Source organism: Equus asinus, chromosome 11, assembly GCF_041296235.1.
Source record: "Equus asinus isolate D_3611 breed Donkey chromosome 11, EquAss-T2T_v2, whole genome shotgun sequence".
Classification (NCBI taxonomy): Eukaryota; Metazoa; Chordata; class Mammalia; order Perissodactyla; family Equidae; genus Equus; species Equus asinus.
Window position 1 is genome coordinate 52,123,844 of NC_091800.1, and position 72,089 is coordinate 52,195,932.

Here is a 72,089-nt window from a genome sequence, read left to right on the forward strand (position 1 = left end):
AACTTTGTAAATATGAATATGGATTCATATTTAAGTAAATACAGAGTATAAAAAACCTCTAAGAACTGTTATTTGGGAAGGGATACAGGAAGCAAACACATGCAATTTGTGCAAGGCTTTTCTAACAACCTATGAATTTAATAACTATCAGATTATTGATCTGGGATTTGAAGCTGAGGAAGAGGAATTCCAAGTAACTCTCTCTCATACCCCAAAAAAGAACCAAGTCAAGTAATGAGTCAGAGGTTGATTTCAAGATAGCTTGTTAGAACGACAACATATTTGCTTTTCTAATCCTTGGTGAAACAATAACGTTGTCTATTATTAGACAGCTCAGCCTACTTATTAATTAAATACAAAAAAGCATATTTAGAAGTAGCTGTATAGTAATTTTGAAATGTAAAATATCAAGACTAAGACAAAAAAAGAAACAACCATTCTGAAAACAAGTAGTTATACGCAGATACTATCACAGTATAGGCAATACTACAGAGCACAAAGACTAGAGTGCAAAAGATATCCAGGTGCTGGTTTAACTTATGGTCTGAAGGGAGGGCCCTATGGCCCTGTGAGAGTCTTACCTCGTTCAGTAAGCTTGGTGTGTAGAAGGCTCTTCTTAGATGTGGCTTGGAGAGTGGTAAAGTTCCGTGAAGCATCAGCTAGTCAAGGCAGACACTGAAGCCCAGCATGGCCCTCCTGGGACCTGCAGGGAGTCAAATAAAAGTATCGTCCTAAAAACGCTGAATGAGCAGTGGGAACTTATTCTTCTTTGATTAATTATTGATAATTAAAAGTTTAAAGGAAAGTGATGAAGCTGCCATAAACTTATTACCTTCGTTGCATAATCAAAAGGAACAGCTTTAGTCCAAAGGGGGCTAATTACACCACTATAATTAAAACATTACCAGAAGTGTTTGAACTTCTGGAATCTTAACATTTGAATTGTCTAAGCAAACATTTTCCAAAATTATAGTTTTGGAAACTTGCAGCATGATTTACTCTTCCTCTTGTACTAAAAAATAACTAAAATGGATTTATTTGCTTTTTTTCTCTCTAGAGCATTTCCTTTTCTCTGAAGGCATATTTACCACTTATAAATCACCACATTTACAAGAAGAATGATACAAAAGATGACATATCAAATAATTATGCAATCCAACAAATAAATTGTTGTAGTTGTTTTAATCTTTAATAAATTAACTGATTTTACTCATGATTTCCCGATTCAGTCAAATTGCCAAACTTGTAAATATTAAACAGATCTTTATGGTTTTGATGTTAAACTATGCTTTACTTAAACTTAGATGATCTTTAATTCCTCCCTGAAAATTCTGATATTTGGAGAACCATGCTTTTCATGAAAAATTTTTATCTTAAGTTACATTACAACATGCTCATGAACTTGGCATCACTGTTGCTTTAAAAATTAAATTAATTTTCTTGAATTATGCAAATAATCCTTATTCTAATGCTCTTTTAAAGGTTTATCTTATGTGTCCATTCACATAGGAGTAAGTCAGGACTTTTTTCTTTAATTCTCAAGCTTTTACAGTAAGACAGAAGAAATTTCACTTAGAGGCTCTACAATGTATACAAAGACCGTCTGTACAGATCACCTATGAACATGGCCCTCTGAGAATGCAAATGTAACCATTGTTGGTGATATACAAATATGCTGTGAATTGGGTTTCAAAGCTCAGTCAATGGTTCTGTTTTCCCTAGATCAGTTAGCACATAGCTCACAAAAGCTGCCCAGTCTCTTCAGGAGAATGCCCTGGCTAGTGTTGATTGATTGCATCTTTAACTATACTGGAAGTAATGCTTTTTTATGGATGACAAGCAACAAATCCTTTTAATTATTTCTTATTAATGTCATTCTTTCCTGTGTAGTTGTCATTACTAATCTTCTCGCCAGTGTTCCCTGTTACAATTCCAAGAAAAGCTAGGCTTCTGCCATTTGATGAAATATATGTTGATTTCAATTTACTAAGGTTTTTTTTTTCTTTCAACTAAGAAAGAAAAAAATCTTTCAACTTACTTTTTTTGAGGTTGCTTGTATGGGATCTTCTAATATGTTCACGTTTCTAGCCATGGGTGGTGCCTTGCAATGAGAACGTATACAGCATTAACATGGTACCTCCATGTGTGTACGCAGTCAATGCTTTAGAAGCTCTCTCCCTCCAAACAGGACTCAGAGTGGTCAGTCCAAGATTGACACATAGAAAATACTCAGGGAAGTATTAAAAACAAAAATAAAGGGGATGAAAAAAATGAACATTTAGCACGTATGCCTCTCCATCTTTATTATCTTGCTTATCTCCACATAACTCTATGAAATAAATATTTTCTTCTATTAGAAGTGAGGAAAAAGGATGTTTAGTGACTTTCCTAAGGTCTCTTCTTGACTTCAAGTCCCACTCAATGACATCTTAGTCGCACACACTGTCCATGGAAATAAATCCCTCTTTTGTAAAGTGTTATGATAATGTTTCATTAGGTACTCCATTTGGGGGAAGGATACTGTCGAGGCTGCTGATACCTTAGCAGCAACGTACAGAGGGAAGGAGCAGAGTCATCTGCTATGTCTTTTCAACTCCTGGTCACCATATGGTCTTTTTGAGGACCTATTTATTTACAAATGCTTCTGAAAAGAAAGAATGATGCCTCCAAAAATTATCATTTACTAGCATTGCAATAGATGACTATCAGCAGAAATACACATGATGGAAGTAAAGTCATTGTATCAGCAGGACCCTAGGAATGGTTGGATGTGGAAACTGAGTGAGAGGCAGGAGTCAGGGATGACTCCTACATTTCTAGCTTGCATGAATGTGGGAATTTTCATGCCACTCATTTAGAGAGAGAATACAGTTGAGAAAGATTTTGGGTGAAAGTTACCAAGTTATTTTTAGAACACGTAGAGCTCAAAATTCCTGTAAGACATATATAAGTGAGATTACCAAGAACCAGCTGTCTTGAGTTCAGGGCAGAATTTAGGGCTAAAAATATAACATATAAGTGGTAATTGAAACCATGGATGTGGTTTAAGTAGCCTTAGATTGTGACTAGTAAAAAGAATACAGAGCCAATGAAGCAGACTTGGAGAATGTGAAATTTAAGGAACGGGCAGAAAAACAGGATCCCACAAAGGAAACTAGGAGGTAAAGTCTAGAGAAGTAGGATGGAATCAAGGAGAAAATTAAGTCACAGAAGCTAAGGAAGTATTTCTTTCTTAAAGGAGAAAATGGTCAACAATGACAAGGTGAAGATAAAAAGTGTCTATTTTATAGGTCATTGTTCATCTTGGAAAACACAAGGACTGAATTTTTTCTGAAGTGATAGCAGCAAATGTTTATTCCCCGATAAAGCAGCTTGATTTTCACAAGATGTTCAGAATTTGGATATAACTAAAAGGGGGTGTGAAGTCAAAAGAAGATATTTTAAAGATGGGAGAAGCTTTGTGTTGCATTTTTTCCCAATAGTCCACTTGTGAAAAAGCAAAGAAGTAAAACTGTTGAATCAATCCAAAGTTATGATTTTACACAGGATTTCAACAGAAGGGCAAGGAGCAAGAGGCAGAGTAATAGGGACTGTGTCATTGAACACAGACTTTGGAATCTAGGTTAGAAAAGAAAGAAAGTGTATCTAGAAAGCAGCAGACAGATTAAAAGGAAATGGAGTAGTCCAGGGCCTGGAGACTTCCTACAAAGAATAGGTGTATTAGTGTTACACAGTTGGAAAGATAGGTTGCTATAGTTAATGATACAGTGATGAATTGAAGTTTAATATTTCACATGCGGTATAGTGTGAAGTTTGGATATATTTCAAGATGTGGCTATATGTGTCAGATACTGAATTAATGTAGAGGTAAAGATCATTAGAACTGAAGTCAAAGAATTGCCTTGTATAGAGTCATCCACAAAGACATTGGAGTTTGCCTTGGAAATTACTAAGATTAAAGCAAAAAGGCATTGCTAAATCAGACTTAGGTCAATCAACTAGTAATGCCTTAGCTCTCCTGGAATTCATCCAAAACCAAGAGTCAGTTGAAAATATAAAATGTACAATAGATTGAAATAGTCAAACAGTAGCTGACATTTTGAGAATTAGCCAAGGCAACACAAACCATAAACAGCATTATGAAACACAGAAAAATAATTGGATATTGACTTCATTGATAAATATTTTCCTAGCAAGAATATGTTAAAGTGTTTTATTTCCTTTTATACCAGGTTTAAAAAAAAACTGTCTTTAAACTTTTTTGGTTGACAAATTTTAAAAATAGATTTTGACATCATCTTCATATGACATACATAATATCATTATATAACAGTGTATATTTTACTAAAGTACACATATTTCTCTTTATTTTTCTTCCCCAGCTTTATTGAGATATAGTTGACAAATTACATTACGTAGGCTTGAGGTATAAAGCATGACGTTTTGATGTATGTATGTACTGCAAAGTGATTATCACAATAGGGTGGTTGACACATCCACCACCTCACATAGTTACAATTGTGTGTGTGTGTGTGTGTGTGTGTGTGTGTTAAGGGCTTTTGAGATTTACTGCCCTAGAAACTTTCAAATATACAATGCAGTGTTGTTGACAATAGTCACTATGCCGTACATTACATCTCCAGAATTTTTTCATCTTGTGACTAAAAGTTTCCCTTTGACCACCTTCACTCATCCTCTCCTCTCCCTGGACAGCCACCAATCTATGTTGTTTCCTTGAGTTTTGTTTTTTTAGAGGATGTGGAGAAAAGGGAACACTGATACACTGTTGGTGGGAATGTAAATTGGTGCAGCCACTGTGGAAAACAGTATGGAAGTTCCTCAAAATATTAAAAATACAACTTCCACATAATTCAGTAAATCCACTTCTGGGTATACATACGAGGGAAATGAAATCACTATCTTGAAGAGATATCTGCACCCCTATGTTCATTGCAGCATTATCTATTATTATTTACTATCTCCACCATTTCTACCTTTCTTAGTGTTTTCTCATGCCTGGAGAGAGGTTCCAGTTGCTCTCAATGTGATTGGTTAGTAGTGTCTTGGTGCTCCCAGAGGTACCTCCAGCATAGACCAACCAGCAACTCAACCTGGTGCAAATATCTGGAAAACAAACCCTCCATGGTGAATGTGTCTTCTTGGCATGTGCCACTTACCCAAGTCATTTTCTGGTCTACAGATGCCAAGCTGGGTGACTATCTTATGTCTTAGACCAAGACTAGGCTATCTCCACAGAGCCATTTTTCCCAAATTACGTATAAACCCAGGGGGAATACATTCACTTCCTCCATCCAAGATGACAAAATCCCTATGAACTACACTAGGTTTACTCTCTTCCCTTTGCCCTCCTCCATTTGCCTGCCCACACATATCACTTTATAGAGCCAATTTCTCACAAATAGAATTAGTGAACGATATTTGCACCCCTTCTCATATTTCTTTTTTTTCTTTTTTTGGCTTGTTTCTCTGATAGCTTTGTTGGTTGATAGGTTCTTTGAGTTTTAATGGTAATTGTGTGATTTGCAATTTCACAGGAGAAACTGCTATAATGCAAGAAGTCATGTCTATCTCTCGAATTATGCTGGTAGATCTGTATGATTTTCCAAATATTCTTTCCTAAAATTTACAACAACCTATGTTGTCATATTTCTTTGCAATTCCTTTACTTCTAGTATTCTATTGGCGCTTTACCAACCCAAGCAAGTCCCATGTGAATGTATATGTCCTTCTTAGAGTGAAATTGATGGGAAGAAGTACTTACAACTGCAAATTTGAACCAAACCAACACTTAAGCACTGTAGGGGTCTACGGTTAAGAGAATGATTTATTTGCACACTATTTAGGCACATTTTACCTTGGAATGGCACTCACCATAATTTGTGGATGGTGTTCATTAAAAACACAGGTGAATTTTAGGAAATAACTGATAAAGAGAATACTATTATTATAGTTATATGGCTCATAAATTAATTTTGTGGTAGCATAGCATCAATTCCTTTCCTTTATTTAAATCACCTATATAATTCCTTTTCTGGTCTATCTTTAAGAACTTAAGAAATGGTCTGAAAGTGCTTATATCCCTTAATCTGAGTATACAGAATCATAAATTATACAAATGGAGTGGAGTTAAGAGAGTTGAATTAAACTACTTGGTATGTTAGAGGGTGAATTTGAGACCCATAGAAGTTACATGAGTTAGCTACAGACCCGGAGATGGTTTTATTTTTCCACATAAGGAGGAGAACCAGCTCTCCTGCCCCATTATTGTACTTTTCCCAATATTCTGGGAAGTTCATAAGAAAGACAAAATGATTTCTTCAACCTCAGCTATAACTGATTATAACCTTGAACTCAATTTTCTTAAAGCAAATTTTAAGAAAACATTGAGTCTGTTTCAAGTTTAATAAGATTCTACTTTTGCTTTAAAAATGGTCATTTCCAAAATTCAAACATTTTAACTAAGTATTCAGAGCATATTACTTGTACAAAAGAGTTAAAGACAAAATTTTACTCCTTAATCACTTCTTTTGCTTTTTAGAGTAGACATTTCTAATTGGAAAAACTTGAAGTATAAGCTAAGAGACAGATTAATTTCTTTTCTCATCACAAATGCCATACTCCTTCAGTCATTTGTAACTTTTTCCTGGCAGAGCTGCCCTGAAGCTTTTCTCAACTCCTGGCCAGGTTTCTCTGGAGCTACTTTCCAGGAATCTCTGGAATTAGAACCATATTTTCCTCGCCTTTTCTTTCTTCTGTGAGTTAATTATGTCTTTTTTTCTCTCACACTCTTAGCTATTAGATACGCTGGCTAACATCTCAGTGATATTTTTAAAAGAAAAAATTTTACTCCTTGTGTGTCAGGCCTTCACCAAGTCTCATGAATAAAAGCCATATGGATGTAATGTTTCAAAATTTTTATGAAGATTTTTAAACTATTATTTCACTTTTTTAACAGTTTGAGACACACTTGACACGCAATAAACTGTATTTATTTAAAGCATACAATTTGATAAGTTTGGACATATGAGTATACCCATGAAAACCATCAATACAATCAACATAATGAGCACATCCCTTTACCCGCAAATGCTTCTCATTTAAAAGATAGGAATTTAGTTACTTTCAAAATGTTTTATGGTCAACTGTTTTATTCACCACAGTCACTGACAGACCTGTTCTGACTAATTTAATACTATGGTTAATAGAAATTTCCTGGTTACTTACCACTTATACTAAATGGGAGGAAGCAGTTATTAAATAATTGAGTAAATAAGTAGGTAAAGAAATAAAATAGTTCAATTGTAAAGTCATCTGTCACCTTCATTTTAAGATTCATAGAAGACTTCTAGATCCTAGAGTACCTCAGAGTTCTAACTATAAGCGTATGCTTTCATTGTGCAATATAGGTCAACAATGCCTGTTTCTAGAATTTTAAATAACTGATAGTCTACTCTACATAGACATTTAATTTCAAGTGACAACTCGCTTGCCATATTCTGTCTTCTGAACGATTAGGCCAGGAGTGAGGGGAGGGAATGTTTGATCTCCGCGAGCTCTCTGCCCCACTGTCCCCTGGTTAGACACAGTCTTGATAATGCATTGAAGGCCTTTATGTCTCTCGTAAGAATATCAAAAACCTGGAAAATGCTAGAACTTTGATCCTCACCCGACCACAGCAACTGAAAAGCTAGTCTGACAGGAAGCTAGTGAGCTAGTTGGCTCGAGAACAAGTGTGAAGAATGAGAAGAGCCCCTCTCAGGGAACCCCTGGAAATGGAATGTGTAGTCTCCTCTCTTTACAAATCCAACCTACCCTCTGTTATTTTGAGCATTTACTTTGTATAACAGAATGGCTTTTTTAGAAGTATGAAGGGGCAGGGAAGACTCTTCAGAAAAACAATATAAATTTCTCCACTTACTTCCACATTCCTTGTTGACTCACATGCTTCTCCTGTAATAAATAATTTACTATAATAAAAAATTTACTACACTAAAACTATCATTAAGGTCCCTGAAAGAATAAATCATCATGTTTTACGGAGTGTGCCCAGCTAACCAACTTTACTGCTTGGATTTTTGTTTGCTGGTGATGGGATGTGCAAGGCAGCTGGAGGAAGAAGGGATTACTGAATAAAAATTAAAACATTCCTGCAGCAAATCACCAGGATGGAACTTGACCTTTGGGAAACAAATCGAAGAGTCTCATAAAAGTTGCACGTCAAGCCACAACAGAGTCATTTTTATGGACAAAATCTCCAGTGAGTTCTTTGACAATGTTTGTACTCATGACACTCAAAGGACAGAACAGAACATGATGCCAGGTTGTTAGCAATCCTTCAAAAATAATATGGACACATTCAAGTCATTCCACATCCTCAAATACTAACAAAAACTCCAAGAAAACTCTCTTTGGCCTTGTGTCACTATATATACAATATGTCATTATATATATAACATATCATTATATTATTATGTAGCCTTGTCTTATTACATATATACATATATAATTTATTACATATATAATGTATCGAGTCTATTGGAATAGCTTTGGATAAATGTCTAATAACTAATTTAAATACCAAGTAAATAAATCATTATCTAATTGTCAAAATGAGATTCTAATTATGTTCTCAATTACTTTGTGAAACTCACCACCTTTTCAAGGGATGAGGTATTACTTAAATGTTAAATGATATTGTATAGTTTTAAAATACACTGAGAATAATTTCAAATAAAAAGATTATCTTGTGATTAGAGAGAAACAAGTGTAATTCCTAAACCTTGTGTTATTCATATTTAGAATACATCAAAAGGGAGAATACCATTTGAACTTGAATGAGAGTTTAATAAAATGTCTTCCCGATCATAACTTCCAGTTATTTCCAAGATGCTGATCTTACTTGAGCTTCATTTGTCATTCTTGATTTTATAGCTATACTTTCCAAATACTTACAGATTCATTTAATCAACATATGTTTATTGTACTCCTAATATATATTTAAAGCACTGTGCTAGTCCTGATTGGAGGTATAAGATGGCGATGCCATTCTGTATTCCTGCCATCAAGGATCAAGTAAACACGATATCTATACCTGCAACTCTAAAGCAGAGTGGAAAGTAAAGATCACTGAAGTTGAGCTTATAAACTAAGAGAAGCCACAGTGCTGGAAGGGTTACCCACAATGACTCTGAAGTCACTGGGACTGTTGCCAGGAATTAGAGCAAAAAGAATATGGAGTCAGGTACTAAAATCTTAGAGAAGCCAGGAATGGACAGTGACCTCACCTTTGCTCATGTCCTTAGCATTTTCCCTTTTTTTCATTGAAACTGTCGTCCACACAGTTATATGCAGAATATATATGCAGAATAATGTATATCACTTCCTTGGTATAGGGCTTTTGAGAATTCTTTATGGTGACTCAAAGCAGGTGGGTAGGAAGAATGAGCCAGAGCCTTTTTCAGACACACTTTAGGGCTAACCTAGACTGGAGAAAACAACTTAGATCCTATGTTGGGATGCTGAAGTATAGCAGAAGGGTCAGGCACAGCGCTCAAGAGAGGTAATGACCAAAGCCACTCTTCTGAGAATCGAAGAACAGTGAGTGGAACATAGCAGTAGAGAATTAGGGTGAACGTGCCCAGAAATATGAGTATCAGCAGGCAGGCATTATCCATTCCTGAGCATCCCAGTCTCAGATGCCAATTATGCTAAGAATAAGGGGAAAGGCTTCCTGGGCAAGGATACGGGTAAGAACAAGTAGGAGAGACACATCCCCAGGCATTAAGCTGAAACAAGGGAATGCTCTGCTGCTGAATGATGGGATAGGACTTCAGATCAAGAACGAAGGCAGAATCCCACACTCCCCAAATCAAGCCAATGCATGGGTAAATGAAAAACATGCCGGGTGTGCAAGGAAGTTTGGGGAGAAGAATAAGCAAGGTAAATCCAGATGTTGTGGGGCCTGAAGTTTATATAATTTTGATGTCCTTTTTAAGAAAAAGAATACAAAATTATGAATACATAGAGTTAGGACTCCTCTCAGAAACTTAAGAAGATGTCCATGCAAGTAGGGTTCTGTAGCTTGAACTCCGCTAGCTTTATAGTATGCTCACCTCTGAGGGCAGGTGAGGGGAAGGGGAAATTGGCTGAAAAGGGATAAAGTGAGAACATTGTCGTTGCCCCTGAAGCACTCACCAGTTTTTATGCTAAAGTACTGAAGGCAAAATACTTAAGTATTTTCTGCCCTGTCTGAATGGCCTGAGAATCACAGTGCACCTTACCTCTGACTGCTGGTCATAGAGGCTGGCCATGACAATATGGAAAGGACGGAATTGGGAGAAGTGAAGCAAGAAATTTACATAGGAATCTCTTATTTGCAAAAGTGAAATGAAAAGACTGATTTCCCTTGCCAAATTTCTGAAGATGACTTTGATATCAGAAAACAGGTATATGAACATGTATGCATATTTGAGCATTATTTACATGTAAATAAGTATATAGAAATGCGAGGGAAAAAATACCGTATACCAGAATAGAGTAGTAATGTGCACAGACTGACAATATTTTTTTAATTTTTTAACTGGAAAACATATGTAACAACTACATTACAGGAAGAAAAAAAGAGTAATCATTATCAAACCAGATACATCCATTTTGTTTTTCTTAATTCTTCTCAGGTTTTAAAAATCTATAGCTCTGCTTATATAATCCCGTGTCCTTTGAAATGAGGGGAATCTTCCTCAGTGTTAAAACATATCTCTCTTAGTTATTCACTAACTTCTAAACTGTACCTTCCTTTCTTTGAACCTGGTCAAGCTGCATTTAACCATTATTTTCATCTCTCTCTATTGCTAACTGTGAAACAACAGCTAATGCAGCCTTTGATTTCATTAATGGAAGCATAATACGCAGAACACAGGTGTTAATAGCCCCTCTTTACCCTGGGCTAGGCAGACCACATGTAGATCACTGTGTTCATTCTCAGAAAAACATTTTATAAGGGTCATTGACAAATGGAATTACATTCATTCAAAGGAGGATTATCAGGATGGTGAATGACAAATGAGGGGCATTAAAGAAATTGAGGGTGTTTAACCTTGAGAAGAAAAGCCCTGGAATGAAAAGGAGAGATGTGATAGATCCCATCAATTATCTGAAGTTTTGTCATGTGGAAGAGGCATTAGGCTTGTTCTGTGTAGCTCCACCATTAGGTGAAAGTTATTGGGAATCAAGTTGCTGCTCAATCTAAGTGAACTTTCTAACAAGAGAGGCTGCCTGAAATTTTAATAAGCTCTCTGTTCCCCATCCCTGAGATTGTTCAAGCAGAGATTGGAGCACCACCTGGCAGACGTGCTTAATTGGAAGATTAGTCGAACTGGCTGGAGTTACAAACTCAGATGTCTTCAAAGGCCCAGGCAGGTACTGAAGGAAAGCAGACCAAAGAGATAAAATGGAGGGATGGAGCATGTACATGCCAGAGAATGATGCCCTCTCCCCCAGCCCCCAGCTGATAGTTTTCACATTCATTCTTGAAGCATTCTGAATACACATGTACCGTCAGCAGGTGATATTCAGCCAATAGGCACCAGCTCGTGACCTTTAAACTATGTCGTTTCTAAGATCTCTTCCAAGGTTAAGATCCCTGCATTTTAGGCCTATGTTCAGTACTGTACCCCAGGGATTATATAATATTTTTATTTTAATGATCACAAGTAACTTTCCATCTGTTTTAACTTGAACTAAAACTGTATCACTTGTAGACTTTCACTGATATTTTACTTTTTTATAGGAAAACATGAGCTTTTGTAAGTTGTAATGTATTTCCTTTTTTTTCTCATCACCACCCCAAAACCCAAGGTCAATCAAGAATTAACAGAAGCAGTCCTCATTAATGGCATCATTTATCATCATTAGATGCAAATAAACAGGATCCTTAAAGAAAAGAGGATTTGAATCAGATTTTCCTGTTGAATAATCTGTAGGTGTGCATTCTTTTTCCCCAGTATTTCCACAGTAAATGCCCACCTATAACTAATATGGGAAAAGGAGGTTAGAATTAACACCTCATATTTGAATAACTGCCCTTTTGTCCAGATAGAATAAAATCCTTGTCTGTTTCAAATAGTTAAATATAAAGTCAAGTCTATTTTGACATAAATTTTATAATACAGTTAAAATGATAGGTTTCCTGTATGTAAGCAGTCAGATCATGGTCAATAAACTACACATTTTAGAATCACAAAATAATTTAAATAGAAAGATAACCTCAATATAGAAGAGGTTGTTTAAAATGCCATTATTTTGAGTCTCTGATATTGAGGCTCCTGACTGATGCACTTAGATATAGGATTTGGTAAAAGTGGTATTTTTTAATTGACAATTAACTAATACCAATAATTGATCATTGAAGAGGAGGAAAATATTTGGGAATGGGAGCAATGCTTATGAATTTAGTTTTGGACCTGTTGAGTTTGAAACTCCCGTGGGATGTGTCCCATGTGTGTAGTCAACAGATAAATATAGGCGGTTCTAGAACTCAGGGAAGAGATTTGTACTAGGCTGTAAATTTTCAAGTCTAGGTTCAAATTAAAGCCAAGGGAGAAGATAAGTGAGAAGAGAGTGAAGGACAAACCCTAGGGACCTGCAATAGTCATAATGTGGGGAAAGTTAAGGGAGCCTGAAAAGAAACAGCAGAGCGGAGGGGTCAGAAGACTAAAAGCAGCTCCAGGGAAAATTGTTGCATGGAATCCGAGCTAGCCCAAGTTTCAAGAAAGGGAAGATGGCCAACAAAACTAACCATCATGGAGGAAAAATGTCCCATGGCGTGAAGGGCCCTTGGTGACCATGGCCAGAGAAATTTTCAGGGCAGTGGAGAGCCAGAATGCTAATTAGAGTGGGTTGAGAAGGGGTGCTCAAGGCTGTAGCCATTCTTTGTGAGCTCTTCAGTACTTTGTGCTGTTGTGTTATGCATATATTATTTTTCATTTTCAGAAATATACAACACCTTTTTCAACACTTTTAGATAATGCCTTTTCTTTTTCCTTCTCTGCTCAGGTAGGCTCCTCAAAGTTATGCACGAGCTCGTCTCTGCTTCCTCAGTTCCTGTTGACCTATCTATTGGTTGATGTCCATCCTACAGGAATATAACACTAGGATAGATGTCCAAATGTTCAAAACAACATTACTGAAATAAGGAAGTTTGGAGAAAAACCAAAATATTCTAAATAGATGGAGAGTAAAATAAATTCTGGTGTTGTACAGGGTATGCAACTATTAAAAAATGAATGAGGTAAATCTGTATGTACTAATATAGAAGGAACTTAATACACTGTTGATAAAAATTTAAAAATCAATTTTCAGAACAATAGTCTCATATAATACTATTTTTAAAATATGCATATATACCTACCATATACCCATCCACCTATATATTCATGCTTCAATGAGTAACAGGTGCAAAAGGATACAACCCAAATTGCTAAAGATTTTCTATTTGTTGCATGTTCACAATACACAGTACTATTTCTTTCCATATTTTATATAGTTTTTATTTTTTTTACAAAGTGTTTTTGCATAGTTTATATAGTTTAAGTATGATGCTTATTTACTAATTAATATACTCTAACAAATTAAGAGCCTTTCTTCCATTCCCAGCTTATTGAGAGATTTATCAAGTGGATATTGTATTTTTATTTACATGCATTTTTATTTACATCTATTTTTGGCCACTAATTTCATGCCTCAATATCATTCCTACAGAAATATGTGCATTAGGATATACATACAAAAAATGCTTACTATTACATTACTTGTAATAGTCAAAATAAAGAGAATATCCAAATAGTCACCAATTGGGAGAGGATTAAATAAATTATGGTACATGGACACAATGAAGTATGTCATTAAAAATGAGCCTTTCCAACAGGTACATGAAAAGATGCTCAACATCACTAATCATCAGGGAAATGCAAATCAAAACCACAATGAGCTACCATCTCACACCTGTTAGAATGGCTATTATCAAAAAGACAAGAAATAACAGATGCTGACAAGAATATGGAGAGAAGGAAACCCTTGTACACTATTGATGGGAATGTAAATTGGTACACCCACTGTGGAAAACAGTATGGAGGTTCCTCCAAAAGTTAAAAATAGAACTACCTTATGAGCCAGCAATTCCACTTCTGGGTATTTATCCAAAGAAAATAAAAACACTAACTCTAAAAGATATATGAACCCCCATGTTCATTGCAGCATTATTTACAGCATTATTACAGCATTATTTACAATATCAAGACATGGAAACAACCTAAGTCTCCGCTGATGGATGAATGGAATAAGAAAATGCAAATTATATATATATATATATATATATACACACACATATATACACACGCACACACATATAAATGTATGGTGGTTCCCAGAAGTGGTAAGGGTGGGGAAGTGGGTGAAATGGGTAAAGGGGGTCAAAAGGTACAAACTTCCAGTTATACAATAAATAAGCCATGATGATGTAATGTACATGTATGGCAAATATAGTTAGTAACGTATTGCATATCTGAAGGTTGCTAAGAGAAAAAATCTTAAAAGTTCTCATCACAAGAAAACATTTTTGTAACTACATATGGAAATGGATGTTACCTGGATTTATGGTGGTGATCATTTTGCAATATATACAAACACTGAATCATTATGTTGTATACCTGAAACTAATAATGTTATTTGTCAATTATACCTCAATTTTAAAAAGGAGCCATGTCCGCATTTATGGCTATGACTTTGTTCTTTTGATAAACTGCTGCATCCATTTGCTAATATTTTATTTTGCATCTTTGTGTCTTATTCATAAGTGAGATTATTCTACACAGCTTTTTTGCTGCTGTTATTGTTATCATTCATTATAGGTTTTGATATTTGAGTTAATCTAATCTCATCAAGAGGGTAAGCACCCTCTCATTTTCCCATGATTTTGTATTTCATTAAACTGTATAAGACTTACCTAATCCTTTAAAATCATGAAAGAACTATCTAAAATCTATATGGTCCTGAGTATTTTTGAGCCCTTTTAATTGCCTGTTCAATTCATTCTCTAATAATGGAGGGAAAGAGAGCACACTGGAGAAGTTTTAATAAGTTTGCTTTTGGTGGAAGCTTCATTTAGGTAAAATCCTTGAGGCGAAAGGAACATTCTGAGATCAAGCTAAGTATGTGGGCAATCTGGCTTACAGAGAGCACAGTGGCCTAGACAGAGGAAAAACGAGAGGTACAGCCTCAGAAAAATAGGGGAAAACATTTCCTGGTGACCAGAGGAATCTCCAATTTAGGCAATGCCTCGGGCCTCTGGATAAAAGGTGGCTTGGATGGAATTAGCTAGTCTCAGGGCTTCCAAATTCAAGACAAAAATCACTTTGCTTTGGGGGCCAGACCTGTGGCCAAGTGGTAAAGTTCATGCACTCTGCTTCGGCAGCCCAGGGTTTCATCAGTTTAGATCCAAGGTGCGACCTAGCACTGCTCATCAGGCCATGCTGAGGCTGCGTCCCACATAGCACAGCTAGAAGGACCTACAACTAGAATATACAAATATGTACTGGGGGGCTTTGGGGAGAAGAGGAAAAAAGAGACGAATATTGGCAACAGATGTTAGCTCAGGGCCAATCTTTAAAAAAAAAACAAAAAAGTCATTTTCCTTTGGTTTCAGAGTTACTTGGGGCAGTATGTTTGAGAATCCTGTCTTATTCAAAAGGTCAAAAAGTAGAGATTCGGTACAAAATCTTGTGTTTTGGAATAATCAGTGACTGGTCTTCAAATCTCATCCAACTTTTGGGGCCGTTCACATGGGCCCCTCCTAGGAGCCATCTCTACCTACTGTGTTGATCTGTCCTTCCTCTTAAAACTAGTAGGTCTTAGTAGCACACAATTGTTTAATGATAATGTTCTCTTTTTTTAACAAATTTTATTTTGAAATAATTTTAGAATTTTGGAAAATTTGCAAACATAGTTCAGAAAGTGCATACATACTTTCTCTCAGTTTCCCTAATATTTAGGAGTAGATTTGTCAAAACTAAAAATTTAGCATTCATACAAAACTAATAATAAAACTACAGACTATCTTCAGATGTCACTACTTTTTCCGTTAATGTTCTTTCCCTATATTGGTTCTAATGTAGCTTACCAGGTTGCATGTAGTCATGTCTCCTTAGTCTCCTCTAATCTGTGACAGTTTCTCAGTTTTTTCTACTTTTTATAGTCTTGAGAGTCTTAAAGAATATGGCCAGGTATTCTGTAGAATGTCCTTCAATTTGGATTTTCTGTTGCTTACTTGTGATTAGAGTGAAAGTACGGGGAAAACAACACAGAGGTGAGGTGCCCTTCTGCTGTGGACTGAATGTTTGTGTCCCCTCAGAATTCCTATGCTGAAGCTCTAAACCCAGTGGGATGGCATTTGGAGGTGGGGTCTTTGAAAGGTAATTAGGTCATGAGGGTCGAGCCCTTAAGAATGGGATTAGTGCCCTTAGAAGAGAGGAGACAAAAAGGATTTTCAGGGCAGTGAAACTATTCTGTACGATACTACAATGGTAGATAGAGATCTTTATACATTTGTCCAAACCCGTAGAATGTATAACACCAAGAGTGAACCCTAATGTAAACTACGGACTTTGGGTGATAATGTTGTGTCAATATAGGTTCATCAATTGTTAACAAATGCATCACTCTTGGGAATGTTGATAACGATGATGGTTATGTATGTGTGAGGGCAGGAAGTACAAGGGAAGTCTCTGTACCTTCCTCTCAATTTTGCTGTGAACCTAAAACTGATCTAAAAAATAAAGTCCTAAAAAAAGAAGAGATAATCTCTCTCTCTGCCATGTGAGGATACAGCAAGAAGGCCACTGTCTGCACAGCAGAAAGAGGACCCTCATCAGACACGGAATCTGCTGGCGCCTTGGTCTTGGACTTCCCAGCCTCCAGAACTGTGAGAAATAGGTGTTCATTGATTAAACCATCCAGTCTTTGGTAATTTGTTATAGCAGTCAACCTAACTAAGATACCTTTTCATCATAAGATACTAGGAGTACATGATATCAAAATGACTTATCACTGATGATATAAACCTTGATTCCCTGGTTAAGGTGGGGTCTTCCAGGTTTTAGTACTGTAAAGTCACTATTTTTCCCTTTCCATACTGTATTCTTCGGAAGCTAGTCACTAAGTCCAGCCCACACTCAAGGAGAGAGGAATTAACTCCACCTCCTGGAGAGGGGTTATTTACATACATTATTTGGAATTCTATAAAGAAGATTTGTCCCCCCTACCCATTTATTTATTTATCCAATCATCTATTTAAGTCAATATAGTCTAATGGATACTTTATTCTGTAGGTTATAATCAAATACTGTCATTGTTTATTTTGTTGCTCAAAGTCAAAAGTTCTTTTAACAAGTCACCAGGGTGAGTTTGTTACTGCTCATCCCCCCACCCCCTCATGCCCCCTACCCCCCCCACCTCCCCACCTACACATAGTCCCAGCTCTCCCGCCACCAGACTGGAAACTCCTGAACCCAGGCATTGCTGTACAGAACTCCTTTGTTTTCCTCCATTGTATCCAGCAGAGACCGTTGAATGTAGTAAATGTTTATCAAATACCTGTTGATGGATAAGGATAGAGAGACACAGAGACAGATGTGCCTTTCTACCACAAGGTAAAGCCATATGAAAATTATTTTAGCCAGGTAATTTCCTACCCTAATCATATAGCTCTCAGGGGAAAAAATGTTGTTAGAAAAATCTAGGGCAATATAAGCACACTTAGGGAAAAAGATAGACATCTTCAAGACAATTCTCAGAGGTAAAGAGGTGTTTATATGAAAGCTTATTTCCCACATAACATAAGCTTTGACTTTTCTCTTTCTACAATGTCACATCTGTGTCAAGCATTCTGGCCTTTCCTTTAAAACTGCCTATTTACAAAGAAGAGCCACAGATTTTAGAAAATCGAAACCCTAAAGACTAATTTTAAACCTACTTAAAGTTAAAAAAAAAAAACAACTAACGTTTATCTAACATAAAAAGGAAACACTACAAATTTTAATTACCTTAATTTTTTTAAAAAAACTGTTATTGCAATAATCAATTCTGAAGCTGCATACCCTAATGAGATAAACATGCTACTCTGATACTTGAAAGCTCTTGACCCTAATATGCTAGAGATGTGTGATTCTCTAATTAGGATTCACACCATCGTGTGCTACTACACTTATCAGCTGAGGAACACGTTCATAAATTCCTTCCTGTGAGCAAAATGCCAAATACTCAAAGGCCAAGTCTAAACAGTCAAAATGATGCAGAATATCAGTAATTATGTAACGAATTCAGACAGTGTAGACAATAACTACTAAGGCCAAAGCATCCATCCTAGGCTCTGGGACAAATACACAACTTAAGCATTGGGCCAGTTCCATATAGAAATAACATTGAGTTAAATGTATTTATGAAGATAGAGTTTAACAAGCTTGATTGCTATTTATTCCAATTAAGAAAACAAAAGCTAACTATGTAGAAACAGCCATATACTATGATTTAATTCAGAAAATAAATTGCAAGAAAAACATTCCAGAGCCTTAACCAGGTTTGCAATATAGTTGGAAGAATGTTATGGGTTGGGGTGAGGGAAGTTCATCAGTAAAGAAAATCTACTTTTCTTATTTTTGAGGTCATCAGATTTGACAAGCTGCTAGCCCAAGAAGAGCTTAATTTTCTAATATCACTTAAAATAGGCTGTCTGCTCTTTTCACACAGGGTCAAAGCTGGAGCATGTATGTTGTACATGGACAGCTTCTATAAATACTATTTCCCCTTTGCTTACCTCAGGAAACACACCATCTGATTCCCAATTAACACAATGATTTACGTAAAATGAAAGGCCCTGTGTCTTTGTTTCCCTGTCATCCATCTGTAGTGTTCCCACACAGAGCAGCACTTAAAGAACATCTGACAAGTATGTCTATTGGAAATGAAGAACACACACACATACACAAAACCACCATTGTTCTCCTCCACGAGTTTACAGATATTCCACAGGAAGAGAAATATAAAGAGACTCCAACTTCTTACATTTCCAGCACTAACACTTCTTGCTCCTCTCTCTGCAGTTATTTCAAGGCAGAGTTTCATCCAGCAAGTGGGGGACATCAGAGCAGAGACCTCATCATGGTGGAAGCACTGCTTCTGGCTCAGAAAAGCCTCAGGGATGAAAGAGATCCTGTTCACTGCTGTTTGAAATTCTAGTTTGTTGCTGTGGGCGGTGGGAAAAAAAATTATTTGTTTGGGGAAGCAAGCAGTGGCGGTGGCAACATCAAGAGTGCATGGCAGTGGGCCAATTACCCAGTGCCCCTGCACTCCTGCAACTGCGAGCCATCTCTCTGTTGGGCCCACGCCCCTGTGCCCCATTTCCATCACTTCTGGAGCCATCAATTTTAAAGGATTCTTTAGAAAGATAAAGAGAAAGTCTGATTATGGCTGCTAGTGAATACTGAATGTGGCATATTTTGCTCTGAAAATGACTTGATCAAAATATATCAGGTAAGATTTCATTATCAATTAACTTGCGTCAGGTAAGGCTGGTGAAGATGTGTTTTGTCCATGTTTTTCCAGTGTTAAATCAAATTGAACAGGAGCAACCGGAAGAGCAGATGCTATAGTCCTTTTCGTATTTCCAATTGTTATTTACCAAAGACCAATCTTTTCTCTATCCTAGTACTTCGCTGCTATTTGTTTATTATTACTATACGTGTATTATAGGGAAATAGTTTACCTTGCAATATTTAAGGTTGTAATTTAAATGTAAATAAAATTTTCATTTGGCATAAAGACACATATTACGGCCTAAAATTATAAGTGCAAATCTTGCAATGTCCAGTGCCTTATTGTTCTGAACCTGAGATTCTGAAGGTATTAGAATGGCTATCTTGAAACAGACAAGATTTTTGTACTTGCCTAAGAAAACATAGAAAGAAATTTAACATTTTCATTTCACTAGAACGCAAAGAGCTTTTTTTAAAATTTAAGACATGGCCAGTGTAATATTATACTGCAATTGCACAACTAGAGAAGCATACTAAAAGGTTTAATGATAGGAGATCAGAGAGGAAAGGCAGGCATAATTAATTAAGAGATGACTTAACTATGGGTAACATAAGAAAGCATAAAAATATACTTAATATCTTTGGACATGAAAAAAATGTGATTATAATTAAATCCAGGTGATAACTTCTACCAGGAGTGGCCAGATCGTCCCTCTGTTGGAAGGAATCAGCAGTAGCCCGGAAGGAAATAAACAGTGAGAGTAGACCTGACACAAGCCATGGACAGCAAGTCCATAAAAGGCTCTAGCCAATTGTGGCACAAGAGAATGGAAGCCCAGCATTGCTATCACTATTAATTTTTCAAGAGCAGCTTAAAATTTAGATTTTTATGAACAATCTCTTATTTTTCAAACATTGAAAATTAATCCTTTTTTTCCCCAAAATTTTCTGGCCAAATAAAGCAAGGTTGGATTAAGCCTTCAGGAAGCCAGTTTATCCCCCAGATTTGAGAGTTCTACAGAGCAGAGGATAGATAACTCTAGGTGGGCAATCGATCAAACTGGAAACGCACGCACTGAACACACTGACATGGCCAGTTTACTGAAGGTACAAGGCAACTTTCAAAGATACTGCTGTAGACTGAATGTTCGTGTCCCCCCCAAAATTCATACGTTAAATCCCTAATCCCCAATATAATGGTATGCAGAGGCGGAGTTTTCAGGAGATAATTAGGGTTAGATAAGGTCATGAAGGTGGAGCCCCCATGATGGGATTAGTGTCCTTATAAGAAGAGGAAGAGACCAGAGACCTTTCTCTCTCTGCCAGGTAAGGATACAGTGGGAGAGGCCCACAGCAAGAACCTGACCATGTCCACACCTTGGTCTCAGACTTCCAGTGAGGAATAACTGTTTGTTCTTTAAGCCATCCAGTCTATGGTAGTTTCGTCATAGTAGTCCAAACTGACTAAGACAGACACTTAACTTAAAATTACTGAATAACTCTTGATAAAACTCAGTATCTTTATTGCAATAATGAATTTTTTCTTTCTGAGGAACATTAGCCGTGAGTTAACTGCTGCCAATCCTTCTGTTTTTGCTGAGGAAGACTGGCCCTGAGCTAACATCCATGCCCATCTTCCTCCACTTTATATGATGGATGCCTACCACAGCATGGCGTGCCAAGCAGTGACATGTCCGCACCCCGATCTGAACTGGTGAACACTAGGCCGCCGAAGTGGAATGTGTGAACTTAACCGCTGTGCCACTGGGCTGGCCCCTGAAATAATGAATTTTCAGTTTCACATTAATGGATATGATGATGATGGATGATGTAATGTTTTGTTTTTATGAACCTTTTGTTTGCTAGGAAGGAATGGAGAAGTTATTTACGGTGTTTGGCCACGACTGCCCCAAGTTCATGAGGGGCAGGGCCTAATAGCAACTTGGATCATGAGATCAGCACACAAATGTCAGGACTCCAGACTGAACCAAACAGGGTTCTTTCTTGGAGTATACTTCCAAAGAGATTCCTTGTTAGAGAGGAGGCGGCAAAACTAGGCTCTAGGGTACAGAGCCAAGAATAGGAAATCAGGTAGCTTATCAGCGTTTCAAGCACAGAAAAATGTAGACCACACAGATATAGAGATTAATCATGGGAAAACGAAGATGGAGCAAGGTACAACACGAATGGAGGAAGCTCTGGAGGAAGTCGTAATACCACCTGTACACTACAGCATCCTTTCACAGGTAACCCTGGTCAAACCCACAGAGGAGATAGTGAAATCTCAAAGGGATCCAAGGGTTCAGACAAGGTTAGATTTGGGAAAGACCCAGAAAGTCCACAGAAGGATAATTGTGCAACAGCAGATTATTAAATACAACTATGAAACATGGAGGAATTTGGATGCTGCTCTATATCTGATAAAATAGAAAAGATTTTTATTTTGTAAATATTTGGGCACAGTTGCAGGTAGATTTAAGTTACAGCTCTATGGTGCTCAAAGTTGCTGTTACACCTGTCATTCTAAGCCTTTGCAATTGAATGACACTTTAAAGACAAAAAGAAAAACATTTTTGGCAAAAGGGTGAAGGTGGGACCAGGAGTAGAAAATTCATCCTTGAATGATGATTAAGTGAAACAATAGCCACATCTTTCCAAGAAAACAAAATGAAGACTCCCCCAAGTCCCATATCGTTCAGTGTATTTTCTCGAGGAGGCCATTAACGCAGGGCTAAATCAAAGTGAGCCGTGTGTATGATATTCCCCCAGTGTCATCATAATCTCAGTATGGTATTATAAATCAATGAAGCAACATGCTCATATAAACAGTGTAAAACCACAGTATAAACTTGTGTACTACGAGTGATATGGACACTATCTCTTTAGAACCTAAGCTGATTTTCAAGGGATCTCTAGTAGAGTCATGACATCCATTTCTTGCCTCATGTAATCACTGATTAGTCCTCTTGCAACATCTACCCACCCCCTTTTTGTTCTGTACTTCACCCTAAACACATACCCAGTCTTGGTAGAATGTTCTTTGGCTTAATTCCAACCTTTTCCATGATGTGAAACTCCAGGCAACCTTTCATGTCAGTGACTTCTGCTTAGGTATAAAAGTTCTTTAAAGTCTACAAAAAATTGTGGAATGCATGACCACATGAAATGTTTACCCATTACCATTTCATTTCAAAATGGCCAACTGAATTAGAAATAGAATTGTGATTATACTTTTAGCACTACTCTGAATATGGGCATATCTATAATCTCCTTCAAAGGTAATTGTACCTGAAACTTTTAGTATAATTATCCTCCCTACTTATCATTCTTAACGGCCCTCATATACACTTGCTTTATATTATTTGACTTTTAGTTATTTCACTTTCATTATTTTTTAAGAAATTGTTTGCTTTGTACATTCATTCAAATGTACTGTTGAGTTCTTTACATGTCAAGTATGACACCAACTTATTCCAGCCACTTAGTATCTCTTTGGAAGCAGATAGGGGTTAAGCTGGTAAGTAAATTAATAAAGAATTTTTTTAAATAGAAAAACATTTTTAGAAGTGTTGTGGGTTGAATTGTGCCTCCTTCCATTCAAATGTTAAAGTCTTAACCCCCAGTGCCTCAAAATGTGACCTAATTTGGAGATAGGATCTTGGCCAGAGATGGTCAAGTTAAAATGAGATCTTTAGGATGGGTTTTAACCCAGCATGATTGGTATCCTCATGAAACAGGGAAATCTGGACACAGAGATACACAGAGAGGGAAGACAATGTGAAAAGACATCAAGAGAAGACAGACATCTATAAGCTAAGGAGAAAGACCTGCAACAAATCTTTCCCTCACAGCCTCAGAAGGAACCAACTCTGCCAACGCCTTGATTTTGGACTTCTAGACTCCAGAACTGTGAAATAATAAATTTCTGTCATTTAAGTCACCAGTCTGTGCCACTGTGTTACAGCAGCAAAGTAATACAAGTACATACATCTATGGTGTATTGGAACAAGCGCCAAATAAAACAGTAGCTCTGAACCTGGGGTGATTTTCCTTTCCAAACATTTGGTACTATCTAAAACATTTTTGGTTGCCGCAACTTGGTGGGAGCGTGCTACCGGAATTTAGTGGGTAAAGGCCAAGGATGCCGCTAAATATTCTTCAATGCACAGGACAGCCCCCTCAAGACAAGAATTATCTGGCCCAAGATGTCATAGTGTTGAAGTTGAGAAACCCTGGAATAAAATGTCAGAAGGCCAGGCCTGTCTTTGTCACTTACTATGACTTAGTCAAGTCAGAGGCTTAAATAATTATGAATTTTAGTGTTAACATCTGTAGAAAGGAAAGACCTCACAATACAGATGAAAGGAATAAATAAGATAACGTATACGGTGGTGTACAAAGAGGAAGGAACGTGTAAGCTAATGGGTGAAGTCATGACTCCTTTCACCGAGGGCCAGTGTTGTTAGGTGACAGAGGACGAGGCATGGGAAAGGAAAGGATTCTGAACACAGGAAGGGAGATGGACAGTCACATTATTCCATCACAAAGCCAAATTGTTGAAGGAAGGTGCTTATGTCCAGAAAAAATAACTTCACTTATGAGCTTGATTTCATGTAATTTTGCCTCCTATTCCACTAAAGCTAGTCTTTATGATACCTTTGGGAAAAACAGAAAGATTTTAACCCCACCCTGGGAAGACACAGCTCTGCAGCTGTAGAGCTCAGGCAAAGTAAAATAGCAGCCCCTCCTCCATGATGGGCACTAAGCTTTCCAGGGCTAAGCTGCACGAGCTGTATTTCAGCCCCAAATACCCCCTTGACTAGGTACTCTTATGAACAGCTTTCCCAATTTCACAGCCGTTTATAGTGGCCTGACCAGGGCGGTGAGTGTGTACGTCACTGTTTTCAGATTAACATATAGCATCAATCACACTAACGCATTCCCCCTGAGAATACACATCCACCTGCGGCTCTAGAAAAGGCAGAGGTAATAACTACAACTGAGCCTCAGGGAAGGCTGAGAGAGCTGGCTAGCTGCAGAGAAAGGCCTGAAACAAAGGCCAAGGGGGATGCCCAACAAGAACACATCCTCAGTCACAGGAGCTGAGAGGACGCAAGTCAAAAGATTGGGATTTAGAGGCATAGAACCTTGCAGAAGTGTTGACCCAGTCGAAAGAGATCCGTGTTTCTAATATTCCCAGCAGTACTTGGAGAAGGGAAATGTCCTAGGAGGCTCGGCATCCTGTGACACCATCTGAGGAGCTCATTAATTTCATTCAACTGATTATTTATTGAGTATGATAGTTAATTTTATGTCAACGTGGCTGGGCCACAGTGCCCAGATATTTAGTCAAACACTCTGGATGTTTCTATGACCATGTTTTTTGGGGATGAGATTAACATTTAAATTGGTGGACTTTGAGGAAAGCAGATTATCCTCTATAATGTGGGTGGCCTCAACCAATTAATTGAAGGCCTTAGCAGAACAAAGACTGACCTCCCCAAGCAATGAGGAATTCTGTCAGCTGACTGCCTTTGGACTCCAACTGCAACTCTTCTCTGACTCTCCAGCCTGTTGGCCTACCCCATCAGATTTTGGACCAGCCAGGCCTCCACAATCACGGTGAGCCAATTCCTTAAAATAAATCTCTCTCTGTATATCCACACGTTCTGATTGTTCTGTTTCTCTGTAGAACTCTAATTCATTAAGTAGGTGCTTAATGTTGGGGTTTTTTTTTATTTTTTTAGGATGTATGTCATGTTTTGAATTCTGTATACATTACATCATGTTCACCACCCGAACACTAATTATAGTGCATCCCCTCACATGTGAGCCTAATCACCCCTTTTGCCCTCCCCCCTCCCCCCTTCCCCAAAGGTAACCACCAGTCCAATCTCCAATGCTATGTGTTTTGGGTTTTTTTTTTTGTCGTTTTTCTCTTCTACTTATGAGTGAGATCATATAGTATTTGACTTTCTCCCTCTGACTTATTTCACTCAGCATAATACCCTCAAGGTCCATCCAGGTTGTCACACATGGCCAGATTTCGTCATTTCTTATGGCTGAGTAGTAGTCCATCATGTATAAATACCACATCTTCTTTATCCATTCGTCCCTTGATGGGCACCTAGGTTGCTTCCATGTCTTGGCTATTGTGTATAATGCCGCAATGAACATAGGGGTGCAAGTATCTTTATGTCTTTGTGTTTTCGAGTTCTTTGGATAAATACCCAGCAGTGAAATAGCTGGATCATATGGGAGATCTATCTTTAATTTTCTGAGGATACTCCAAACTGCTTTCCATAGTGGCTGCACCAGTTTGCACTGCCACCAGCAGTGAACAAGGGTTCCCTTCTCTCCACACCCTCTCCAACATTTGTCATTTCCTGTCTTGTTAATTAGAGTGAGGTGATACCTCATTGTAGTTTTGATTTGCATTTCCCTGATAGCTAATGATGTTGAGCATCTTTTCATATGCCTGTTGGCCATCTGTCTATCTTCTTTGGAGAAATCTCTGTTCAGATCTTTTGCCCATTTTCTAATTGGATTGTTGGTTTTTTTGTTGTTGAGCTGTATGAGTTCTTTGTATATTTTGGATATTAACTCCTTATCTGCTATATGGTTTGCAAATATCTTCTCTCAATTGTTAAGTTGTCTTTTCGTTTTGTTGACGGTTTCCTTTGCTGTGCAGATTTTCAGTTTGATGTAGTCCCATTTGTTCATTTTTTCTTTTGCTTCCCTTGCCCGGTCAGACATGGGACTTGAAAATATGCTGCTCAGACCAATGTCATAGAGTGTACTGCCTATGTTTTCTTCTAGAAGACTCATAGTTTCGGGTCTTACATTCAAGTCTTTAAGGCATTTTGAGTTGATTTTTGTGCATGGTGTAAGGGAATGGTCTACTTTCATTCTTTTGCATGTGGCTGTCCAGTTTTCCCAACACCATTTATTGAAGAGACTCTCCTTTCTCCATCGTATGCTCTTGGCTCCCTTGTTGAATATTAGCTGTCCATAAACATGTGGGTTTACTTCTGGGCTCTCAATTTCGTTCCATTGATCTGTGTGTCTGTTTTTGTGCCAGTACCATGCTGTTTTGGTTACTATGGCTTTGTAGTATATTTTAAAATCAGGGAGTGTGATATCTCCAGCTTTGTTCTTTATTCTCAGGAATCCTTTGGCTATTCTGGGTCTTTTGTTGTTCCATATAAATTTTAGGATTCTTTGTTCTACTTCTATGAAAAATGTTGTTGGAACTTTGATAGGGATTGCGTTGAATCTATAGATTGCTTTAGGAAGTATGGACATTTTAACGATGCTAATTCTTCCAATGCAAGAGCACAGAATATCTTTCCATTTCTTTGTGTCTTCTTCGATTTCTTTCAAGAATGTTTTATAGTTTTCGGTGTACAGATCTTTCACCTCTTTGGTTTATTCCTAGGTATGCTTAATGTATTTTTGATGCTAACAAGAAGCCGGGAAATACATGAGGTACTTAACATGGCTTATTTCATTTGAGACTCATACTATCTTGAGGGGGATACTGCTACTTTTCAAAATTTACAAATGAGGAAACAGAGGCACAGAATGGTTAAGTAGCTTGTCCAAATCACTAAGCTGGAGATTCTGCCATTCTGACATCATAATGTGCAACCTTAGCTACTGTGCTGTAGTAACCAAAGCCAAACCCCAAGCTATGTTCAGGGACAAAATGGTAAGGCTGATATGGCACCTGGCTTCAGCAGGTATTAGATGTAAATGGAATAAACCTAGCACTGTAGTGAGTGCCCCAGAAAAGTTTGTTCGACTCCCATAAATAAGCATAAAATATTAGGCCACCAAGTTAAATGGCAATCAAATTCTGATGAAGTAAATGCAATAAACTGCTATATTAGATATATTATTCCAGCGTCAAAAAAGGCAGAGCAGTAATGGCCAACGAAGGCAACAGTGGCCCTATTCCCACAGTCTAGTCATGAGTAGCATGGAGCGGGTGCAAAATTTTAAAGGGGCATTACGTTGCATATAAAAGTGGCTGTACTTTGTGCCTGGAAATTACTGAACCTTAGGAAAGAATGATGCTCACATAGTATAATTTTAGTCTCTAGGGAGAAAAGTGAGCTGGATTTGTTTTTTAAATTTTTTTCTCTTGTATATTTCAAGGTTTATAACTCCCAGAGAGATTCATGTGCATCTCTGCTTGAATGCAAGCTCATTATGTTCAGAACAAAAACTGGAGCAATGTGTCCTGCAGGTGCGATGTTTTTTCAAGCAAAACCATTAGTCCACCAGGAGTTGCCCATTAAACGTGTGTCTTTTTTACAACCAGCTGGATCACTTCCTATTACTTATAACGGGGTTATTTACAAATGAGACGCTGAACATATAATGTCATCTATCTCAGCCAAGGTACTTTCTGTTCTATTAAGAATATATAAGAGTAAGCAACTGAAAGGAAACACATTTCCTGCCTGTTAACAAGATGCTGGTGAAGAGCCTGAGGCAAAGCCCAGGGCCCTTAAACTAGCTGGTCATTAACTGCTAGAAAATGCCCAAAGAGAGGTCACCACTGGTGATGTAGGAGAGAGCCGTGGATCTAGGGGGATTACCACCTCTGCATAATGGGGAGGCTGAGACTCAAGATGACACGTGGAGCAATCCAAGGAACCTCCTCTTTTAGTTTTCATCCAAAAATCAGTTCCATCATCCTACAGCTTTTTTATGGAAGGAAAATCATGACGTCTTACTTTTCCCTCCTTGTTTTTTCATTTGTTTGCCTTTCAAACCTTTTACTTTTTCTTCAATGTAATGGCAAACTCCTCATGTAGGATCGGATTACAAATCTGGACCAAACGTTAGGAATTTTAATAAAAGAACTTATAATGAAAGTCTGCTCTGCTCTATGCTTCATTTTGGTTATAAATTACCTACAGTGCTGTTTTATTTTGTTTTGATCAATGATCAAAATGAAACCAAACTTCCACAAAATACCTAGCCTGAGCTAATCTTAAAGCACTGGTAAATTGACTCCCTAGAAATATTCATAACATGCCATTCCTACTTGATTAAAGATTTTAGAAAATCAATTTGGGTTTGAAACAGCCTTATGCCTGGAGCTGCTGATGTAATCTACTGCTTTTGGCTTTGGTTTCCAAAATGTCAGCAGTTGGAGAACAGAAAAGAAGTACAATGGTCTGCAGAGGTCCAGGAAAAAGAAACCAGAAGGGTCTCCTACTGTTGCATGTTCCAAGTTCATTCCCCGTTCCCCCCACCCACCCAGACTCCCTAGTATTATTTCTGTGATACTTCTTGCATCCTATATTCTATGGGCTTTTTCTCCACATGTTGTTTCGGCTTCGTTTCTCCTTGCCCAACAACACACAGGGCTTTGCAGTTCTTCAGAAACCCCAGAAATTATCACTTAACACCAAAAATAGTTGGGGGCAATGCAGACAGTTCCCTAAGGTTAAGTTGAGCAAAACTAGGTGGGTTTTACATCATTTAACTAATAGAACCCAATTTCTTCACTCAACATGACTCTTCACCAAGATATCCCTGCTTTTGCTATCTACAGGTGTATATTTTTATGCTCTTTCCAGATCCAGTGCTCAGTCTTTCCAAGATTGTCACAAGCAATTAAGCATTGCCCCAAACTTGCATGAAAACCTAGTGTTAGCAGTGACTACCCCTGAAGAAGACAGTTTAGTAACCTTCTGTTATTATTTAATCATCCACTTGGTGCAAGCTGCTCATCAAAATACTCCTTCCAGTCACATACGGACTCTCACCGTCAGGAATCTGGTAAATGAAATGTTCTGTATCTTTATCACGTATGCATTTTCAAGCACGTGAACCCCACCAACATGGGCAATGTTTTGACTCACTTTTGTGAGGTAATTGCTCATGTAAAGCATTTAACAGAGAGGCAGAGGAGGTGACTTTGTCAGAACATCCCTTCTGAATTCAATATTGAATACATCTTCTTGCTATGACAGGCTTACTGCTATTATAAAAGAGAATTTCAGGAAATGCGTTAGAGCTGCCACTGTCAGTGGGAGGTTTTCCAGGTTGGGGAAGTTCATTAGGGACCATCACTCTGGTCCCAAACTTTTGGTGGGGTAGGAGATGGGGATATCATTCCTCACTCTGAGTTTAAGAAATGGATGAAAGGAGGAAGCAGAAGAGCTATGTTTTACTTAGAATTTCCCTCTGGGAAGGATTTAAAAAATAGTATTTTTCCCTTCATCATCTCATCAAATTTCACATCCTTCTCAGGTTCAAACATCTTCATTTTTCTAGCTTTCTGGCAATGTCAGTAAAGCAAAGGCAGTTATTGCTGTAAATGGTCATTGACTGTTTTTATGTTTTATGAGAGTTAGGAATTTGACCTTGGAAACAAATACTTAAAGTAACAGTTTTATGACACTTTGCCATCACTGCCTCAATGTTAGCTAACCATTCAAGGGCGGAGGGTTTTGAGTGACCAGTTTACGATAGCGGGAAATTTCACCAAAATTGAGAAGAATTGGGTTTTCCCAAATTGTTATGGGTTTCTTGGCATGCTGATTCACACTATAAGGTAATGCAAACCTAGTCTATTCAAATGCTCCAAAAAGCTAAATGAGGCCTGTTATTCTTCTTTAATTCTATTCTTAAATAAAGAGGAGAATAGAGTTGTTTCACGCCGCTCCATCAAGAATTACATATTCAAAACATAAAGCACATCATTGGCAACTAAAGGGACTCTGTATTTACAAGATATTCTAAAGTCATTAAATTTTTAGTTCTTGTTTATGTTTGCAATTGGGAAATATTAGACCTTCCAATTTGCAGGTAGAAAAACACTTTAATAAGGCAAGTGATTATAAAAAAGGTCAAGTTCCTCAGTCATAGAGGATTTTCCTTTTACTGCCGTTTCCTAATTCTACCCTCATGTAACTCGGTTTCCATAGCAAGACTGATCCTCAGTTTACCACACGGCTCTAATCCTTTTAGAAATGAGTTGGATTTGGAAATAAATATTTTACATGTATAATGGAGGTAAATTTCTCAATCTAAAAATCAAATCTTTCGGACAGCTGACATGAATTTATCAATCACTATAACTGCTTCAGGGCTATTACAATTAGTTCATTTCTTGTTATTACACGTCAGTAAACACTTTTCCTTCAGATTCCTACTAGTTCTTGTCATTTACTTAGGCATCTATCTAGAGCTTTGTCTCGTGTCATCCTAAGACTTCTTCTGTGCAATGACTTTAGAAAATAACTCCAAAACTTCTCTCTGAGGGAGTTGAGTGAGGAAGAAGCCACAGCTTGATTGCCTTAAAATACCAACCTAATTTCACCCAAATTATCCAAATTAAAAATATATATTTTACTGAGTTCCAAGATTTTTCATAATCATGAATGGGTAGCCCCAAGCTTAATAAGCTGTTTGTGTTCTTAATAAAAGAAACTTTAGTTAACTCATCATGACATGCCTTCTGTGTACCTTTCTGTAAGTTATGGCCTGGCCACAAAATTAAGCTAGATTCTTGTGGAGTCTAGTGACTTGACTTGCACACACACAAGATAGCAAGACTGAAGACAGTCACTTAAAAATTATGTAAGTGAGGGGCTGGCCTCGTGGCCTAGTGGTTAAGTTCAGTATGCTCCACTTTGGTGACCCAGGCTCAGTTCCTAGGTGCAGACCTACACCCCTCATCAGTGGCCATGCTGTGGCGGCGACCCACATAGAAAATAGAGGAAGATTGGCACACATGTTAGCTCAGAGGGAATCTTCCTCAAGCAAAAAGAGGAAGATGGGTGGCAGATGTTATCTCAGGCTGAAACTTCCTCAGCAAGAAAAAAAAAATTATGTAAGTGGGACAGACTTATAGGGAAAAAGAATATCTTACAGAAAATCTTATCACTAGATGTGTACAATGTTTTAAGAAATGGAAATACAGTTATAAAAAATATGCACAGTACAATTCTCACATGTTATATAGTTATTATAAATATATATAAATATATAATGATACATGTGTATTGTATAGCTTTAGATCTAGAAATTTATTCACAAAAATCATCAGAAATTCTCTCCGTGTGGTAAGATTATGGACCTTTTAAGTTTCTTTCTTCATACTTTTCTTTAGTCTTCAAATTTTTCTATAATGAACAGGCATTAACTATATAATCAGGACAAATACCTTAAAAATAGAGAAATAGATGTACAACCATAAATAATAATCAACCATAAAATTCTAAGATTAGAAGTGCTTTGTCTTTAAATTCTTTAGAAAAAAATCCCAAGTTAAAAAAACTTACTAGGAGAATAATATTACACCTTCAAGACTGTGAAAATAATTTACAGACCAGGTAAATGAGTAACTTTCCTTTTCCTACTGCAAGTGAATTACATGCTAGACTGTGTATTAGATACACACAATCATTAAGGACAAAACAAAGAAAAGGTAGAGAATTTTTAGACCTAGAGGGTTAACAGTAGTATTTTCATCATTTCTTCTCTTTGACTGTATTATGACTACTTGCAGTTTGCTTAGGCACATTTAAGTAGATTCATAATTATGAATTAATGAAACTAAAGGAAGGTAACTGTCACAAAATGGACAGGTGGCTTTAAAAGATTCTTGCAAAGAAACTACAGATTACAACTAATATTAATCATCCAAGCTCAAGAAAATAATTAAGTGGCAGAACTGACATCTCCCACTCCTTATACCAGATCTTCATTAACCACATTACACTTTATAGGCAATAACGGCCTGATAATTCAAAATAATCAAGAAGAGTATTTAGAAGATGTGCGTGTATACACATATTTGATAATAAATTAATCTCAGTGCATTCCATACCTTAAGATGTTAATGGTAGTTTAAAGCCATCACATTAGCAACTTATAAAAAATGAACATCCAAGATATAAAAATGGAACATGACAATTTTAAGAAGTGTTTAAGTCATGTCATATGCAGTACAGTATTTTATCAAATTTTTCTATTAAACCTTATGGTAAGTGTTTAAAAGTCTCCTGAGGTTCTTTCGCTACATTGTGAAAACCAAGTGCCACGTACCAATGAGGAAATTCTCCTTCCTACCACAGTAAACTGGACTGCAATGATGCACTGAAAACAGAGACACAACCTAAAACTATTTCTTTTTCAGCAAATACTGCTGGGAGGTAGAAGATATTGCCAAAGACTAGAGGAACAAGTCACAAATCACCCATTGTGGAAGATTTGTTCTTTTGGATGAAACTATGCATTATGGTCTGTCTCAGCTAATGGTATTTGCTACGTCCTGTTTCAGTAATGAAATATACAAAGAACTACTCTTTGGTGTGAGTCACCAAAGATAGTTGCCCGTGATTGGATTCGAGAAGGGCGTCTGCATCAAGAACTCAGAGATAGGCCTGGTTGTGAAACTCATTCACTACACCATTCAGAGCAAGCTGTTACAGCAAAGAATTGAAACCTGAAGGAAATAAAGTGAATAAGCTGCTCAAGATGTCAATCAGTGCTCCTATTGCACAACTTCAATCACATATAATATAGTACGAATGATATATACCTTAGAGCTGGGCAACAGAGGGGCCCCTGCTTTAGGTTGTAGCCCCAGCTTCACGTCACCAAAGGGGACTTTTTAAAACACCCAGGAAAATTTACAATATTGAATGGCATGGGGAGTGAACATACATAAATCTTTTGAAGCATCTAGAGACTCACTGGCTCTCTCTCACAACAAAGTACTTAAAAGATTACCAATTAAAGGACGAGTTGTATATTTTTGTTTTACAAAAGACACGAGTGTCAACTTTGCTGACCTTTAATCTGTTGAAAAGCAGTCATCAGCATTATTACCCTGAAAATGTATATGGAAAAAAAATAAACATACTTCTCCTGTACTTTTAAACTAAAGATGATATTTTAACAATGTCACAAAATACCTGTTTTTCAGAAATTCGTGCTATGGGAAAGAGCATTTTGGAAATTGATGTTTAAAAATATTTCCATTTTTATAAGATTTCTGTCATTGAAAATGATACAAATAAGCCACTCAGAAAAACTTTCACATTTGCACAACTGAAAAACTTGAAAATGGGCCTTTCTGATCTGTCTTATGCGGTTCCAAATAAAGAATCTCAAAAGAGTACTAATCTACTAGTTAAAAATATTACAAAGTAGCACCTACTGGATTTAATATTAGGAAAAATGGACATTTATTACTGTATTTCCAACAAATGCTTTGGAAAATTCAAAAAGAGATTGAAAATATGCTAATTGGTAAAATATGGTAATTTAGATCCACGTTTGCAAAACAAGTTTTTCAGTTGTTATAGCCTTAAAATCTAGTATCAAAGTAAACTTCACCTAGAACCAGAGCTTAACTTGCTGTATCCTGGAGTGCTAAGTGGAGATTTTAAAAAAAGAAAATGCATGTTCAGTTACATTGCTCTAGTTTTAGTAAATTTGTGGGTACAATAGTATTTTATAGTTTTAAGAAAATATTTTTAAGCTTAATGTTCAGTTCAGCTTTTTTGCATCTTTTGAAATTTCTCTTTAATGTATGTTTTACATTATTTAATTATATTAGTTTAATAGCATGGATAAATAATGTATGAGTATATACATATATGTACATATCTATTGAGAGTTTGCTATAAAAACTTACCTATTAGGATATATAATTTTTAAAATGTAGTTGACGGGTCTACATGATAGATGTGTTCAAAACAAGTTTTACACATTTTAAATGCAGTTAGAGAACATTTAAAGGAAAGTTCTATTTCATACTATAAGTGAGCACATCTAAATTAATGTATTTGTTATATGGATTAGATCACAAGGTAAGGAGATATTTTCCCAGGAAAAATATTGTTCCTTCTAATTGTCTCGTGCCTGTTTGATGTAAATTGGTTTTGCTGCTGTACAGGTTGCCGGGACCTCCCTGGTCTCATGGTGCACTCCAGAGCACCAGGAAAGCAGTATGCATTCCAGAAAGAGATCATTTCCCAAAATGAGATAGTGCTCTCAGGAGAGAACAAGACCTTTATTTTCTCCAGCCTTGTGATAGTTCATGCTTCTGTTTAAATACCAACACTCTGTAAAAATCACAGCCATTTATCTTATAATTCAAGAATTCTCCACAGTTGCCACATAGCAGTTTTATTACAGAAAAAAAATGGAAAGTAAATTTCTTTACTATTCCCAAATCAGATAGTGGAATTCACATCTTTCTCCTTGTCTTAGTTATTTGTCTGAGACTTCCTGGTAAATGCTCTGTACTTCATGAGAGAATCATATCAGGTACACAAAGTGATCATTTAACTTGGGAATGGGGAAATCACTTGTTTTCCATTTGTTTTGCTAACAGCTATAAATATATTTTAAAGTCACAGTCAACCATCAATAAGATCAATCACATCAGTTTCAAAGGATTAAAAACTCATTCTATCTATATACTTAAATGACAGTATAATGATGTTTATTCCCTCTGTAAGAATAGATGTTTTTTAAATTAATAAGATAAAACCCTTTTCTGACAGTAAATACAATACATACTCACTGTAAAAAAAAAATTAAGTATGGAAGAATAAAAGAAAATAATGTGAGATGATGTGAATTCTCATATAAAATGGGTGGAAGAGTAAACCAATAGCCACTTGGGAAAACACTTTGGCATTTTCTAGTAAAAGGAATATGTATTCCTGTGACCTAATTCCATTTCCAGGTATATGTCCTGGAGAAACCCTTATACACTGAGCCCCAGGAAATACATACAACAGTGTTCTTAGGAACATCACTCATAACAGTTCTAAACTGCCAACAGACAAAATGTCCCTTGAAAGTAGAAAACATTGTTGAAAGCCCACATATGGAATATCTGGAGCAAGGAAAACAAGTGAACTACAGTACTCTTTCACATTATGTGAAATACTGTATAGAAATGTGAGCAAATAAACTACTGCTACATGCTACAGGAAATGCGGTATAGAAATAGAGATAATTGAAAGCTACGTGCTTCATGGAATACTATACAGTATTGAAAAATAAGCTCCAGCTGCATGCTATATTTATGTGGAATGCTATATTTGTTCACATATATCAATGTCACAAACAATGTTGAGAAAAAAAAAGGAAGTCACAGAAAAATAAGTATTCTAATTTATGAATTCAAACCAAAAGAACAAAACTGAACTATATATGTTTTAAAGATATGTACATGGAATCTAAAACATGGGAATGGTTATCCCAAATCAGGATAATGGTTATCTCTTGTCTTAGTTTAGGCTTCTATAACAAAAACACCATAGACTAGTGGCTTGCACAACAAATATTTACTTCTCGCAGTTCTAGAAGCTGAGAAATCCTAGACCAAGATGCCAGCAGACATCACTCCTGGTGAAAGCCTGCTTCCTGGCTTGTAGACAACCACCTTCTCCCTGTACCTTCACATGACCAGGAGAGATCATCTCTATCCTGTCCCTTCTTCTAAGGGCACTAATTGCATTCACAGGGTTCCACCCTCATGACCTAATTACTTCCCAACGTCCCCACCTCCAAATATCATCACACTGGGGATTAGTCTTCAATGTATGAATTTGAAGAAGACAAATATTCAGTCCATAGCATCTCTAGACAGAAGGGAGAGGAATGTGACTAGTGAAGGGCACAAAAATGTGGTTTTTAACTCAATAATTGAGGTATTGATAGAGTTGTGCTTAATATATTTCTACCATGGTAATAGCAGCATTCACCTCTGTTATTACAACACCTACTCAAAACAGACATAAATGAGAAAGAATACAAGATTTTCTAAGTCTTGATAACGTGTCATTTGGAAGACATTTAGAAAACTAAGTTTATATCAGTTAGAGTTTGTATTCATCTGTACATGACAGAAAATATAACTAACAGTGGCTCATCATATACAACAAGAAACCTTGGGTTAGCAGTAAGGACTGGCACAGAGGCTCCAAGCCATCATCAAGGACAAGGCTCCTTGTTTCTTCCTGCTCTGCTGTCCTCTGCAAGGCTTTTATCTTCAAGATAGCATACAGCTGCTACTTTGCCAGGCATCACGTCCAAAATCTAGGCAGCAAAATGATGAAAAAAACCAGCAGTCGAGTCTGTTTCAACTGATGCCTGGCATTGCAGCAGTCATCTTGCAACCATGACGACACAAGTCGCACACTGAAGACAGTGGAGGAGGAAGACACAAGATGAGATACTTGCATCCTCCTCCTTTGGAGGAGGTGTTTAGAAAGGGGTATGAAAGGGAAACTTTATATGAAAATAAAATATCTTGGTTCTTTATGAGAGTGTTAGGACAAAGATGGAAATAATTATTTGGTTATAAGGAAACTAGGACCAGTAATTATTTTTCTCACTTTAATTTCCAGCTTTGTTTCTTCAGGTAGTGGGTGGACTTATACTTCCCTATAACCATTGAGAAGGCAGCATGCAGCTGAAAGGGTAAATCAAGTCACAGTTTCTTTTGATGTGATCTCTTTCTCTCTCTCTTATTTTATAAGCATTCTTATGCATTCTGGTTCCACAAACAATTAGATTATGAGGGAAAATTCAGCTTGAGTAGACAAAATTGGCAAAGTAGAAATCCAGAATCCCTGGCTGTAACATCAGAACCCCACCCTTGTTTCCAACAAGCCAGTCATTCTATCCAGTTCCTAAACATGATTAATATCCTCTGAACCTAGATGTGTCATCAATATAATGGTCTTCCAGACTTCTCCTGAATCTTACTTTAGAAAACAGAACTTCAGATGCACTAATTCCTCTTGAAGGAACATGTGTTTTAATTTCCACTTACCACATCTCCTCCAGGATACAAAGTACTTACAGTGGAAATGTACAGAACTCTTGAAATACCTGTGGTGAATACCTCAGAATTATCTGCACTCTCTCATTTCATAAAGCCTTAAAGGTATTATGACATGGTAAGACAAACAAGGGCTATGGAGACAACCTGGTTTTAAGTTCTAATGCTATTATTTACCAATTACATAAATGCCTGAATCTTCTGATGCCTCATCTGTTAAATCAGGACAATAAAACCTATTTCATAGGGTGATTATGAGGATTATATGAAAAAAAAATGTCTTGTGCTTCTTGAAATTCCTCCAAGTACTTTGGTCTGAGCCAGGGAAAATCATGGTGCAGCCTCCTGGAACATAAATCGTATTCCAAGAATGAGGAGTGAGGAAAGTTAAAGTAATTTGCCTCATAAATAATGTAAAACATTGATTAGATATTAAAACAAGCACATATCATAGAGTTCAAAATCCGCATGAACTTCTAAGCTAAAACAGAAAACTTCAAAGAAATTTGACTTTCAGCCAGCTGCCACAAATTTCATGCTGCTCTCTCACGAGGTATACTTTGGTGACAATTTTTTGAAGCAATGTATGTTTGCCTTGCGCATTGCCAGGCACATAATAGATGCTCAATAGTAGGAAAGATAAAATTTCCTTATCTAGGTAAAATTCCTTTTTTAGTGGAAATTCCTCCTGAACTTAGCATTGAACACCACACCAACTATAATACATCCACAGGGATGAGTGAATAAATGATAATGCAACAGAGAACAAAGCATAACACATATGTGATGGAATCAATAACTCCTTGAACCCAGTAAGCTAGAGAAGGAAGGTCGTTGGGGGGGATTAAGAATTTTGGGGAGAGTTGATAGCCTGAGGTAAAGCCAGGGGCTATTTGTCCCATACAGTCATTAGCTTTCTGAAATAGCTACTCATGACCTCCTTACCAAAATGATGTACGCATATGTTGGTGATAGCAGAGCGACAGATAGCCTTGCCAATAAACTCTTAACATGGCAACTTGGTGCTTAAAGAGTAGGAGAAGCATACACATCTCTTTCTATCCTTTTCACCCTCTTCACAGATATAACAAATAACCTTAGATTAGTCTTGCAGTTTTGGAAGTAGCTGTAGAAATCATAATGCTTTCAAACTGAGGATTGGAACTCATTAGAAGGTAATAAAAAATTTAGCTGGGTCAACTCATAATTTTTTATTAAATATAATAAAGTATTTCAATAAAATAGAATAGAATAGAAGAAAAATACCAGAGAGCTTTATATTTAGTGAGAGTAAATATTATTTCTAGAAACTTTTGTTTCAATTATCTGTGACCTGGTTCTGTATATGTGTGTACCAGGCTGGTCCCCATGTAAAATGAATTTTGCAGGTGGGTTGCAGTCAAAAAACCTTGAAAGCCCCTGATGGAAAGTACTCTTTGATATTATAGATAATGAAACTGAAGCACAAAGTTTACAGCCTTTGCAAGGCAGATCATGAATTTCTGTTAACGTTAGGCCTTGAGGTAGCACTCAGGTCTCCTGATTCACTCCAAATTTATTTTTCTGTCTCTGCCAATTTTTCCTGCATTGCCAACTGATCAAAAGGCTTGAAAATATTTCTTGTTCTTTAATAAATATTTTAGTGATATTTAAATAAGCACTCAAAATTTTTATGTTGAAGTACTTACATTTGTAAAAATATGAGAGAATATGTTTGTCCTCAAAGCCTTGGTCCCTTCCCTAAAAAAATTGAGATAGGCAGCCTCTGAGATGGCCCAAAAGGATCCCTACCTCCTTGTATTCATGCCCTTATAAAATCTCCTCCCCTTGAGGATGGGCTGAACCAAGTGACTCACTTCTTATGAACGGAATGCAACAAAAGTGATTTGAGATGTTACTTCCAAGATTAGATTCAAAGAGACTGTAACTTCCATCTTGTTCTTTCTTTCGCTCACTCTGATGAATGAAGAAAAGTGAGATCACAGTATAAGAGACTATAATGTGAATATGGGATTGAAAATTATAAATTACTAAAAGCAATATTTTCGATTTTTCAAAAATTTATAGGTAGGTGTTGACAAAGATATGGAGAATTGGAAACCTTCATACATAGCTGATAAGAATGGAAAAAGAGCCAGCCACTGTGGAAAAGAGTTTGGAGTTTCCTGAAAGAGTTTAACGTAGAATTTCCATTTGATCCTAGCAGTTCCACCCCTGGGTGTAAACCCAAGAGAATTAAAAACACATGTCCACACAAATGCTTACACAGAAATGTCCAAAGCAGCATTATTCATAATAGTTAAAAAATAGAAACAACCCAAGTACCCATCAGTGGATAAAAGTATAAACAAAATGTGGTATATCCATACAATGGATTATTCAGCCATAAAAAGGAATGAAGTATTGATAGATTCTACAACATGGGAAAATCTTGAAAACACTCTGTTAAGTGAAAGAAGCCAATACAAAAGGCCACATATTGTATGATTCAATGTATATGAAGTGTCCTAAATAGGCAAATTCAGAGAGACAGAAAATAGATTACTGGTTGTCAGGGCTGGAGGGGGCAGGGAATGTGGCATGACTGCTTCAGGGGTATGGGGCTTCCTTTTGGGGTGATGAAAACATTCTGGAATTAGTGGTGATGGTTGCACAACATTGAATATACTAAAAACCACTGAATTGAACACTTTAAAATAGGTAAAAATGTGAATTTGATGTTATTTGAGTTTTCTCTGAAATTTTTCTTAAAAGACAATTAAAGATGATGGGATGCTGTAAGGGATAAGGGAATGAAACAGCACTGAAGGAAAGGACTCTACTATTTGTTCCTCTCCTGCAAAGGGGCTGCCCTGTTGGCTGGAGCAGTCACCAATCTAGTAAGTGAGGACCAGCAGTGCCATACAATCTGATTTTATGGAGACTAACCCATCATACTACCACAACAGTGACTGCTCCCAAACAGTGATATATCCTTTAATCTATCCTCATTAAAGAGCAAACCTACTTCTTCCCTAAATCATCTAAACAGTTTTTCAACTTTAGAGTACATTAAGGCCAGAGACTTATTTTCTCATTTCTTTCCATGTAAAATTTTATAGAGGTCAAAGATTTTATTCTTTTCAAATTATTCCTCAATGGGATTTTTTACATAACTGACTAGATAGGAAATACCTTGAAGTACTTGAGGAAAAATTAAAAGGCTTTCATTAGGTCATAAAAGCAGTAAAGAAAATTCCTTTGAATGGGATCATTTAATCAGCATCCTAGATAGAAGAAAATCTGAGGTTTAAAGGATGGGTCGTTTGGATATTTTTCAGGAAGGAGTACTCTGAAGCTAAAAAGGAATGTATTGAGTCTTCACAAACTTTATTACTTTAGTATACAGATTATAATCTCCCATGTCTCATTCTGGATTCCTTCCTGTCTCTCAAACCCCATATCTATACTATCTCTGAGTCTGAGACTGTTTCTCTTGTTATAATTATAATGGCAATTCTTCTCTCTAGTCTAATTTCTCAGTCTAAATACTCACCATTTCCTGCCTAGATTTTTTGCATAATTCCTCACTGGCTCTTGACCTCAAGTCTGTCCACTAGGGTCATCTTGCTCTAATCCTTACTCAGAAGCCAAGAGTGATTTTTCTAAATCATAGGTATGATAGTCATTTCAAATATTCTTTTTTTCACTACAGGCAGTGATGTCCTGCTGGGCCAATAAGACAATTTAGTGAATCTTGGTCAAAATTCTTTTCAATGAAGTATAGAAAAGCCTAGAAGATAGAAAAAGAAAAGGGAAGGGGAACAAAGGAAGAAGAAAAATGAAAGACAATACTTTATTAATGGAGAAGACCTGGTCCAGAAAACTTGTTTTAACTACAGTTAAACAATTGTTTAATTACAGTTTGTTTAGAATTTCTTACCGTCAGGGTTAGAAAAGTTTGAAATCGACTGAACAAGGTGAAAACCAAGTTTTAGCTTGATTTACAAACCATATTTCATCTGACTCTTGCCTGCCTTCCCAGCCTTTTATTTTGCCCCTCCAGCCAGGTTTTTTCACCCCTGTGCCTTTGATGTACTCTAAGAACATCTTCCCCTACCTTATCTGGCAAATGTCTGCTTATCCCTTAAGAGGTAATTCAAACATTTTCTCCGTAGGGAGCTGCTCAACTTCCAGACAGGAAGCTACACTTCCTATTCCAAGCTGCCATCAACCCTGTTGTAAGATCCTTTATCACATTATAATCATTTGCTGATATGCTTGCTCTGCCAAGGCTTCTAAAAGGCAGAATTCTGAGCAAGCACATTATCTGACTTGTACTAAGTGATGGATAAATGAATATAAAATGAATAGAGGTTAAATATTCTTCATATGTTTACATACCATTATACTGCCTCTTGATTAAATTATTCCTTCAGAACCCTTGCCACTTAGGCTATAAGAATTAGCAATTGCTTGGGAGCATTATTATCCATCACCGATTATTTATTAAACAAGTTGCTGCAGCTTCTCACCCTATGGCTTACTCCAGAGAGTTTAGCATCAGCATAGAAAACACTCAGCAATGGTTCTGTATCCAGGTGCCCGTGTTCAAAACCCAGCTCCACAACTTCCTAGCTGTGACTTCAGGCAAATTACACAGCAGCTTTCTGCTTCAGGCACCTCATCTGGTGATAATAATAGCAAGGTTTAAATTATTTAATACCTATAAAGAACATAGAACTGTCCCCAGCATATAGTAAGAGGTCAATAAATATTAGCTATAGTTATTGCCCAAGTGAGAAGCAGAAAATCGATGCCTATAATACAGAGCTTCTGTGCTAATGACTTTCAATTTATTTGAAAAGCACTATTTAATTTATCTGAAAATCCTATTTGTTCTCTCTGTCCTCAGCAACTTGATACATATGGTATTCTTTCCTACTCGTAGTCACGTGGGCCTCTAATATCTCAGATTCAGCTACTCTGGATGTTAACTCCCTCTTCGAGTTGCCTCCCAGGTTGTGTATCATAGAGTCTACATTTTAAGTCAAATCAGATCAAACATAGCTCTCAAATATTGAGGGAAAAAATCTAGCTGTTTCATGTCATAAGATAACAAACAGACCCAAAGTTCTCTTTCTTGGGTAAAGATTATACCTCTTCATTTCAAGACTGAAATACGTTGATGACCAAACTGTCATAACATTTGCAGGTGTTAATCGTGTTCGATTCCTTAACCTGGGTGATGGTTTATATAGGTGTGTCTTTTTGCAAGAATTCATTGCTCTGAGCCCTTATGACCTGTGAATGTTACACTTCACTAAAAATATATTTTAAAAAATTTACCCCAAGTGATTAATGCCCTATTAACGTTTGTCTTATATGTCAGAGTTGTTCTGCCTGTGCCACAGTATTTCCACTGAGAGAGCTTACTTCAATCCTCTCCCCAAGAACACTTTCCTTTGATTAGCCAACCACGATAACTATCCACTCAATTCCCCAAACCAAAACCACCGAGTAAAAATTGATTCCCCGTCTCCTTTGTCACCATGAATACCCAATCAATCATCGTCTCATTAATTCTACTTCTAAAACATCTCTCGATGCCCATAAAATGCCTTGTCATTTCCAAGGTCAGTACCCTAACCCTGGCTCTCTGCATTTCTCATTTCAATTACTGCAAATGCCTATTGACTTAATCCCTGGCTCATGGGTGTCTCCATTCTCCACCACGCTGCCAGAGTGTCCTTTCTGTGAATTATACTTGATCATGCAGTTTATATACTTAAATGCAACTGACGTTTTCCCATTACCTACAAAGTAAAGTGCAAACCTCTTAAGAGGGTATATTCAAGTCTTCACAAAATTACTCCATCCTACATTTTCAAAGTCACCCCAACCATCATCCACTCCTTATCCACCGTAGGTTCCTGTTACATGCATATTTCTCACCATTTCCCAAGACTCCAATGTAAGTCCAGACCTTTGTGCATTCCGTTTCTCCACCTTTCCACTTACCAAATTCCTGCTCATCCTTCAAGTTTCAGTTTAAATGTCGTTCCTTCCTCTTACCCGCCCTGCATTTCCAAAGAGCATAATTAACCTTTCAAGCATCCTCACTAGGCTAATACTCCCTTCACACCTTTAGTATAGCATTATCATGCAATATTGTAGTTAATTGTTTACATATTCATTTACGAAAAAAAGGATTTTGATCACCACTTATGTGCCAGGGTGTCTGCTGGTTCCTTGGAATTCCATTATAAGCAGGATAGGTAAGAAGTATGTCTTATTTTGGCTTCTAGACTAAGCTGCTTGAAGTTAGAGAACATATCTTATCCTTCTTTGTGTCCTCAGGTTTGATTAGAGCCTAGCATCTAATTAGTAAATTTTCAATCGAATGTATGCTCTCTCAGGAATAGAGACTTGTACCATCAGTACTTATAATAGAATCTGGCACATAATATTTTTTTAATTAATGCAAGCATTAATAAATATTTAATAACTCAACCAATTAATTTTATTTTCTATCCCAGTGTCAGTGCCCTAATCCAAATCCTGGATTATTTTCTAAATATCAAATAGTCCTTTGCTAAATGAACCTAGTTTTCAATAATTCTCTGCCATTGAATTGAATCAGTGTGTTCTAAGAAAACTAAAATAAAGACTTGAAATATTTCTGAATGACATAAATCTTCTAGAATTGAAAACTGCTTTGCTGAGTTACCTAAGTTTATGATAGTAAATAATCCTTGATGACCAGACTTTGGAATGGGAGCCCCAGCCTTTTCCTTCCCACAAGTGTCACTGATGTCCTGTGACTATAGGCTCAGACCCGTCTGGTTCTCAAACCAGTCCATGTTAGATGAACGCAATCTATCAGCAGCCTCTCCTAACCACCTGTGACCTAACATCACTTGGATGACATCTGGTTTCCTATTTGACCGCTGGGTCATTGATTCCACTTTCCTAGGCTGAGTACCCTGGCAACTCAGTTATCACCTGTGACTGAAAACCTGACTTGAAACATTGACCATCAGGCCTAAAACCCAACTCCTTTCTTACAAACGGAAGTTTACAGCTTAGGGACCAACACTGTAGCTGAATCAGTTTACCTCAACATCCCATCCTGCTTAGTCCCAATTCCTATCCTATCTCTATCAGTTTATATTTCAAAGATCTATCAGGCTGTATGATTAAAATAAGTAACACACTAAATTAGTCTAGTATGGTCTAACCACAGCCACTACTACTCACTTCCTTCCCAACGAAACTGTGATATTGTTCAGAAATTAGATACCCATGTGCTTTATGGAATCCTTCTCAAACCACAAAGTAAGTGAATATTAATTACTCCTAGATGTTTATAGTAATTCTATTTCCACTGGCAGCAAGCTTGCATGTGACACATCTGTCTCCAATAAGACATAAAAGAATCTGTTGGAAGCTTCAAGGAAAGGACCCCTTCAAGGATACAAACCAGGGACCAGTGGCTCCCTAACTTTGGAAGTTGTCATAGATGATACAATGCTTAAGGCTGCAACAGTCATCTTGCCACCATGAACAAAAATCAGAATTTCTGAGGTTCTGAGCTGGAGTCTCACTGAATTAGCCCAATCTGTAACCCCCTACCCTCCATTCTTTTTGTATTTTCCCTCTTGTTTAAGTCAATTTTAGGTGCATATTCTGTATTTACAGATAAACACATCCTAAACCTCGAATTCAAGTTCCAATAGAGGCCTGAGAGTGACCAGGATGGATCCAAAGTTTCTTTCGAAAGCTACCAACACATGAGGTAAATACATGAACTCATAAAACAAGAGGGAGAATGTGTATTCAAGGCAGGGGAGGCAGGAGGTGAGTAGATAAACAGGAAAATGCGAACCACCACGAGGACTTCTGCTCTGGACAAGATGATGTGACCCATTTCTCCCTGCTCCTCTCCACACAGTGCAACTATAAAACCTAGAAATAACGCAAAAGGAAACCAAAAGAAATGTCTGAAATCTGGCAAGTAGAACTCAAATTGGTCTAGGACCCCATGATTGGAGGAACAACGCAGCAGTCAGGGGTGTAATTTCCCCCTCCCAACAGAAGAAGGCCACCCAGACTGGGGACTTCTGACCCCCATTCTAGCATCAGAAGGCAGCCCAGGAAGGCTCATTCTTCTCCTGGACCCGTTGGAAGCACCATGGAAAACACAAGGCAAGCCCACATCAAGGATCCAGCGGAGCCTTTCTAACAATTAGTGGCCAGGGCAATAAGTTGGTTGAATCTCCAGGGAAGTCTAATGAATGGAGGAATAAAAGCCAGTCTCCAAAAGGAACATACTGTATGGTTCTATTTATATACAGGCATACCTCATTTTATTGTGCTTTTCTTTACTGTGCTTTGCAGATATTGCTTTTTTATTTGTTTTACAAATTGAATGTTTGTGGCAACCCTGCATCGAGCAAGTCTCTTGGCACCATTTTTTCCAATAGCATTTGATTACTTCATGTCTCTGTCACATTTCAGTAATTCTCACAATATTTCAAACTTTTTCATTATTATTACACTTGTTGTCATGATCTGTGGTCAGTGATAGTGATCTTTGATGTTACTGCTGTAATTGTTTTGGGGCGCCATGAATCACACCCATATAAGACAAACTTAACCAATAAATCAATAAATGTTCTGACTGCTCCACTGACTGGCTATTCCCCTGTCTCTCTCCCTCTCCTCAAGCCTCCCTATTCTCTGAGACAAAATAATATTGAAACCAGGTCAGTTAATAACCCTACAGTGGCCTATAAGTCTTCAAGTCAAAGAAAGAGTTGCACATCTCTCACTTTAAATCAAAAGCTAGAAATGATTAAGCTTAGTGAGGAAGGCATGCTGAAAGCCAAGATAGGTGTCTTGTATCAAACAACCAAGTTGTGACTACAAAGGAAAAGTTCTTGAGCAAATTAAAAGTGCTACTCCAGGGCCATCCCAGTGGCCTGGTGGTTAAGTTTGGCATGACCCACTTTGGTGGCTCAGGTTTGCTTCCTGGGCATGGACCTACACCACTTGTCTTTCAGTGGCCATGCTGTGCAGTGGCAAACATACAAAAAAAAAAAAAAAAACAAAGAGGAAGATTAGCAGCAGATGTTAGCTCAAGGTGAATCTTCCTGAGCAAAAAAAAAAAAAAAAAAAAGTGCCACTCCAGTGAATACAGAAATGATCAGAAAGTGAAACAGCCTTATTGCTGATATGGAGAAAGTTTTAGTTGTCTGGATAGAAGATCAAACCAGCCACAACATTCCTTGAAGCCAAAGCCTAACCCAGAGCAAGACCCTAACTCTCTTCAATTCTATGAAGGCTGAGAGAGGTGAGGAAGTTGAAGAAAAATTTGAAGATAGCAGAGGCTGGTTCATAAGGTTTAAGAAAAGAAGCCATCTCCATAACATAAAAGTACAAGATGAAGGAATAAGTGCTGATGTAGAAGCTGCGGCAAGTTATCCAGAAGCTCTAGCTAAGATCATTAATGAAGGGGGCTACACTAAACAATAGATTTTCAGTGTAGTTGAAACACCCTTATATTGGAAGAAGATGCCATTTAGGGCCTTCATAGCTAAAGAGAAGTCAATGCCTGGCTTCAAACCTTCAAAGGATAGGCTGACTCTTTTGTTAGGGGCTAATGCAGCTGGTGACTCTAAGTTGAAGCCAATGCTTATGGTTCCGAAAATCCCAGGGCCCTTAATAATGATGTTGAACCTACTCTGCCTGGAGTCTATAAACAGAACAACAAAGCCTAGATGACAGCACATCTGTTTACAACATGGTTTACTGAATATTTTATGCCTAATGTTGAGATCTACTGCTCAGCAAAAAAGATTCCTTTTAAAATATTGCTGCTCGTTGACAATGCACCCAGTCACCCAAGAGCTCTGATGAGATGTGCAAGATTAATGTTGTTTTCATGCCTACCAGTACAACATCCATTCTGCAGTCCATGTATCAAGGAGTAATTTTGACTTTCAAGTCTTATTTAAGAAATTCATTTCACAAGGCTATAGCTGCCGTAGATACTGATTCCTCTGACGGATCTGGGCACAGTAAATTGAAAACCTCCTGAAAAGAATTCACCATTCTAGATGCCATTTTGAATATTCATGATTCATGGGAAGAGGTCAAAATATCAACATTAACAGAAGTTTGGAAGAAGTTGATTCCAACCCTCATGGATGACTTTGAGGGATTCATGACTTCAGTAGAGAAGTAACTGCAGATGTGGTGGAAAATTGCAAGAAGACTAGAATTAGAAGTGGATCCTGAAGATGTGACTGAATTGCTGCCATCTCATAGAACTTCAACAGATGAGGACTTGTTTCTTATAGATGAGCAAAGACAGTGGTTTGAGATGGAATCTCCTCCTGGTGAAGATGCTGTGAAGAATGCTGAAATGACAAACAAAGGATTTGGCATATGACGTACGCTTAGTTGGTAAGGCAGTGGCAGGGTTTGAGAAGACTGACTTCAATTTCAAAAACTTCTATTGTGGGTAAAGTGCTATCAGACAGCATCGCATGCTACAGAGAAATTGCTCGTGAAAAGAAGACTTAATCAATGTGGCAAACGCCATTGTTGTCTTATTTTTTAAAATTGCCACAGCCACCCTAACCTTCAGCAACCACCACCCTGATCAGTCAGCAGCCATTAACATGAAGGCAAGACCCTCCACCAGCAAAAAGATTACAACGCACTGAAGGCTCAGATAATGGTTAGCATTTTCTAATAATAAAGTATTTTTTAATTAAGGTATGTACATTGTTTAGACATAATGCTATTGCACACTTAATATGCTAGACCATGGTGTAAACGTAACTTTTATATGCACTGAGAAACCAAAAAGTGCACGTGACTCACTTTATTGCGATACTCACTTTATTTCAAAGGTCTGGAACCAAACCCTCAATATCTCTGAGGTGTGTCTACAACATTTTTAAAACAACACAATTTTAGAAATGATTGAACAGCTTAGTGGTTGCCAAGAGTTTGTGGGGGAGGGAGTTTTGAGGGAGGTGGGTGTAGGGATCCTTGCGGTGATGGAACTGTTTATTATCCTGATTATGGTGGTGGATACATTAATCTACACATGATCAAATGGTACAGCACTATACACACACGAGTACAAGCTAACCTGCAGGAATATGAATAAGAGCAGTGGGTTATATCAACTCCAGTTGCCTGGTTGTGATACTACTCTATAGTTTTATAAAACGTCACCATTGGGGAGAACCTGTAAAACAATCATGGGATCTCTGTATTATATTTTACAACTTCTCATAAGTCTACAATAATTTTCATAAAAGTGTGAATTTAAAAAAAAAAAAGACAAAAAACACCACACAAGGACCAAATAAAACACAGCAGTAACCCTGTACTTCAGTTTGTGACTCTTAAGAGAATCTCTAGATGGTCAGACTAGTTCTAGAGATACCCGGGAAATACCCGTCTTCCTTCTAGGTTCAGGTCTTGGTGGCCTCTCAAGCTATCTCTTCACAAAAATTTCTAGAAAGGTCCAGTCAACTCTGAGAAACTTGTTTTCTTTTCACCATCTGTATTTGCTCTTCTACTTTCAACATATAGACCAATCCTGGCTCCTGAGGACTGCAAGGCTTTATTGACTGTGTATCATCTTCTTCCAAATCCTAGGAATTTCAGTAAATATAATTTACTCCTTGAGGAAAAAAAGCCAGGGGGATGAAAGGATAATGAAGAAAGTTTACAGTGAACCTCACAGCCATGAATAAAACTGTGGCGTGCTGTGCTAATTAGGTGAAAGAGTTGCCAATAAGTCCTTACTGAGATGATACTGTGGATCTCGAGCCAGCCATAGGTAGCTTGTTCAATGTCTACTAACACTGTAAAACACTCATCATCTTTTATTTGCAGGTACATAAGTCATACCTCATATAAATCAAAATTAATACTGAAAATCATCCATGCATAGAGTTGCAGAGTGACACATAAGTACCTTATTTTTCTAAATATTTTCCATTCTGGGACTCCTCCCTGTTCCTTCTGCATGCCTTCCTCATGCCTCATCAACTGGAGGAGAATGCAGAACACACACCAAAGAGCTCAGAGTCAGCTACCTCTTCTATGAATTCATTTCTCCCTCATTCCTGGAAGGTTTCAGGAGGAGACAACACTCCCACTTCAGGAATGGAATTAGGCAGATAAGATTTGGTCCTTCTTGAAGTTTCTATGTTGAACTGCAGCCCAAAGGAAGCTGTTCTAGCCCCTGACATTCCAGGTCAGTGACAACTTTAAAAATAATGGTTTTCTTTGTGAAAAAGAATTTAGTAAGGCCTAATTGTAATTCTTTAAACTATTTGATTTTCTTTTCTGCTCATTACTTGATCCATTTATTTTTCAGATTCTTTGTTTATGCAATTTGTAGTAAAAATAAATAAGGCAATGACCTGGATAAACCTGGAACAATAAGCTTTTGTCACTATTGTCTACATAGTCAGCTTAATGTTTTAAACTTTTTTGTTACCACACAGGGCGTGGGCCCAACGTTGGTTTAAAGGATCAGGGAAGAACCATATTGGAAGCAAGGACAACCATTTCACTCAGGGCTGCTGTGTGGACTACAGAGTCACGTGTTTCCTGTCACACTGGCAGGAAAATACAAAAGAAGAAACTGTTTAATTCTGCTTAAGGTTATAATTCAATATGTCACAACACCTCTTGAGGCTCCTAAACCGAAGTCCCTGTGGTTACTCAATTTATGACTTTTTGTCAATCTTTCTATTTCTAAACCACTATTGACATCAGATCCAAAAATTGAATTTATGAAAAAACCCAAAGGGCATGTTGATACCTGTTTTAGGCCATTGATGAAAGCCACCTTTATGAATATACTACACCCATGGCAGAAATTCATTTAGAAAGGTTAATATGAGGCCAAAAAAACACCCAAAAATGATGTAATCCATTTATGAATTCTGCTAAAAGACTCATAAAACTAAACCACCTAGTAATTTTCTGTCATTGCTTATTGTTTATTATAACTTTCTGGTTCACTAGCACTGCAATACGCCACAATTACTTAAGCTATATCTTTAACTAAGCATTAATAAAATATGAGTTGGATAATTATTCCTGCAATTTTATTACATAATTAGTGAGAAAGTTAACATGAGTGCATTATGAAATTTTGTATAAAATTTAACATGTGTATATGAGCTTAATTTAAAGTGTGAAACCATCCCCAAAACAAAAATAAGAGACTTTTCTGAGTGAGTATTCTCTTATTTATAGAGATAACTCCCAAGGAGAAGGAAATTTTTTAAATAGTTTAGAAATTTTAGAAGTGAAAATAAGTATGTACATCTGTATTTTCATTTTCTATCACTGTTCCAGAGTCTCCTGACCAATGCCTTTCTATATGAACTGTCATACGTAGCAGAATTGGTCAGTACACCTTTGTTGCAGAGTAGGAGCCAAATTCAAAGCCTCGGACCATTGAAGCTGTCTGCCCACATTTCAGAGGTGAAGCTGGAGCCCCAGCTTCCAGTCAGTCCAGTTCTCCTTTCTGCTCACCTCACTCTCAGTGCTGTAGAAAACGTTAATGCTTTATTGAAGTGATAAGAAGACATACATTCAGTTTATTACTGAGGCAATCTAAATCAGTGTTAGAAGGAGCATTACTTTTAAAAGAAATGACCATGACATACATCAAAGTAGGTAAGAGAGAAAAAATAATAAATATCTAAATATGCAGTTTTAGGCAGGATAGAAATTGTTCCATCAAATGCTTGTTAGCATGATTATATGATTTTTACCTGATTAATATGGCAAATTATATCAGCATAGCTTCTAATAGTAAAACATAGTTGGACTCCTGGCATAAACCCCATTTTTTGGTGTTGTTTTATTCCTTTAGAGTATAATGAATTTTATGCTTAAGATTTCATAGTGCAGCCACCATGGAAAAGAGAATAGAGCTTCCTTAAAAAATTAAAAATAGAACTACCATAAGATCCAGCAATCCTACGTCTGAGTATATACCCAAAGGAAATGAGATCACTATCTCAAAGAGCTGTCCACACCCCCATGTTCATTGCAGCACTAGTTACAATAGCAAAGACATGGAAACAACCTAAGTGTCCACTGGTGGATGAGTGGATAAAGAGAATGTTGTATATATGCGATGGAATATTATTCAGCCATAAAAAAGGAAATTCTATTTGCAACAACATGGATGGACCTTGAGGGCATTATGCCAAATGAGATAAGTGAGACAGAGAAAGACAAATACCATGTGATCGCACTTATACGTAGAATAAAAAGAAAAATGAATTAATGGGTATGGAGAACAGATTGGTGGTTGCCAGAGGTGGGGTCAAGGAGTGGGAGAGGAGATGGGTGAAAGTAGTCCAAAGGTAAAAACTGCCAGTTATATGATACGTCCTGGAGACTGTAGTTAATACTGTATTGCATATTTGAAAGTTGCTAGAGAGTAAATGTTAAAAGTTCTCATCACTAGAAAAAGTGATATGGAATTATGTGTCATGATAGATGTTAACTTATTGTGATAATCATTTCACAACAAATACACATATATACAACATATCAAATCATTATGTGTACAACTGAAACTAATACAAGGTTATACGTCAATTAAATCTCAATTAAAAAAAGATTATTCTCTAGTTTTAAAGATTTTTTGTGGCAGTGGTCAATGCAGTTGGTACTGTAACTGATGTATGTGTTTGTGAGTGAGAATGTATTATTTTCAGGTTTATATACCGAAGTGATACTGATTTCTTCCTATTTTGAACAAGACATGAGGCCTTTCTTCTAAGCCAATAAAAAAAGTAGAAGCGTAATGGAGTAACCTGCTCCTTGAGGGTTAAACATTATTTACTGTGAAATCATTTGGGGCTTGATTTTATCAATCTCTTCCACTATTATTCTTCTATTTGGGTGTTCCCTCTCTTCCTGCCTTCATTTAGATAAGAAATATTTTCACAGATAATTCTCCATTCCATAGATTCTTTCAAATGTGTTTGTATATAATTCTTCAGAATATACTTTTATGAACCTTCAGTTTCTTTTATATTTCTGACTATTTCCCAGTATTCCATTTTAACTTTTGCTCACATTTTTCCTTGATTAGGCCACTTGATGATTTATCTACCTAACTGCATGTGAGTAAGTATGCTTCCAAAGAGCCAGCTGTTACATTAGAAAACAAAAAACACTAGAAAAATATTGCCACAAAGCAGATGAAAATCAGGACCAGATATCTGTATGAATTTAAAAAATAAAAACTTAGAAGAAGGAGCAACCTCTATAAAGTAAACCCACAAATATAATAACAAGACTTATGAGGTACTTACCATGAGTAAGGCAGTATTCTAAGCACTTTAAATAAATTAACTCATTTAATCCTCACTATATCCCTATCAAGTAGAATGATTATTATCCCAACTCTAAGATAAAGAATTGCTGGCGCTGGAAAACTACAAGTTCACACAGATGGTAAGAGGCAGTAGTTTCAAGCAGGGCTAGAAAGGCTCAGGAAAGCTGTGACAGAAGATACAACATTAACTTTCAGAGAGAAAAATAAAACCTTGTCAGTTATGTTAACAAAAAATTGGTACCTCAATAATAGACCAAAAAGGAAACTAGACCCTGTGAAAATCATGAAGTACAGGTCAGGAAAAAGCAAGTAAAATGAAAAGGAAATTTTTTTAAAGTTAAAAATTATGTAGAAAAAAATTACAGACATAAAAGTCATATAAGGACATCTAATATATGCACAGTGAGTATCTCAAAATAGAGTTGAAACGGATCATAAAAATATTTATATAGATATAATTCAAGAAACCTTTGCAGAAAAAAAAGCTTGAATCAGTAGACATGAAAGGACATAATTTCCCAAAAAGACTGACACAGAGGGATCGAAACCATGACATATCCTAGTAAAGTTATAGGAATTAGAAAACAAGGAAAGTAGGCACTTTGACAAAAAGATCAAGCTGCCTTTAAGGTAAAGAAACGAGGCTTACCTCAGACTTCATAGCAATATTCTATGCCAGAAAACAATGGAAAAATGCCCAATGAGTCCTCAGGTGGAAAAAAAAAAATTGATCCAATAAATATTCTAACTTCTTCTCATTTGGGAATAAATGCAATTAAAAATATAATTCCCATGAGCTCTTCTTGAAAATAAAAGAAAAATTTTATTTAACCAGGGAGTAGAAAACCTCTTGTGAATGAACTGGCTATCGGTGTTGATTCCTTTTAAGTGTTAGACTAAAATTAGAATAAATGTCAGGATTATGGTTGCAGGACACATTGTAAATGTGCTAACCTCAGCAAAAGCTGGTAAAAGAAAGGTGAGAGAAGAGTTAATAAAGCATTCAGACGTCCATATTTTTCAGAGTTGAGTTCAAACGCACGTCATTAAGAGTTTATAAGCCAAATAAAGATATAGGTGTATTTAAAGGTATAAAATTAAGAAGAAATATAACCAACTAAAATCAAATGATGCAGATAAAAAGGGGAGGGAGTGGCAAGAATTTTGTCATTTCTCAAAACAGAAAGTCAATAAGTAACTTGTACAGAAGTGAGGAATTAAGCAGACTATGTTATAGACTGAATGTTTCTGCCCAAGCCCCCCGAATTCATATGTTGAAATCCTAACCCCTAATGTGATGATACTAGGAGGGGGGCCTTTGGGAGGTGATTGGATCATGGTGGTGGAACTCTCATGAATGGGGTTAGTGCCCTTACAAGAAGAGACACAAGACCTTGCTCAGGCTTTCTGCTTTCCATCATGCGAGGACATCACGAGAAGTTGGCCATATGCAACCTGGAAGAGAGCCCTTACTAGAACTTGACCATGCTGGCACCCTGATCTTGGACTCACAGCCTCCAGAACCGTGAGAAATAAATTTCTATCGTTGATAAGCCAGCCAGTTTATGGTATTTTGCTACAGCAGCCTGAGCTAAGATTTAAACTTTAATTTCACATCTTGGTAAAAACTTTGTGGCATTTAAACAATAGCTAACAAAATAAAAATGTGTACCCCTTTGACCCTAAGCTTTCACTTTTAGGAATTTATCACACAGATATACGTAAGCATGTTATAAAAGTTTTTATGGGAATATTTTTTGTAACATTGTTAGTAATAAGAAAATTGAAACAATCTAAATGTCTATATGAGATTCATTAAATTCTGGTAACTTCAGATAATACAATGTTCTCCAGTTGTCAAAAAAAATTGAGTCAATTCTGAGACAATATCCAAGATATGTAAATGAAAAATGTAAACTTGGAACAATTTGTATAGTATGCTATCATGCATGTAAAGGTATTTTAAAAGGATTACATATATGTATAAGTTTCCATTTGCACATAATATCTCTGAAAGAAGATATTCAAGAAAATAACTTATAATTTAGTTGGCTCCCTAGAAGGAAACTGGGTGGGGAGATATGGCTGGGGAAAGTCTACTTTCTGACTGCAATCACTTTTTTACTTTTTGAATTTTATATCAAATATATGTATTATCTATTAAAAATGTTGTTTTACTTTATAGCTAACTTGCTGAAGAGATGGATGTTTACAAATGAATGAGAGGTGGGGTAGTGGACAGAATTTAGCAGACAAGAATATGCAATTTTCTTTTGAGGAAAGTGGCTATGAAGAGCTATGAGGGATTAGAAGATTCCTAGAACCAGACTTAGTATAAAAGAGGGATTTACTTTTGTTTTTTGAATGATAGAGATGTGAACATTCTTAAGGATTACAGGAATAGAGAAGGTGGAAGACGCTGAGAAAACGAGTGAGGGAAAAATAAGTATATCTCTTAAACATGTATCAAGAATTGCCTTCAGCTGCACATATCAGATATGAGACAACAGGGTTTCAACAAGATGAAGCCTTATTTTTTACTCACACAACACAAAGTACAAAGGTGGGTAGTCCAGGTGGCTCCACATTGTCATTGATGCCCCAGGGCTCTTTCATTACATTACCTCTAGCACATTCTCAAGGTCACAACATGATTGCAGAATGGCCAGTTGGGGTTAGAACAAATGGAGGAAAGAAGAACATTCCCGTAAAGTCAAGTAAGACTGTGCAAGAGTTTCCCCAAAAATTCCACCCAGTGACTTCCTCTTACATTTCATCGCCCTGTCTTCCCATAGGGACTGGGAAAGGTCAATCTGTAGTTGGGAACATTGCTGCCTAACAGAGCAGAGGGCTTTTCCTAAGGGGAAACTGTAGGAAAGTATCAAGGGTAAGAAAAATAGGCACCTTCCTCTAATACAATTTCAGGGGTGGAAAACATCCCTTATCAATTCCAAAAATACCAGCCTTTCCAGTTTGCCATAGGGACCATTAGAGTTTTTAATGGAAGTTAACCTGTTGTTCCTAGAAAACTGTAAGTGAGGTGAATTCTACTAAATTGGAGGAGAGAGTTCATGTTTATGTAGACATTATCCCAAAACTGTGGACACAAAGAAGACCTGAACTGCGGCTTCCTGCAAGTAGAGATAGACTGGGGTGAGGTAGCCCTGACTTTGAGGTCCTCTTGTGAAGCTGCTCTCACTTCCTGGGCCTCAACTTCCTTGTCCCAAAAATGGAACTTGGTCTAGATGGACTTCAAGGATCCACCTATCTCTAAAGTTTTATGTAAATACTTTAGTGGATTACTTAATTTTCTTCTGGAAGGCAAGGAAATTGGTGACTCAGTGGATCCCACAGGAAACAGAAGCTTCATAAAGACAGGGAGGATAAGAAGGGTACTCATTTGCAGGGGCTACCAAGGGAGCAGCAAGGCATGGAAAACAGCACCAGGACAGGGCCTGGTCAACTAGACAGCAGCACAGGCGCCATCGAGTTAGATGACTACAGACAACCCGGAGTGGTGTTCAGCAAGAGGCGTGGCGGACACCAGAGAAATGAGCACACACAGAACAATCCATTTGCTAATAAAAACCAGGTTGGAAATGACTTGGTAATTCACACATACATATCCATATCCATACATACACACATGCATATATGTATCAGACAATAGAATTATAATGATATACATGTTTGCCAAGCAGCCACCAAGTGTTTACTTAAAAATAAAAACACTTAGATGCTAACTCCATTAGAACACCAATACAATCTCTAAGATTTTTCTTTGGTTTGAGTAAAGCTGAATTTACGAGGCATCCAAGTATTTAAATGAAATCATGGCTCTAATTGATTAAATGTGTAAAAGCAAAATGACGCTGTGTAAATACACTTAAAGTATAATGACATGTGAATTAATATAAAATGGGGAAGACTCCACATCATACATCCCCAAGCTCTGAAGCCTGCTTAGAGGCAAGCAAACTCTTACACAGATCCCCCAGTACAGGCAGAATCTGGCTTGATGTTTCCATTGTTATTCAAAACTGGTTATCAGGAACAGTTGAACCTCCAAATGAAGCCCACAGCAAGTACAAGCTATAAAAAGCATTCGCTTGTCACTAAGAGAATATAAACAGGTTTAGCACATCTACTTTTCCACACTTCAAGTTTTCAAATGAGACTCTAAGGCGATTATCAAGGGATTTTGCAAGAAGATAACGTTCCCTCTAAATCTTTTCATCCAGGCGTGATATACAAATGTGCAATATATCTTTCCTATAATTAAGTAAACTGTTCCCTTGCTTCATAGTTACTCAGCAACAAATGACACCTACATGATCTTTCTGGAGGAAAAAAAAATCAGGACTTATTTATTACCAAGTAAACTCTTAGGAAATGGACATTTTAATTGATTATTCTGGTAATAAAATAATCGATAAAATACTTTCTTGTCGTATTTCTTCTTTACAAACCCCTTTTATCATTGTTTTGGATTCTAGCTAAGCTGCATTACATTTTGTTACTTTGTCATCTTGCCATGAAGAAAAAATGTCTGCCTGGGGAAAGCTGTGTTGTCAAAAAGGAATATGAGGTGTCTGAGGGGAAAAAATTTAAAAACATATATATACTCCTTTAGTAATGCCACCACTAGAAGACACTAGCTCTGATAATGTTTTCAAATGCAATATGAAATGTCTAAAAACAAAAAAAATCGAAGACTATGCCAGACTGTATATATATCAGTCTTTCAGTTCCATTCACAATCAGCTTCTGAGAACTTACCTGCCAGGGGCTGAGTTTGAAACTGGGACACAAAAAATTACTTCTGCCTTCAATGATATCCTAATCTAATAATGAAGATAGTTGTGTAAATTAAAAGTAATAGACTCTGAGATTGTAAAAAACTTATAGATCAGAGAATTAGAATTGAGAATCCAGAAATAAAGCCACCTATGGTCAATGGATTTTTGACAAGGGTACAAAGACCATTTGTATTACTTTCCTGTGGCTGCTGTAACAAGTTCGCACAAATGGGAAGCTTCAAACAACAGAAATTTATTCTCACAGTTCGTGGCTAGAAGTCTGGAGGCCAGAAGTCTGGAGTCAAGTTGTCAGCAGGGCCTCACTCTCTCTGGAGGTTCCAAGGGAGAATCTGTTCTTTGACTCATCCACTTTCTCCTGGTTGCTGGTTTCTTTGGCTTGTGGCCATATCATCCAATCTCTGCCATTATCTGCACATTTGTCTTTTCTGTGTGTCTGTATCTTTTCTTCTGTTTCTTATAAAGACACTTACTTGTCTTTGAATATAAGATCAAGCTGGATAATCCGAGATAATTTCATCTCAAAATCCTCAAAAGCATATGCAAAGATCTTTTTTGGAAATAAGGTAACATTCACAGGTTCTGGGGCTTAGGACATGGACACATCTTTGGGGGGGGGGAGGGGTCACCATTCAACCCACTATGCCATTCAATGAGGAAAGAATAGTCTTTTCAACGTATAACTATGGAACAACTTCATATCCAGTGTAAAAGAATGAATTTGGTCCCCTATCTCATACCATATATAACAACTAAGTCAAAATGGATCAAGGCCGTAAATTTAAGATCCAAAACTATAAAACTCATAGAAGAAAACATAGGCATAAATCTTCGTAACATTGGATAAGTCAACAGTTTCTTAGATGTGACATCAAAAGCAAAAGCAACCGAAGAAAAAAATAGATAAATGTTTTTAGCTTTGAAGAAATCTAATTTATGTGTCAAAGAACACTTTCAAGAAAGTAAAAAGACAATCCACAGAACGCAGCTTTATTTGCAAATTATGTATCTGGAACTAGTATTCACCATATATAATGGGCACTTACAAGCTACTATTAAAAAGACAACCCAATTTTAAAATGGGTAAAAGATTTGAACAGACATTTCTCCAAAGAAGATGCACAAATGGCCAAAAAGCACATGGATAGATGGTCACCATCATTAGAGAAATGCAAATAAATATCACGAGACACCACTTCACATGCTTTAAGTTGGCTATAATTTTTTTATAAATGGAAAACTAGCATTGGCAAGGATGTCAAGAAATTGAAACATTCTTAAGTTGCTGGTGGGATAGAAAATCATGGAGACACCTCATAAAATGGTTTTCCAGTTTCTCAAGAAGTTAAATAGAGTAGCCATATAACCCAGGAATTCTACTCCTAGGTATATACCCAAGATAAATAAAAATACATGTGCACACAAAAAACTTGCTCATGAATGTTTATAGAAGCATTATTCATAATAGCCAAAAAGTGAAAACAACCCCTAATGTCTATCAACTGACAGATGGATAAAGAAATGCGGTGCATCTGTACGATGGAAAATTATTCAGCCATAAGAAGAAATGAAGTACTGATCCATGCTACAACATGGGGAAACCTTGAAAATATCATGGTAAGTAAAACAAGCCAGACACAATATGAAATGTTCAAATAGGAAAATTCATAGAGACAGAAAGTGGTTGCCAGGAGCTGGAGGATGAAGGAAATTAGGAGTGATTGTTAATGGGTATGTGTTTTTTTGTGATAATAAAATCTTCTAGAATTAGATAGTAGTGATAGCAAATTCACAAGCCTGTACAACCAAGTGAATTGTATACTGTAAAAGGGTGAATGTTATGGTATATGAATTATATCTCAAAAAAATAATTAAATTTTTAAAAATAAATGAACTATCCATTTGTTCATCCACAACATGGATGAAACTTATTAAACTGTTTAGCTAAAAAATTAAGTCACAGAAAATTATATATAGTAAGTTTCCCTTTTTTAAAAACTTAAAGGCAAATAAGCAGTAAAAATAAAACTCAAATCTCTTCAGTTGTGGGAGTAGCCCAAAGGTATATACAAAGCTAATGATAATATTTTTGTTATTAAGCATGGTGGCTGTATGAATATTTTGTAATATGTCTCTTACTGAACATATATGCTCTGGTGTGCTTCAAATATTACATAATAAGGACGTTTAATTCATTTGTTTTTCAATCTTAGGTGGTTGGGGAAATGCTAGTGTCACTAACAAAAACAGCGGCATTAAAAGCAGGTGGCCGGTCATTTCATGACATAGGTCAGCCTTACTTCTTTTAGTCAATCTGCCCCACCATTTTTCCTCTAAGGATTACGTCTGAATCACCAATCTGCTGATGCCGCCAGCTGAGTCAGGAGTTGGGCTTTTTATAGCTCTAGCGCATGAAAAGTGAGTCATCTACTCACTTCTGGCACAGTTCATTTCAAAATTATCTTCCACCTCCTCTCAGCTAAAATTAATCTGCCTAGTATTTTATCTAAGCTGACACCATTGTTATGCCTTGTTTAATATTTAAATTCTAACTCCCCTTAAACCAGGATTCCCCATTTGTTGAATAAAAGGATTTCAGTGTTTTATGAGAAAGTTACGAACTGGACTAGAGCAACAGTTTAAGTCAAACTTTCAGTTCAGGGCATAACAGTTATCTTGAAAAATAAATTTATTGCAAAAAGAAAGGAAGCTTTCTTCTTGTTCGGGGGAGCATTTTGTTTTTAATTCTAAAAGCTTCTCTTCATATCACTTTACCGTAAGGGAGATCTCACAGGAAAAGGAGAGACTGCAGTAAGCCTTCTAGGTTATGGGAGGAGCTAAGGATGAGACAAGTACGTTAAAAAAAGGAGGTCAGAAATCAACGTGCCAAATTCCCAGCCATGGGATCAAACATCAACAGTAGAAACTTACACAAAGAAGATGAGACTTTGGTTGTGTTAGCTCACAGACTCTCTGTCTAGCAAAGGAATCATTAAACTAGTGAAAATTACCAAACAACTACTTCAAGTCTCTGGAAATTCACCTAAGAGCAGGCAATAAATTAAGAAGCATTTATCCAAAAACATCTACAGGGGCCAGCCTGGTGGTGTAGTGGTTAAGTTCATGCTCCACTTTGGGGCCCAGATTCACAGGTTCAGATCCCAGGTACTGACCTAGCACCTCTTGTCAGGCCACACTGTGGTGGCATCCCACATAAAGCAGAGGAAGATTGGCACAGATGTTAGCTCAGCAATAATCTTCCTCAAGCAGGGGAAAAAAAAAGAAGATTGGCAACAGATGTTTACCTCAGAGCCTATCTTCCTCACAGGAAAAACAAAAACAGAAACAAAAAACTAGTGTTTCAGTAAGGACAGTGGTAATCTACGGCATTTGAGCCTGAAACTGCTTCCACCTCCACCACCACCCCCGCTTCCTACTTAGTGTTACAGAAGGTTTATTCTGAGTGGGCAAAACCAAGAAAAGGGTGGTTCCCCCCACCCCATCATTTCTCAGTTGTAAGGCAGTGGTTTCACTCTGGGAGGGCTCCCTGCTCCTCCCCAAAGACCTATGTTTCAGAAGAGCTATTCCAGGAGGGTCCAGCCAAGAAAATAGAGTCTTCCAAACTCTACCCAGCTCTGACTCATACAGTGAAGGCTCTATCCTGGTCAGACACACCAAGCTATAAACTGCAGGCTGAAGAGACTTAGGGTTTCCAGTGCCTCCACACTGCCCCTGACCCCCCATCTGCTCATGGGGCAGAAGTTCCATGCCAGTTAGGTTAACTCAAGAAGAATGGGGTCTACCATTCCTCCAAGCTCCCTCTTAGGGCAAAGGAATCACTCTGGGAAAAGCAGACCCTATCTCCAGCACAGGTAACAGAGCTTCTGCTTAGGTGGGAGGCAAGACTTGCATACTGGCAGCACAACCTGAAGGAGCTAACTTAATTTGGAACAGATAGCATAGGAACTTCTGCCTAAAGGCACCCCCCTCCAACAGAGATTCTAGTGGTACACAATTAGAGAAGCCATTGGATACTAGTAGCAGCAAACAAAACAGACCCACCAGAAATTTAACAAAGAAGGATATGAGGGAAAAAGTCCAAAAAGGCCCTGTTGAGATCACTCTCACTCCTCATATTTTGGAAGACCATGCATACACACTAGGGTGCCTCCAGTCTGGAACAATTGGAGAGCTGTTGATCCCTGGCTAAAAGCAGTGCAGATTTGAAATCATCCTGAAAATGGATGGAAGTCTTACTGGCTCAGGAGACTGAATCGCAATCTTCGGTCAGTAAACTGCCTGAAGACTAGCCTAGGCTGACCCAGGAGCAACTTGTAGGATTCCAAGCTTAAAAATTTTTTAAATGAGAAAAAAATTCTAAGCTCTGACAGGAGTTGCACACTTCAGGAGAAATAAACTTTGCAGAATTAATCCAAGAAATCCATTAAACAAGCAAACAGAACTAAGTAACAATAACAAGTCCCAGAATGAAAATTGAAAGCTACAAATGATATAATATTATATAAAATATGCAGTTTTTCTGAAAAAATGAGACCAGCAAAGAAACAAATAAGTGTACCTATACACAAGAAAAGATAATCAGGCAATAGATAATACTTTTGAGGGGTCCCATATGTTGGGCATAGCAGACAAATATTTCAAAGGAGTTATTATAAATATGTGCAAAGAACTAAAGGAAATCATACCTTAAAAATGAAAGGAAAGTAGGATTCAAATATAGAACATAAATTTATAGAAATTACAAAAAACAAATAGACACTCTGGAGTTGAAATGTACAATAACTGAAGTGAAAAGTTCACTAGAGTGCACTCAGTGGTAGGTTTGACCTGGTAGAAGAAAGAATCTGAGAACTTGAAGAAAAATCAGTAGAGATTATCTCATGTGGAGAACAGAAAGAGAAAAGAATGAAAAAGAAAAAAAAGGATGAACAGAGCCTCAGAAAACTCTGACGTCATTAAGAGCAGAAGCATCTTTAAAATGGGAGTAACAGAAGGAGAGAACAAGGCAGAAATATTCAAAGAAATAATTGCTAAAAACTCTCCAAATATGATAAACATTAATCTACACACCCAAGACCAACCAGCTTCAAGTAGGATATACACAAGGAGACCTACATCTAAAAAATAGTCAAAATATTGAACGTCAAAGAGAACAAGAAAATCTCGAAAGCAGGAGAAAATTGGCTCACCACATACAATGAGACTAAGTTTCATTCTTACTGATAGAAGTTCAAATAGCGAAGTTGCTGATACAATTCTGAAAAATAAGGTTTCTCAATGAGTAATTACTCAAAGTAATGGATTGTGAGGACACTTTACAGCTGTAGTGCATTCTTGGGAAACTGAATCAATAATTGAAATTTTTTTTCTCAAAGTAAGCATGAAGGCTTGAATATTTTACAGAAAAGTCTCAGCCAAACTCAAGGAATATGCTGAGCGAACCTCATACACAACGCTTCCAGGGAGATAAAAAAGAGAGCATTCCCCTATTCATTCTACAAAACTGGTATAACCTTAACACTTTTTATACTTGGAAGTGTCTCTTATTTCTTATGAGTTTGAAAAGGCATCAGAGAGCACATATGTTGAAAGTTATCCAGGGCGGGGAGGCCCTCAGTGCTGGTCATCACTATTTTACCAACAGAAACTGAGGCATAGAGACCCAGGTCACATTGCTAATAGTGGCAAAGTCAGGGTTTGAGGTCTAGTGGTCAGGTTCCACAATTCATGCTCATGTTCATTGCTTAATACTTAGCATCCTGCCTGGCATAGAGTAGATTCTCGGTAAGTGATGGGTTAAACTGCTGATTTAGCTTTCATGTTTGGGTGAGCCAGTCTACCCTAATCATCAATAGTGAGCTATCTTGAATATACAGATCCATAAAAGAGCTCAGTTGTTTTTTCTAGTATTATATACTAAATTTATATCACATATAAAATTACTGACTCTGCGCAATTATATATTTGGAAGAGACTTTAAGTTTATTTTGTTAATGAAATAACAGTTTGCTATTATAAAATAATGACAATGCTTTAAAAATTGTAACCATATATCTTCACCAGTCCTATACAACGTAAAAGCTTTATGATATTTGCTTTCCCTCTATCATTTGCACTGAGAAAAGATTCTGAAGTACTTCAATGTTGTCTTCAAAACTATCTTTAAGCTAAAACTAATTGCCTATAATTAGAATTGTCAAAAGGCACTATAAATATAGCCTTAAAATTAATTTTAGAATGTTGCTGTTAATCTGCTGACTAAATGATACTCAAATTAAATGTTTTCTTCATTCAAAGAAGAGTGGTGTTGGCTACCCTTGGTACTATTCCAAGTTCTCTTGGAAGCCACTCACTAAGGGCACTTGAAAATGCCTCATTTTATTCTTCTTTGCTACTGTGCCCCCTGCAAACTTGTAGTGACCACCGAGAGTAGAAGCTGTTAGGTCTTCTTCATTGTAGATATGACCATAGTGACCAAAGCTGGCATTTCACCCGTGATTGCAGAGTAACCTACAGTCTGGAATGTTCAATCATTTTTGCAGTGCTAGCACAGTGAATTTATAAAAGCTCACAGGCCCATAATGTCTTCTTCAGATTTCCTGTTTTAGGACAGCCAGCTTAAAGAGATAAGACACGCAAAAGACGCAAATAGTACTTCATAAAAGAAATAAAATGACTAAGAACTACAAAAAAAATTTCAATTCTGTGGTAATCAAACTCAAAGAATGAGATACCATTTTGTGAGTATTCACCAAGATTTTAAACGATAACAAGGATTGTCAGAAGGTAGAATGTAGAAGCTAGAGTGGAGACCCTGTAGCCTCATCGCCTGTGTTTGAATTCTCGACCCATCACTTACCAGCTGTTACTTAAAATCTTGGTTTTAAGTCTTTAAATCTTGGGCCTTGGTTTCCTCATCTTTAAAATGGGGCTAATGATAGTGTCTACCTCAATACTTGAGGACTGAACAAATATTTGTGAACATGCTTATAACAATGCCTGGGGTATATTAATAGCTTTACAAATGTTAGCTATTAGTATAAGTAGGAATCCCTATAAATTAGCACATGCTTTCTAAAAAGCAATCTGTTCCATATGCATCAAAAGCATAAAGTGCTTAAAATTTTTATCCAGTATTTATGTACAATGATTTTTTTCTTAAAGCAAGAGTTTTTATAAATTGGAAACTTAAATCTACAACATTTGGAACAAAATTAATAAAATTATGGCATTTATAATAGGCTTTTTTCTTAAGATTGGCACCTGAGCTAACAACTGTTGCCAATCTTTTTTTTTTCTGCTTTTTCTCCCCAAATCCCCACAGTACATATTGAATATTGTAGCTGTAGGTCCTTCTTGTTGTGGCATGTGGGATGCTGCCTCAATGTGGCCTGATGTGCGGTGCCATGTCCATGCCTAGGAGCTGAACCAGTGAAACCCTGGGCCACTAAAGCAGAGTGCATGAACTTAACCACTCAGCCACAGGGCCGGCCCCTATAATGGGCTTTTTTTAATGCAAAAATTAAGGTAATTAGGATGGAATATCTATGACAGCCCATGATAGAAAAATCAGAACCTAATTTTCCTTCCTACTTAAATAAACTAGATAAAATATATGAAAAAGTACTTTTTAGATATTGGACAACAGGCATATCAGAAATGTGATTCCTCAGAAGATTGGAACAAATGAGGTAAACCCTTCACTTGCCGCAGTTTACTGCACAGAAGCAATTTCTAGACCACAGTGCAGTGAGGAGGAACCCAAAAGAACCTCACTGTTTTCCTGAGTTGAAGAGAAAGAGATCTGAGTTTGGGGAAGGCTAGATAACTAAGACTTGTGGGCCCAAGTATCAGAAAAGGAGCTGTACATAGGAGAGCTCTAGAGATCCTCAGGGGGCTCCTCTCAAATCTTTGGCTTAGTACTGATCTGCACATGTATGAGAGGAAACCTCTTGAGGCCAGGAGAATCACCATTGGAAAGAAATTGGCAGAATAATTTCTGCAGCTCATACAGGACTGAGAATTTTGGGGGACTCCACAAACCAGAGTGGAAAACCAGAAAGATGCATGAGGCATTGGGTAGAGTTGTCAAAAAGTAATGCCTTAGCAGTGGGAGGAAATTGCCACTGGATTGAAGACATCTTTGTACCCTCTGTAACAAAGCTTAAAGGCTTCAAAAGGATTTAACTAATTCCGAGAAACTTCATATCCTAACAAAATCTGACAAAATATAAAGCAATCCAACAAAGTTTAGCATCCAAAAACAAATATCTAAATGTCGAGCATCTAATAAAAAATTGCTAGGCATTCAAAGAAGCAGGAAAATATGACTCCAACTAGGATAATGAATAGAAACAGACATAGAAATGAAAGATTAATGGACAAGGAAATTGAAACACCTATTATAAATATGCTTCATCTGTTCAAGATAGAGTAAATCATGAGCATAAGGAGAAATGTAAAATGTAAAAGACCTACATGTAGCTTCTAGAGATGAGAAATATAACATCTGAAATTTAAAAAAGATACAGAGAATGGGATAAACAGCAGATGACACAATGCAGAAGACATGATCAGTGACTCAAAGATATATTAATGGAAACTATTCAGAAGAAAACACGAAGAGAAAAACATGAACAGAGCATCAGTGAGCTTCTGGGACAACATGCCACGTCTACCACTTACAAAACTGTGTCCCAGAAACAGGGAAAACAAAATGGCTGGAGTGGGTGGAGTGCCAGCAAAAATATTTGAAGAAATAATGGCCAAAATATTTCCAAATTTTAGGAAAACAAATCTATAAGTGTAAGAAGCTCTATTAACGTCAAGAAATAATCCTGAAGAAAATTACACCAACATGTATCACAATCAAATTGTGAAATTTAGTTATAAAAAGAAAATCTTAAAAGAAGCCAAAGGAACAAAGGTAAAATAACAGACCACATGTCAAACTATGCAAACCAGAAAAGAGCAGAGCCATGTCTTTGAAGTACATAAAGAAAAAGAAAGACAACAGATCTTGGCAAGGATGTGAATTTGGAACTCTTGCACACTGTTGGTGAGAACACAAAATGGTGCAGCCACCATGGAAAACAGAATAGAGATTCCTCAAAAAATTAAAACTACAACTATCGTATGATCCAACAATCTTACTTCTGGGTATATATCCAAAAGAATTGAAATCAGGATCTCAGAGATATTAGTACTCCCATGTTCATTGCAGCACTATTCACAATAGTCAAGACATGAAAACAACCTAAGACTCCATCCACAGATGAATGGATAAAGACAATGTGGTATATACATACAATGGAATACTATTCAGCCTAAGGAAATTCTGCAATATGTAACACAGGTGAACCTTGAACACACTATACTAAGTGAAATAAGCCAGACACAGAAAGACAAATACTGTGAATTGCACTTATGAGGTATCTAAAATAGTCATATTCATAGAATCAAAGAATGGAATAGTGATTACCAGGAGCTGAGGTGCAGGAGAAATGGGGAGTTACTAATCAACAGGCATAAAGTTATAGTTAAGATGAATAAGCTCTAGAGATCTGCTGTACAACGCTGAAACATTGTACCTATAGTCAGTATATTGCACATTTAAAAATTTGGTAAGATGATAGGTCTCATGTTAAGTGTTCTTTCCACAATAAAATTAAAAAGCAAAAGTATCACCTAGAATTCTTTACCTAGTAAAAATAAGTTTCAAAATTGAAGGTGAAATGATGACTCTTACAAAAAAACAAAAGATGAGAAAGTTTGTGACTAACAGCCCTACACTGCATGAAATATTTAAGGAAGTTCTTTCAACAAAAGGAGAGTGATACAAATGAAAAGTTGCATCAGTACAAAGATATGAACAGTGCCAGAAACGCTATATATATATGTGTATATATTTTTTTTAATTTTTCCTTATTTTATATTCTCTTTTAAAAGATAATAGCCATTTTAAAGCAAAAATAGTGTATTTTCAGGCTTATAGCATATGTAAAGTTAGAATGTGGACAACAATAAGAAAGGATTTTAGGGGAGAAATTTAAGTATATTGTTGTAAGTTACTTCCATCATATATGACATAGTATAATATTTAAAGGAGAATGTAATAAGAAAAACGTACCCTGTAGATGCTGGAGAAGTGGTTCTTAAAATGTGGTCTTGAAATCCTTGGGGTCCTCAAAACCATTTCAGAGGTCCCACAAGGCCAAAGCTATTTTCATGATAATATTATGTTATTACTTAACTTTTCCATTCTCTTCTCTCATGAATATACAGTGACGTTTTCCAGAGGTTAATTCACATGTGATGAGATTGTATAATGAGGTATATCAATATCTGGATGATCTGCATAACTCAGAGAACTAATGAATTTGAACAAATCACTAATGAATAATTTTTTTCAAATCATGTATAGAGAAAAAAATCCATTCTAAGTGCAAGATAGATCAATATGTTTAGCAAACAGTAGCTTGAAACCTTTTCAGATTTTACTAACTTTACAAAAACTACTACTTGACTCCCAGTTTCTATTTCTGCATGTAAGGTGCTTGAAGTCACCACTCTATCCTAACAAGTAAAAAGCTGAACAGACTGAGAAATCAACAACTCTTCTTGGATCTATTTCAGAGAGAAGGACACAGAGAAAACCACTGCCTCCAAGTTTGGAGAGACCCACAGGTAAATACAGAGAACAGCAACTCACTGATGCAGAGACTCACAAGCAGAAACCACCACAGGAACCAGTGCCAGGGTAGGAAAACCAGAACTGTAATTGACAAATTGCCCAAGGATCAGTGTGGACAACTCTGAGAGTCAAAAACTCAAGTCGATGGAGGATGAGGGGCACAATATTGTGAGCTTCTCCAGGAGCTTGACTAGATTCTCACAGTAAATATCAGAGAAAAATCCCCTTGGGCTTCCAGCAGGAGGAGGGGAAAAGGAATCATTTTGAAATACACCCGAGCACTCTGTTCTTCCTAACAAGGCCTGCCATCAGGGAAAACTAGTTAACCAGAGCCTAACCTGATAGAGTATTATCAGAACCTAATTGACCTGGGGAAGAGAACTAGCCAAGTCTAGCCTGCTCTAGCCATCCTGTCCCACCTAAACAAGGAGAAAGAAAAACCTGAGAAGCTTGTGGAGCTCAAAGTCCAGAGGCATAGGCTCACTAAAACACTGAGACCTAATCAAACCTTCCCTAATAGAATACTTCCCCTCTGTCCGTACTTCACCAACACATTACTAAACAGCTATTTACAATAGTTCCTTTTACCCAATACATCATGTCCAACTACCAGGAATAAATTACAAGGCATACCAAAAGGCAAAAAATACAATTTGAAGAGACAGAGCAAGCATCAGAACCAGACATGGCAGGGATGTTAGAATTATCAGACCAAGAATCTAAAACTATGATTAATATGCTAAAGCCTCTAATGGATAGACAGTAAGTAAGAACAGATGGGCAATGTAAGCAAAGAGAGAGAAATCCAAAGAAAGAACCAAAAAGAAATGCTAGAGATAAAACACGGTAACGGAAATGAGGTATGCCTTTGATGGGCTTATTAGTAGACTGGACATCGCTGAGGAAAGAATCTCTGAGATAGGGGATATATCAACAGAATCCTTAAAAACCAAAAAGCAAAGAGAACAAAGATCAAAAAAACAGAATATCAAAGGATTTTGAGACAACTACAAAAGGGTTTAAATGTATGTAATGGAAATACCAAAAGGAGAAGAAAGAGAAAGAAACAGAAGACATACTCGGAACAATAACTGAGGATTTCCCCAAATTAATGTCAGACACCAAACTACAGATTCAGGATGCTCAGAGAACACCAAATAGGATAAATGACAAAAACAAAAACAAGCAAACAAAGTATATCGAGGCATATCATTTTCAAATTACAGAAAATCAAAGAAAGAAAGAAATTCTGAAAGAAGCTAGAGGAGATTAAAAAAAAAAAAAACACCTTACAGAGCAACAAAGATAAAAATTGCATCCTCCTTCTCTTCACAAACCATGCAACATGAAGTGGAGTGAAATATTTAGAGTGCTGAGAGAAAAAAATAACTAACCTAGAATTCTGTACCCTGCAAAATTATCCTTCAAAAGTGAATAAAGACTTTCTCAAAGAAAAATTTAGGAATTTGTTGCCAGTAGTCTTACCTTACAAGAAATGTTAAAAGAAGCTCTTTAGAGAGAAGGAAAGTAGTGTGCCAGAAGCTCAATCTACATAAAGTAAGGAAGAGTATCAAAGACGGAATGAGTGAAGGTAAAATGAAAGTTTTTTAAATTCTCATTCTTACTGATATAACAGAAGTTTGTTCTAAATAATAGCTACAATGTATTCAATTTTGTGTTTCTGTCTATCCACATATATGTATGATTTTGCATGCTAATATATTGTGAAATGAATGACAATAATGATACAAAGGATACAATGATACAAAGGAAGGAAGTAGGATTATTTCATTATTATAAAGATATTACCATTTCACAGGAGGTGGTATATAGTTATTTGAAAGTGGACTTGGATTAGTTGTAAATGTATATTGCAGACTCTAGGGCAACTGCTAAGAAAAGTAAGTATAACTGATATGCTAAGAAAGGAGAGAAAATAGAATCATAAAATACTCAGTTAAAGCCACAAAAGGCAGAAAAAGAAGGAAAGACAAAAATAGGAACAAAGAACAAGGGCAACCAATAGGAAACAGAAATGGATATGGTAGATATTAATCCAACTATATCAATCACTTTGAATGTCAATGGTCTACATACACCAAAGAGAAGTCAGATTGTCAAAGTGGATAAAAAAATGTGAACCAACTATATGTTGTCTGTAAGAAACTCATTGTAAATATAAAGATGTATGTAAATTAAAAGTAGATGGATGGAGAAAAATACACCATGCTAACACTAATCAAAAGAAAGCAGGAATCGCTATACTAATGTTAGACAGAGCAAACTTCAAAGAAAGGAAAGTTACTAGAGAAAAAGAAGGGTGTCACATAACAAAGGGTTACATAGCAATAAAGGGGTCAGTTCTCCAGGGAGACATAATTCTTAAGGTGTATGCGCCTAACAACAGAGCATCAAACTACGCGAGGCAAAAACTGATAGAACTGTAAGGAGAACTAGGTGAATCCATTATCATAGTTGGAGACTTCAATACCTCTCTCTCAGAAATAGACAGATCCATCAGGCAAAAATATCAGTAAGGACGTAATTGAACTCAACACCACCATCAATCAACTGGATATAACTGAGGTTTACAGCAAACACACATTTGCTACAACAACAGTAAAATACACATTTTGCTCAAGTTACATCATTCACCAAGATAGACCACATTCTGAGCCATAAAACACACCTTAACAAATTCTAAAAAATGGAAACCATACGATGTCTGCTCTCAGACAACAACAGAATTAAAGTACAAACCAATAACAGAAAGGTAACTGGAAAATCCCAAAATACATGGAGATTAAGAAACATACTTTTAAATAACACACATACCAAAAAAAGAAATCAAGAGAAATTAAAAAATATTTTGAACTAAATGAAAACAAGCAACTTATCAAAATTTGTGGGATGCAGAAAAAACAATGCTTAAAGTGAAATTTATACCATTGAATGCATATATTAGAAAAGAAGAGAGATGTGAAATAAATCATCTAAGTTTCTACCTTAAGAAACAAGAAAAAGAACAAGTTAAATCCAAAAGTAAGCAGGAGAAAATAAGAATTAGAGAAGAACTCAATAAAATTGAGAACAGATTAATAGAGAAAGAAAAAAATCAATTTATTGATCAATTGTAAGATCAATAGAAATCAATAACCTTCTAGCCAGGCTGACTAAGAGAAAAAAGACAAGTTGCTAATATCAGAAATGAAAGAGAGACTATCATTATAGATCCCACGGGTGTTAAAAGGATAATAAAGGAATACTTTGAACCCCTTTATGCCCAGAAATTTGATAATCTAAATGAAATGGACCAGTTCCTTGAAAGATACAATCTGCCCAAACTAACATAAGAAAAAAAGGTTCTGAATAGGCCTATATCTAATAAAGAAACTGAATCAATAATTAATAACCTTCTAAAACAGAAAGCAACAGTCCCAGATAGGTTCACTGGTGGATTCTACCGGTGAATTCTACCAAATACTAAAGGAAGAAACTATACCAATTCTCTAAAATCTCTTTCAGAAGATATAAGCAAAGGAAATACTTCCTAACTAATTCTATGAGGCCAACATTATCCTAACATTAAAACCAGACAAAGACATTACAAGAAAACTACAGACCAATACCTCTCATGAACATAGATGCAAAAATTCTCTACAAAATATTAGCAAATCAAATACAAAAAGGTATGAGAAGAATTATACACCATGATCAAGTGGGATTCATC

At 36.8% G+C, this 72,089-nt stretch overlaps 1 long non-coding RNA gene across 1 annotated transcript; it reads right to left on the reverse strand.

Annotated features, from left to right (window-relative positions):
- Window positions 1-29,843: 29,843 nt before the first annotated feature.
- LOC123289745 (uncharacterized) lies at window positions 29,844-53,721 on the reverse strand. Its single transcript, XR_011506598.1, has 3 exons — window positions 53,478-53,721; window positions 39,300-47,846; window positions 29,844-37,788 (listed from the first exon to the last, which is right to left on the reverse strand). It is a non-coding gene; the product is annotated as an uncharacterized lncRNA (long non-coding RNA).
- Window positions 53,722-72,089: the final 18,368 nt, after the last annotated feature.